The sequence below is a fragment of the Pogoniulus pusillus genome, chromosome 7 (genome assembly GCF_015220805.1).
Source record: "Pogoniulus pusillus isolate bPogPus1 chromosome 7, bPogPus1.pri, whole genome shotgun sequence".
Classification (NCBI taxonomy): domain Eukaryota; kingdom Metazoa; phylum Chordata; class Aves; order Piciformes; family Lybiidae; genus Pogoniulus; species Pogoniulus pusillus.
In genome coordinates this window covers 10,924,399-10,996,487 of record NC_087270.1, presented here as the reverse complement: position 1 = coordinate 10,996,487, position 72,089 = coordinate 10,924,399, and the positions used below count along the sequence as shown (strand labels likewise).

At 39.8% G+C, this 72,089-nt stretch overlaps 1 long non-coding RNA gene across 2 annotated transcripts; it reads right to left on the bottom strand.

Annotated features, from left to right (window-relative positions):
• Positions 1-21,109: 21,109 nt before the first annotated feature.
• On the bottom strand, positions 21,110-54,043 carry LOC135177113 (uncharacterized). Of its 2 annotated transcripts, XR_010302915.1 has the most exons (7): positions 53,914-54,043; positions 52,543-52,645; positions 32,872-32,951; positions 30,744-30,982; positions 22,247-22,413; positions 21,556-21,647; positions 21,110-21,261 (listed from the first exon to the last, which is right to left on the bottom strand). It is a non-coding gene; the product is annotated as an uncharacterized LOC135177113 (long non-coding RNA). The 2 variants fall into 2 exon arrangements; XR_010302916.1 differs by lacking the exon at positions 22,247-22,413.
• Between the last annotated feature and the right edge of the window lie 18,046 nt (positions 54,044-72,089).

Genomic DNA, 72,089 nt, shown 5'->3' with positions numbered 1-72,089 from the left:
AAATGGTTTTCCCTGATGCTTTTCAAGGACATGTGCAACCTCCACCAGTCTTAGTATGTCTATAAATATACTATCACATCATACAGGGGAAGAACAAACTGCATTCACAGTACCTTAAAACACCCCCACAGCTCAGATGAGTAGACATTGGTAAGACTCACACACCTCAGATCCTGAAGCTGAGGGCAGCTTCACTACCAGCTCAGTGTCATGTCAGAACAGGCAGACTTGGACTGTGCTGTGAAAAATGCTCCCCTTCTCCGCCATTTGAGTTCCACTGCTGTGAGCAATGGTGTTACTGGAACAGCCACTTACATGGGAGCTGACTTCAACAGAAAAAAATACATTTCCTCCTACTCAGTGGAGGAAAGCGGAAAGAAAACTGTTACCCGATTACGTATCACAGTCATCTGGAGAGGATACCTGTAGATGCTTGATTTTGGCAGCCCACCATGTCCTGCAGTCGTTTAGCAAGATTTATTCTGAACTGAGCCTTGTACAAGCCCCTTTAGCAAGTGTGCAGCAGCTGCCTGTGTAGGAGGTGCAATTCTGCATAGACGAGGCAGCTTGATTATTAAAGAGGAGAAAGCTGGTTCATGCTGGTGGCTGACTGAACAGGATCTCCATTTCATTCCTTCCCTCAGGCTTCTGCCAGCCTTTGCCAGGAGACAGAATGTTAACACACTGGTTTTGGAAGTGTCCTGCCTCCATTCAATCCAGGACTGCTTTAATAGGGAAGAGAAGCCTTGCTTTCCAGACACTGCAAGTTTTGCTTCCCTGGAGGTGTTCAAGAAAAGCCTGGATGAGGCACTTAGTGCCATGGTCTAGTTGACTGCCTGGGGCTGGGTGCTAGGTTGGACTGGATGATCTTGGAGGTCTCTTCCAACCTGGTTGATTCTGTGATTCTATGCTTAAAGCATTTTCATCATAGTTGACTAGAACTTAGACGTTTGATTCTGTCAGCCTGAACCACCGAGAAACAAGAACTGATGTCCCTTTTTTAACAGGCTGAAGCAGAGCTTGTGTGCCCAAGAGAGTTTTGAAAACCTGAGGTTTTTAATTCATGAAATAGGGACACTAGAATATTACACTGCCTGGACTTCTAACATCTAAAGAGACGCTGGAGGGCATGATTTCTTGTCTCATAAATCACTCAGCAAGCACTAGATAATGCTGATGTGCAGGTGTGGGGTAATCTCAAACATGAAATACCTAATCTACTTATTTCTTACTGTGGCTCCCAGTAAAGTAGTCAGCTGCTGAAAAAGCCAAAGACCTCACTATTTTTCTTGGTTGAGAATATTTGATGAAATCTGTAGTTCAGTTCTCATCCACTTCTAAATTTATTCTGACATAAAGGAGATTTAGGGGTTTAAAAATATTATTAATGTAATAGTACTACATGCATAGGAAAGCAGACCTTACCACATTATGGCACAAGATAAAATACAACTGGGTTTTATTGACTGCGTATTTAGAATCTAACAAAAAAAGTGTGTAAACTGTGTTTTATTGTGACACTTCTACCTGCTGCCTCTGTCTACTAAACCCTACTGTTTTAGCTATTGTAAGGTTTCATTAATATCTCTAGAAGATTCTGATAAAGTAATATATTCATGTGAGTTTCTTTCATTACTTCAGTCTTTTAATTAATAAGTGTGAGACAGCAGTGAGACTCAAACAGTCCTGAAATGAAGAAGCGATGCTGAAAGAGGAAGGCCATGGCAGCTGCCTCTCCAAGGAGAAATCAGCCCCCACACATCCTCACCACCAAACTACAATAATTCTCCTCATCCCTCAGTGGCAATAACTGTGAAATGGAAAGAACAAAGATGCCAAGCGAAAGGAAAAAATACTTAGAGAAGCAGAGCAACATGAAAAGATGGAGATCAGGAAAAGAGCAAGACAACAGTCTTTGGGTCTCATGCCTCACCTTCAGAAATGAAGTACCTCTAGACTCTGGAATTCTCCAATTTCAACAGCAGAATGAGCCTTGCTCTGTGCTCCTAGAAATGCACTTAATGTATTTTCCTCCTCTGAATAAAAAAGTAAATGGTGGAAATGAGGAATTCAGTACAGTGAGTGCATGAAAATACAATAAAAAGCAAAACCATTGTTACAGTTCTCCTGCAAAGAAGCAGTCTGTTCAAATTTAAGCAACTGCAGCTGTGATAAATAGAAGACTAATTTCTACTTTAGCCTACACAAGAAACATTTTATGTACAATATCTTGGGGAAATTTGCAAAGATAATTAACAGCCAAGTTAAGACAAATGAGTGTATGCAGAGCTTTATCCTTAAATAGCTGTTTAATTAGTACAGAAACCTTAAAAGTATTTCCTGAGTAACTACACAAAAAAAATATCTTTACATCCCCTCCTCCAAGAAGCAAACACACTTCTGCATTTTGGAATGTGCAAATGTAGTCGGTTTGCAAGGGAATAAACAGTCACTTGCCCGTAATCTCTGCAGTGAATTGAGGCAGCACACACCTTGGAGGAAAATGAAGCATGATTCTTTGAGTGAAGTGCTTGAAAAATCCCCTTAACTATGTACAGCTTTTCAATGCAGTAGCTCAATGATCTATCAGGTTATTCCCCTCAGTGAAGGTTGTTCTTGCAATCTCATCTTCATCAGTTGAAGCAGAAAATGAATATTTGAATTGATGTGGTTGCTTTTTCATGGCTTGCTTTAAGCAGGTGATTTTAGAATAAGGTTTGCTTAGTTTTAGCAGAGCTATTTGCAAGGAAATTTAACAATCAGTAAACACATTTTTTTTCTTGTAGTAGTGACAAAATCCCCTCCTTTGTGTGCCTCCTGGCACTCCAACAAATGGCTAGGGCTTGGATTCCATTAAAAACGATCTGTTCTTAACCTCAGAATTTGTCTCTAGCACATACATTCAGATTTTACATACCTTCAGCATCCTACTTCTGTGTGATAAAATAGACCTCTTGCTTTGCTTCTCAGTTATCAACATTGTGTTATGGTATTATTTGTGTTCCTTTTTAAAGCACATAACTAAAAGTTATTCCTTAGCAAAATACTGATGATCTGTTTACTTCTTCCAAAGAACCCTCTGCTGAATTACACAGAGGTGTCTCTGCTCTTAGCTAGTCACAATTCCTTCGGGTCATAGTTCCATTTTTCTCAAAGAATTTGCAGAGGATAACAGGGTTTAAACATTTGTTTCTTAACCATATTTTAATCTCAGCACCCTGCCTTTTCACCTACTACTGCCTCAACTTGAAGACATTCTCCAGACTCATAACTCACTCCAGCTGCCCGGTGGGCGCTCCCTGGGTGATGGCATTGCATGATTCATATCACGGCCATATAGCTCAGGTAATGCAGAGCAGTGAGCCCAGAAGTGGCATAGCTACTAAAATTTGTGGTGCTGATGAACAAGGCATGTATAGCTTTGCTATTTGTACCCCTTTAGTAATTTCCAGCTTATCAGCATGCTTCATTACTCATTGGCATATTTTTGAGCCTAGTTCACCTGTAAAGAACTGCTAAATGATTTGACTTCTCTCACAAATCTATTTTTAATGGAGTTCAGAGATTCATTAAGAGCATTCTTCTAAGTTTTGGCTGGGAACATAATGCAAAGTTCAAGAACCCATTGTGTGAGAGCACAGGCAGCACACATAACAGAAAGATAATCTCTACTGTGAGGAATTAATAACTTGAGATTAGATCTGTGAAAGAAACAGTGCAGGAGGGATAGAGGAACAGCCAGAATCATGTCCAACAGGGTTGTAAACCAGAGGCATTGGTGCCTGGAGGAGAAGCAGAAGCAGGAGGAAGGTAAGTTTTTGTCATGGCACAAATAATGCCTTGAAGGCAAGATTTGAACTGCACACCTTCTCACCTTGGCTTTTTGAACCAAATGATTTTCTATGTTGTGTTTTGGCCCCGAGAGACGACGTGAAAAGAGCAGACACCAAACCGCTTCCTCTGTAATCCTGTACTCAGAAGTGCTGAGGGTGATGAGAACACATTCCAGTCTCTCTGGAAAAGTGCTTAGTGCCATGGACTAGATCATTGGCTAGGGCTGGGTGCAAGGCTGGACTGGATGATCTTTGAGGTCTCTTCCAACCTGGGTGATTCTGTGTCATAATCTCTTATTTTAATAGCTCATCTTTCTAGTTTTTATTCTAGTATTTGAATGGAGAGGGTAAAAAAATGGTACCAAAAAGCAGGACTAAATCACATCCCCATCCACTAAATAAGAATAGTAACAAACTCTCAGTTTACCCATGTTATTTAAGGTCCCAAAAGCCAATAGAAGCATTTATGTCTAAACAAGGATTTACCCTCAGTATTTCTCATGAAAAAATCCACAGGAGGAAATAATCGCAGACCTTGATATAAAAACTGAACTTCTCAATGAATATACAGCTAGTCAATATTCTAGAGCTTTGCACAGACCACTCTGTGACAGAACTGTGCTACAGGAATAATGCCAGAAGCTGAGAATGCAAAGCTGAGCTTTGCCTGTGTCATTTTCCTTTTGGGTAATCAACAGCCTCAAGGTATTTTGTTGAGATCTAATCATGTACTGTGGCTTCTTAAGCTCATATTCAGAGAAATATACATTGCCCATCAAGTGTGAAAGGGAGGAAGCACACATGTAAGCACAAGGGATGTAATAAGGGTGACAACACATGGGCAAATTAAGTTTTGACTCTTTTTCTGAAAGGTTGAGGGAATCTTTTGCCTCAGTAGAGTCAATCTTTGACCCACACATCATCATAATGGTATAGGTAAGCAAATGTCTTCATTTAGGGAGATGGATGGTGCAAGAATAAGCTGTTAAATTTAGTCTCACAAATAAAGGTTGGCTCATGGCTCACTCAAAATTTCTCTTGGGTTATGACGAAACAACCAAAGTAAGGGAAAATTGTATTCGAATTTTCATTAATTATGAATCTATTGACCTCAGAAACTCTTTTTGAAACTCTATTGTCTTCCTAAGGGCACCTGGGCCAAACCACCACAATCTCTAAACCAGGACCAACTTCTAGTTTGATCAGGACCAACCCTGTGGAAGGTCAGGTATGCAGAATTAACAGTGTCACTCTACCTTTATCAAGCACTATCTCTTAAGGAGATCCTCAAGGTCATCATAACCTACTCAACACAAACCAGCACAACTGCAAGATGAAACTGCTTTATTTCTTCCACAAAGCTGCTCCATTCTTTCACTACAACCCCATAGTTATATTCTTAGAATGACAGACAAATGATCAAATGAAAAAATGTCCATTTTATGAAGTGAGGATCTGCAGAACACAAATATGAACTCCAAACTTAAACCCTACATATCACATGTTTGCTAATACACCCTTACTACTGAAAGGAAATCTGAAGAAAGGTGGAATAAATATGAATATTACAGACACATACTGAATTTTCTCTGTGAATAAAAGTTATTGAATCTCACTTAGCTTTGTGCAGTGATTTAGAACTGCTGAAGCAGAAAGCCAGTCCCTGTGAAAGTGAACAGAGGACCAAGATTGTTTTGCATTTCTACAGCATTCACCTTTCTGGGTTCCTTAAAAGAATAAAAACATTTAAATATTCATCTCAAGGTAGAGAAATTCTGAAAATAGATGACTTAAAAGTAAAAGCTGCTTCCTTTGGAGAAAAAAATTAGATCCATTTCAGTAGCTAACTGTCCATAGGAACAATTATCCTTCATGATAAAGGTATAGAATGCAAAACAAACCAAGGTAGTTTCACTTACCTAAAGATTGCCTATCTGCAGTCAAGCTGGAGAGTTGAGCTGACTGCTACTCAAGAAAAAAAAAGGCTGATGATTAAATATTTATTAAAGTCCCTTGACTTCAGCCTTGGCATTCAAGTGGACATATTTGACAGATCATGCTAAACAGATTTTCACTGAGTCTTCAGATCCTTTGGAGTGAGCAGAAAGAAATGTTGCATGTGTACAAAAGTACTTTTTTTCTTGGGTATGTGAATTAAGAAAGCCAAGAAAGCCTTTCTACTTTTTGCTAGCAATGAGTAACACAAAAGCTATGCTCCAAACAGTCTAATTTGTAAACATCTATAAATAGTTGGATAGATGACCACTCAGAAGCTCTTATCTAAAGAGAATGGTTTTGCAGTTTGCTGGAACTTAAAGCATCTTAGCAAGTGAACTGACCATGTTTATACCAACCAATATGTAGACCTTTAAGATTATATTACTTTCGCTTGACTCACAAGTGTGGCTGGAAGTGATTCATGGACTATTTTATTTCAGGGACATTCATGAAGGAAATAGCTCATATTAGTAGCTCTCCATTAAGAAGACTCTTCTAGTAACCTGAATTGAGAATGTTTAATATGTTTTATGTGCACTTTTTACTGTTGAATTTTATGAACCTAAATGTATATAAGCAGTAATGAAAAGTATGTGCCATGCAGTGAGATGAATGTAAAGACTGCTCTAATTCCTTTTTTCCGCTCACCTATATATTGCTTTTTTACTCCCTGTTCAATAGCTCATTTTGCTGATCTGTATAGAATAGTCTCAGGAACTGCAATATTTTTCTAATGGTTTCTAAATTAAGCCTTTGAACTTTTCAGTGCTTTTCTCCTTGAACACAATACGTAAGGACAGAGGTTTTTTGATAATCCTATTACTCGGTAGAGAAATAGGCTAGGGCTAGTTGAGTGTCTGATACTTTCAGCTTCCAATTAGTGACTGTGGCTCCTGCATAAATTTGGAGAGTAATTTACCTGCAGTTACATTTATCAAATCAGAAGCAGAAACATTGCACACCTTCCAAGAAAGCAGATTTTAAAAGTTATTATGAGCTATAAATGATATGAGTTAGTGAAATCTTCTCCCATTACATGCTGTAAATATAGAATACCTTGTGCTTCCTTAAGATAAATTCTTCTCTAAAATGATTAGGTAACCAATGAGAATTCCTCAGCTGATAGCTTAAACTGTTATTAATTTCTTTACTTGACTTTACATGGCCACGCATCAGTACAAGTTAGATTGTGCTAATATCTTTTTCTTCCAGTGGGATTTAAGTGCATTTCAAAACTGGAGTTTAATTTATGCCTTGAACTTGGCAAGAATCGGCCACTTTAAAGCTCTCTCATCCTTTCTCTCAGATACTCACAGCCCTCATTTCTCAGCCAGAAGATGCAAGCCAGAGATGTTGATCATAAGTGCATATATGAGTTAGAGACGGGAAAAGAATCTATAAGAACAAATTTCTCCTATTTATAACGCTAAGTATCCAAGTACCAAACACTTTGAGAATTTGGAAGTGATCATTCTAACTTGAGAGGCTGTATTACAACCTACTGGGGTTTTTATTTGTTCATTAAGATGAAAAATACAAAAGTTATCTATTAAGATAAAAGTTGGAGGGGAAAAAAGAAGCGGTACACAGAGTGAGCATCTTACTGAAGCGTTGTTTAGCATTTGTCCTTATAGAAGGGTTTGGCTAAAGCAATATTCAAAGTGTACTTCATAGAGCTTGTGATCAACAGTTGTTCTACTCACAAAAGAACAGGCTAAGTGGGGGCAAGAGGTGCAGTTCTGTCAGAGGGCAACAGTGGAGAGAAGGTCAGTAAACACCCAGGAATCCTTTGTCCGTGATAGAAGTGGAACAAGGACATCCACACGAGAAAGTACTGCAGGTTCAGAAGAGTTTGAAAAACAGAAGAAATCTCTTCACTAAGTGTTTTAATTAGTATGACTCGTTTCAATCTCTGTACAAAAGAGGGAGTAGTCAGGACCAGATAAGCTTTGTACTGACCTAAATGCCAGTGCCCTGTTGTACACATAACGTGCATGTGACAACATCTCTTCAGATGCAGTAAGTAAAGACTATGCATTGAAAAACAGCCTGAGTTTTTATTTTACTGTTTGTGGTGGGCTAGCCTTGGTTAGCAGCCAAATACCACTTGTGAGCTTTTTTTACACTCACTAGGATGGTGGTGGAGGGCAAAACAGAGAGGTAGGAAATGAGAAGGGTCATGAGTCAAGAGAAAGGCAGGGAAATCTCTTACCAGTCACCAACAACAGCAAAACTAATTCTACTTGGGAAAAAAGGATTTAATTTACTAGGAATAAAGATAAACATTTAATAATTTGGATAAAGTGAAATGAAGAAATCAAACATCAAACTATCTTTTTCTGAAGACAGCACAGCATAGGCCTGATGATCATTCTGTATTCAGGATAGCATAGGCCTGGACCTACCCAGGTTGGCTGCTGTATGAATCTCTACTACTTCAGCATGCAGTAGCCTCCTGGTCAGCATCAACATGCCTCTAGCAGCAAATGCCATGTTTCATCTCAGTGTCTGCATACTCTTCAATAAATCCAGCCCTTAGTCTGGCCAAAGGCTTTGGATGCTGAACATATTGAGCTCATGAACACACTGAGTCTCAGTACTCCTGCCTAGATGATTCTGTGGCCTTAAGCTCTGGGCAAGAAATGAGTCTGAGAGAACCTGCTGAAAGTATTATCTGGAAGTCCAGGACTGCATCTTTGAGTATTGATGAACAATAAGGTTTCAAGTTTTTGCCAAAATGGCCATACTGAGTAAGTGTATCCTTAGCTCGGTCAAAAGAGCATTACCTACAGATTTACCTGTAATGTCAGGTATAAAAGAGCTCTTTTATACTGCTGTGTAATGTTGCTGTAGTGCTTTGAAGCAATGGCTAGGTTTCACTCAGCTGTAGTTGCACATCCCTGACAGATGAATCATTTTTTTCTATAGCTGTTCCAAATGCAGACACAGAGATTGTATCTTTCTAAGGGTCTTTCCAAGATGCTGTATGTTCTGTATTTGGAATTCTTGCAAAATTACTTGCTCCTGATTAAGGTAGCATCATCTGTCTGCACAGGTACTGGTGAGTGACCTGAGAGGGATGGACGTTTGTGCATCATACAGCCCCAAGACCAACACAAGTGCAACCCTAGAAAATAAACCATTCCAGACAATTGTCTAAAAAAGATCCCAGTTTGATTTATCTGAAGTCTCAGGAAGGCAGTTTAAATGTTTTTCCTACCTCAGCTTGGCTCACAAGCTTTAACTTCTTGCTGATCATTTTCGTCTGATTAGTAGCTCCATAGTTCTGACTTGCACTTCTGACAAAGTGTGACATCTGGGGTCCTGGGTTATGCCTGCTCATGGGGAATGAAAATGGTTTGCAGTGTGTTTGCTATATAAGCAGAACATGTCCATGGGCAACTCCCTGGAATAGACAGTAATTTTTTTCTGAAGAATGTATGATGATAACTGCTCATCTGATCATAGTGTTTGTAAGCTTATCTTAGTCTCTGAATTTGCTACGTTCTCTAGAATTTGAGAAATAGTGAGTTGGAACCTCTGTGTAGAGAGGTAATAGAAAGGGAGGAGGTAGTAGGTATTGCTATATTACTGGGGCAATGCATTACTACTCCTTTCTTTGCATGTCACAGGGACCATAGATTCCTCAGAAAAGCTGCTCAGTGGTATCCCAAGACTTCATCCATCTGTCTGTGATCTGTGAGAACAACTCTTGCGTTTGCTACTCACAAGCTACTTTTAAACTCAATCCAAACTGCAGTTAACAGAAATTATTTTATCAAATAGGGCACTTGCATCCTACAACATCCATCAGTTAATCATTTTGATGAGTTTTTATGTGAGAGTCCATTGCCCTCTGAGTTAATTTCTGAGTCTGAATTCACATTTGGGGAAGAATACAAAAGGCCTCTTTGTATGGACAGAGATGTTTTCCATATGGAATGCTGTGAACAGACGCTGGCTACTGCTACATCACTTATCTTCAAAATAGAGTTCTGAAAGTTTACAACCTTGTATCAGCCAAGTAGAGAAATCTGATAACTTTAAAGCAAATTGATTAACAGGTTTGATTGAGCTTTTTCTGTGATAAACACTAAAATGTCTGCTTGTCTTATTAAAATTGAGAAGCCAGGTACCTAAGAAATCCCTTATTCAGAGGATCTCATAGACTGATTGTCATCATCCCAACTAGCAGAATGAAGTAACATCTTTCTAGTAGGCTTGACCTTCATATGCTACTGGAAAGTAATGCCAGCAGCAGGATGCAGAAATCCTTGATGAAGAAGCCTTAAGGGAGCTTTTATTTTGCAGCTAACCAATGATGAGAATTTTCTTCAGTGAATCACTGTCAAATTAATGGCATTGAGAAGATTGTCTTTAACACCAACAGCAGGGGAAGCTATTTAAGGTTACTTTTGTCAAGGAATAGGTCACTCACTAGTACTTGCACAGCCGTATCAATGTTTGTTTTCAAACGTCCACAGGTTTTGGAGGACATCTCTGAGTGTTTGCATTGAAAAGACCATTTAACAATTTTGAATAAGCTAATGTAGCATAGCTGGAGCCACATATCTACATGAAGGATGTCAAAGAATAGGATAATCCATTAATGCTGTTAACACTATCAATCTGATGCAGATGGAGTTGTAATAAACCAATTTCTAGCTGAACACTGACAGCCTTTGTTATGTGATGTAGTCCTCTAGGGCACTAGGTATGTAGTTATGCAGGCAGTGGGTATAGGTGCATGGAGTACCTCTGAATAGGGAACACGAAGCCTAGCAATAGGACACATGGTTGCTGGACAATGTGCCCAGGAAATATTCTAGACTAGCTCTGCCTGTGTATGGGTCTTTAAAACTCTTGCTCTAAACAGCAGCAATGGTATATCCAAATAAAGGAGGTCAATAGTCCAGACTATGTTGTCCTGAGAGTGGTGCCACTCACAGAGGGTCTTTCAATCTCCATGGTTTGAGTTGCTGACTCCTGTGGAAGGAGCTGCAGCATGCAGATGCACAGCAACACTCCTCAACTGCCTGTGGTCTGAGCAGAGGAACTTTTTGATTAAATGGGGAGCATATACACATGGTAAATCACTTCAGCCTATTGAACTTGTGAGGAAAATGGTGTATCAACTAATGTCTTCTCAAGAGAGCAGAAACAGAGTCAGTGTGACAGGGTAATTGTTCCAGCCTATGCCTTTCGTGTCTAGTTCACTGAAGCCTGAATCAGGTCGCCAAGGTCCATAAGTCATCATTATTCAGTTATGTAAATTAAACATACTGTCTAAATCCCATTCCTGGTGGGTGGGTACAGAGAAAATTATACTAACTATTGCTGATTAAATAGTTCAGTGTCTTGAGAGTTTGAGTTTTGAGTTTACACTATGTTTCTAGAGGGCACTTTTCTCAAACATTTATGCAAGTTTAAAATGTAGGCAAAAAAATAGGTTTAGCTGGAAACTTTCAGGTCAGGAAATATAAAAAGCAAGATGAGAAGTTGTGGGACAGATTCTGACAGATTTATCCTGTATATGCAGAATTATCTAACTGAAAACCTCATTTGTGAAATGATCAAAATGGAGTCAGAGTGTCTGGTGATGATTACAATTTAAGAAGGTGGTTCCCAGACATTTAAGCCCTGGTAATAGTGAGCAGTTATCACTTGAAAGGAATCAATTTGTCTCAAAAATATAAGTGTAGTTCTTCCTTTAACTTTTGTTCTTTGTTAGGTGTCTGACGTTACACAGTGTTAAACAGATTTTAGTGAAAGCTAATGTAAGATTGAGGGGGAAAAAAGGTGCAAATCATCTGAAAATAGAGAGTCAGAGATGTAGCACCCTCTGGAAAAAAACTGCCTGTTGGGTGTTACAAAGCCAGCTACCATAAATTTTACACAAAAGATAAAATTGGTAAACCTGACTCTCCAGAAAAGCACTGATGATGAGCTCAGACACAGAAGCTTGTATGTGGCAGTCTACTGGCATGACCTGGAAAAAAATAGCATTGGGCCTCTGGATTGCAGAAGCAAAATGGTAGTGATGCTGAGAATCATCAAAACAATCTGAATGAGGAGATAAGAGGAAGTAGTGCAGCAAACCAGCACCTGGTAAAGAGTATCTGGCAATAAAAGATTAGAATGCTATGGAGTCTGATTAGCTAGCACACAAAGGAGTACAATCACCCCTGGTATTTGATAAAGCAACTTGAGAGGGCAGGCACTAGGAGAGGCATTGGCACAATGAGCAAGAAGAAGCTGTCTGTGAAAACTCTAGGTGACAACGGCAGAGGTTGTTAGGTAACGCTGACAGCACAGCATAAATCAGTGACAGCAAAATTATGACTAAAATGAAAGCAAGCAAGCTTGTGAGTGCTCAGTCTCTTCTTACAAGTCAGAACTGGCAGGACAAGAGGAAATGGCATCAAGTTACAATGGGGGAGGTTTAGGTCAGACCTTAAGGAAAGCTGCTATACCAAAAGGGTTCTCAAAGACTTGAACAAGCTGCCCAGAGAATTGCCATCCCTGGATGTAGTTAAAAGCTGCCTAATTGATACCAGAACTTTCTCAGTACAGTAGCTAAATACTACCTGCCAAGGTATTACTGACTTTCTGTTTTACTTTGCAATCAATCTGTGCCAAAGATCTAAACTTCATAAACTTGTGACTATACAATGTGCTGAGTAGGCATTTCTCACCTAGATTTACAAATGGATACATCTACATTTCTGGAGGAAGCTAGTGACTGTAAATGTGAATTAATGCCACTTCAGGTTTAATGATCCACAAGTTTAGGGAGATGTTAATGCTTTCAAAGGCTGGAATTACTGAGAGGGTGCTGGAGGACAGAGCCTGTTTAGGTACAGTATAGCAATGTAACTGCACAACAAGTAGATCCTCATGCAGCAGAGCACCATCAATCACCTTGGCACGCTGCAGAGGAACACAGGCGATACAAGAGATCTATTTGCTGAACAGCAGAGTCTTAGCTATGCCATCACATGATATAGTCCTGCATCTGAGGAGGAATAACAAACTGCACCAGTACAGGCTGGGAGATGATCTGCTGCAGAGCAGCCCTGTGGAGAGGGACCTGGAAATCCTGGTGGCTAACAAGTTACCCATGGCACAGCAATGTGCCCTTGTGGCCAAGGAGGCAAATGGGATCCTGGGGCATATTAAGAAGAGTGTGTCTGGCAGATCAAGGGAGGTTCTCTTCTACTCTGCCCTAGTGACACCTCATCTTGAGTACTGCCTTCAGTTTTGGGCTCCCCAGTTTAAGAGGGATGGGGATCTGCTGGATAGGGTCCAGTGGAGAGCTACACAGATGAGTAAGGGACAGGAGGGCATGGCTTATGAGGAGAGGCTGAGGGACCTGGGACTTTTTAGCCTGGAAAAGACTTAGAAGGGATTTAATAAATGTTTATAAGTATCTGAGGACTGGGGGTCAGGAGGGGGAGACAGGCTCTGCTCACTGCTCCCTGTGATAGGACAAGGAGCAATGGGTGTAAATTGCAGCACAAGAGGTTCCGCCTCAACACAAGGATCATGGAGCACTGGAACAGGCTCCCCAGGGATGGTGTGGAGTCTCCTTCCCTGGAGCCTTTCAAGGCCTGTCTAGATGCATTCCTCTGTGATCTGTGCTAGAGTGTGTGGTCCTGCTCTGGCAGAGGGGTTGGACTTGATGATGTCCTTGGATCCCTTCCAGCCCCTAATATCCTGTGATCGTGAGACCATGAGTGTCCTTCCCTGAGGAGGCAATAGTGAGACTAAACGCAAAGGATCCTCCTGTGTCAGAAGCAGCTGTCGTTCTTTAGCTCAGTTTTAGGCTGTTTTATGAAGTTTCAGTCCTCCAAAAACGTTACCCCCAATTTTACAGGGAAAGTCTTCCAGTAGCCTAACTCTTCAAAAACAACAATAGTCACTGCAAACCTTCTAACAATCCTCAGTTAGGCCAATGTGCATTTGTGAAGCTAAAATCTTTGAAAGGGGGACAGAGAGAAGGATAGCTTAGCCTTTGACACACATGTAGAAAAAAAAAAGTAATGTAGAAAAAAAACCCAAACAACCAACCAAAACTTAAGATTGTTATAAAAGTGATTTCTTTTTTAACCAGCACAGTAAGGATTGAAATGGTAAAATATTTTCTGTGAAAGGGTTAGAGCAAGAAAGACATTTCCATCAAAGAAAAGCTCACTGAGAACATATTTCTAAGCAGCCCCAGGAAATTTTAAAGAAAGAAGTTAAATCCCAAAGAGATTGGTAACCAATTTAGCCCTTGCTGCTTTTGGCCAGAGACTAGACAAAACCTTGTTTTTCAGTGAGACCTCACTTGTCTGTACAGGAGCAAGCAAGCAGAATTCCTTGTGTGGTGCTTTAGCCACAGTCCCTGGGCAAGTGCCTCTGGCAGCCGAGTGGCTCCCGAGGCATAACCACAGCAGTAAGAGGAAGAACTGCACTCTGGGGAGCTGAGGGTCGTGGCAATAGTTGTTTTGGGTGTTTTTAAGACTCATTACCTCGTGTCATTTAGCACCCACTAGGCCCAGTCTTGTTCTGACATCATCTGCAATCACTGCTGAGAATAGGAGGAAATCTTGCCATTAGGAAAGTACATCTACTCCAGGAATAATAAGCATGTGAACTGGCCAGTTATGGACAAGATAAGCCCTACAGATACACAGGCTTGTATCACACTGTGCAGGAGGCACCAAATTCCAATTTTCCAGAAGGGTGTTATGAGCCCAGTGTGCTCCCAGTAAGAGCAGCTGCATTGTTGCCAAAAGAATTAAGGGAGTTTTTAGTATGTGTAGTTTCTGATGTTGTAAGTGAAGAGGATGAAAACTGCCCCAGTATGCTTCTCAAGGCAAGCAGACTGTCTGCTTTACTAGGAAGGGAATAGAGGAACATTACTCCTCCTTTGACACCTGAACATCTGCCTCCAGTGTGCAAAAGCAAAGGTGTGTATCCAGAGCTAGGTTCTGTGTAGAGTCAAGACACAGCTGTGAGCATAGGCAGATGCTGGAGTAAGGCAAAGTCTCAAATCTCCTAGAGTAAACACAGCTAGAACATATTACTGTCTTCACCTGCTCTTTTTGTTTCCTACTGGCTAAGCCTTTTATTTGATGGAAGTTTACCTTCCAATCTTTTCTCCTTAGAAGTGATAGGCTGTAGTACCACACTACAGTTATCCCTTTAACAATCCCTTAACTTCAGTAAATGTCACCTCTCTCAACAGGCAGGGGGTTTGCTTTTTCCTTCCTAGTGTTGAGTGTGGGAGAAAAAAACGTCATATTTAATATAAATGTTGTTAATTCATTCTTTAGATTTCAGCCAAATAAGTCACATTTATCTTCTCTTATTCTTTCTAATAGGCATAAAAATGCTTGGTCTCAATTATTGCCTGCTATGGCAGGTTAGTGGAAATTGTGGCCTCTGCAGCATGCAATGAAGTGTAGCACACGGATCTCACAATATGCATCAGATACTCAGATTTTGAGCAAGTTTATGGAATTACATGCTTTCTGATTGAGAAAGGCAATGAGGTTGTTCCCTGCTTAGTTCTTTTTTTCCTTCCTACACCCTCTCTGTATTCACCTTCATAAATCTTGGAAAATCTTCATGTGCTAGTTTGAAGCTGGCTAGAATGTTTTGGTGAGAAGAACTAGATTACAGGCTGTGGAAAGAAAACAAGGGTGATGTCTACTTCCCTCATAGGCTTGCTGAGATGTATAGGAACAAGAAAAGCAAAACATAGACAATCACTCTCACTGGGGCTGCTGGCTGAGCTGCTTCTTACTCTCTAACCTCACCCTCCATTTTGGGCTAACCCACTTTGCTTCCTAACCCCTGGCTGAACCTCCATTCTTCCTTGGGACTGGGGTTAGCTTGAGAGGGGTAGGTGAAGGGGTGGTTGGGAGCCCCTCCTGGGGACTCAGGTTTCTGGTAGGGCTGTTGTGTTACCTTTTCCCTTGTCTATTTCTGTCTATAACTGTATATACTGTAAATATCTGCTTGTATGCTGTGCCAGCTGTAAATATAAGCTTCTTTCATATTTCCAGAGCTGGCTGAGTCTAGACTGGGTGATTTCCAAAGGGGGGGGCATGGAACACCCAAACCATCACACTTCACTAGGAAATCCTGGAATCCTGCTTTCCTAGACTTTTGGCTTGAAGATGTGAAAAAAACTTCTTTCTGCTTATGCTGGAGTGAAAATAGTATGAAAAGCAGAGATAAAAATCCCCACTCATCCTTTAGATTTCATTTTCTTAAGGATTTGAGCAAATGGTGCATTTGAACAGAAAACATTACATTTCTTATGAAAATAAATTTTACCTCAGGCAAACATGCCACATGGTAATCACTTACCACTCTGATTAGCATTACAGAAGGAATCTTTCCATGTGGAACTTAAATGCAATAGATTCATTTAGTACAGAATCTTAAGTGTCTATATCCATTCTAAATAGTAAAAGGGGAATCAGTAGTTTATGCTTTCCCTTCTACTTTAACACAAAATGATCTGTTTATACATTATTCCTCTGGAGCCATATTTCAAGTAGAAGATTGAGGTTCAGTATTTTTGGCAACTGGACTTTTATAGAGGAAAGACAGCAGGCTTTCATTATTGAACCACTGCCAGACTAGGTTTCATTCGAATTGATCAGAGTAAAACAGAGAACATGGAAACAAACTAAAGGGAGACCTGATAATGGCTGAAGATGGGATAAATCCCTTCAGTCACACTTGGCTCCATTCCTCTTTGTTTAGATGGGGTGGCTAAGCAAAAATTATTAATTATTATTTGTACTACAAATAATTATTAAAGGCTCTAAGTCCTGAAAGCTAGTAAGTTTGTAGTAACAAACATAAAGGCAGAGATATTGGGCCAATCCAAAACGTATCTGGCCTTTTACTCTGTCTCACAGAGGCAAAAATTGGTGCCCAGGCAAGGATGTAAGGACAATGTGGTACTGCTCCACTTTTCACTCTAATCTCTTCTTTCCAATCTGTAGTCTTTTTCATTCTAGGGTTTGTGTCCAGTGTTCTATTGCACAAGAAAGAAATGTACAAAGCAGTGTCCAGCAGAGATGAAGCATACAACGTGAAAGGAGAGGAGATGTTGGGTTTGTTCAGACCAGGTACAACCATTCGGCCACTCTTTAATGGGCTAGAGAAAGGCCCCAGAGTTTTCTCAGAGATGCATTATCCACAAGTGATCAGCAACTGTCACAACTGTCACAAATTTCAAGTAGATGCATAGAAAAGATTTGTGCTGTGATAGTTGTTAAGCACTGAATCAATTTACTCAGAGGAACTGTGAGATCACTCTTGGGCTGGAGGAACTTGTGTTAGCTCTGCTGCTAGCAGAAAGTTGGACTAGATGACCTCTAATGGTCATTTCCAACCTTATTCCATGGTTTATTCAAGGAGTTGATGACTATCTGAGGTGGATATAGTTTCCCTGTAGAATCATAGGGTATTTATCTAATGAATTTGTGCAGTTTCTTCCTGAATCAGTGTAAACCTCCATTGAACGCCCACAAAACATTTTGGCAAGGTGTCCCAGTCCCTTAAAGAATCACCCCTTGGCTGATTTTTAGCTTTCCTAAGAGGTTCATTTAGTGTCCTGTGTTCATACTCTGAAAAGGAGACAAACCAACCAAACAACATCCACTCTTTCCATGCCACTTGTGATTGTACAGACTTGTATTCATCTTTTTTTAGACTTGAACAGTCTCACTGTAATTATGATATTGTAAATAATGGTCATCCTAATGCAGTCACTAAATGTTTGTGTCTCTGTGTAAACAGCTTTGTGGTGGTGCTAACAGATGATGTTGTACAAGTTATGGTATTTATTTTACATAAAAATTCCTTTTGTTTGTAGTTCTTTGCTGGATTCTTTAAAATAGTAACAGGACTGCACTGCACCTTACTATTGGCTGGCTTTTACTGTCAAGCTCTCTTCTGGATGTTAGGAGCAAGTTCTTTACAGAGAGAGTGATTTGGCATTGGAATGGGCTGCCCAGGGAGGTGGTGGAGTCATCATCCCTGGAGGTGTTCAAGAAGAGACTGGATGGGGCACTTAATGCCATGGTCTAGTTGACTGCATAGGGTTGGGTGCTAGGTTGGACTGGATGATCTTAGAGGTCACTTCCACTCTGCTTGATTCTACGATTCTATTTTCACATCCTAATGTCAAACTATGAGAACTACTGAACTTAATGGCAGCTCTTCATCATCCTTTCTTGGCCTGTGGTTGTTATGTAGTATCTTAAGCTGCTGGTAGCTGCAGTGAGGATGGTACTAAGCTAAATAAAGGTGTCAGAATATAGATACAAGAAGCATTGCATTATTTCCAAATCTGAGACACTGCCAAATCAGGGAACGGGAGCTTAACTGCCCTAATATTATGATTTGTACTATGTAGCCAAATTAAACAGTTTGTTGCCACTGCGAGAGGGTTTGATTCAGGACCACGGATTCCAGCAACTAGATATGCAGCATCTCTGTCCTGCTTATCAACAAATTCATGGCAATGCTACTTGAGATCTTCTGCAGTAACACTGAACCAATTTTTCAATTAAATTCAGAAGGAAATTTTATTTATCTGCTGGTGTCTCAGCCTGGTACACAATTTTCTATCATTAGCCATCTCAACTGACTGTAGCTTTTCTCATCAGTTTGTTTTATTCCTCTACATAGTGGTCCATCAGTTCTGCTTCATTCAAAAGTACTTTTATTGCTCTCTTTTCTTTGAATTTCTAGAGCTTACTCTAATAAGATTACTGCAGTATGCCTGCAAGGAAGACAACACTGCCATTACATTTTCCCAGTATACACTTAATATCTGACTGAATTTGCAAGATTCTCTTTTCCTTATTCCTAGCTTCCATGAAAAAGTTCAACAACTTCTGTAGATTCCTTCCTTGTAACTTCAGCCATTTAACTAACACACTTCAGGTCTTCATCACCATAGATTCCTGTAGTTAATAGAAAGTGGCCAGTCACTTTTCTCTCCAGAAGATGCTATAGCTCTTCCAAGATGTGCATTTAATTATAGGAGTGAATCTGTACCAGATTTAACCTTGCCTGTGTTTTTCTCTTCTGTGCAAGAAAATGAAGAGCCACTGCACTGAGACTGTAGAATTGATTTCACCACAGAGCCCTTTCCACAAAGCATATCCAAGCATTGCAATGAACACAGCTATTCTCCAATTATGAAATCCATTGCCCTAAGCAAGAATTTTGGCACATTATTTTCCTGAACTTCTATTTTCCTTGTGAATAGAATTCTCATTCACCTACAAAATATACTTATCTACATTTGAACCTGCCAGCTTAGGCTGCCTTTATAATTAACGTGGAAAAATAGTGATTTTTAGAACAGGATACCCCTTTAAGGTAGCTCTTTCTTAGTGCATTATTAGCTAGATGGATGCTATTCATTTTATTTTTGCAGGTTTATGCTGAATCAGCAGAGACTGGCCACCGTTGGAGATCTGACAACAAGTAAAAATAGACTATGCTCTGAGATGTTGTAACAGTCCTCTGCCTAAAATAACCTCAAATCCAAAGCAAGCAAGCAAACAAAAAACCCAAAGCAAACAAGCAGAACCAAACCAGAAATCAACAACCACCACCACAGGAAAAACAAAGAAACAAACTCACAAACCCTATTATGTGTTGCTTGCTTACTGCATTTAGTTTGGCTGAACTGGAGTTTTGGCTGTTGCTGAGACAAGTAATAAGGCTGTGCTTTTCCAACACTTCCCCCCTAACAGCAGGCTGAGGGATGGGTGACACCTTGGAAGGTGACACGGCCAGGACAGCTGACCCAAACTGACCAAAGGGTATTTCATACCATATGACAACAAATCAGATATAAAAGCCAAGAGTAAGAAGAAAGTGTGGAGACATTTGCTGACATGTGCCCTCTGGAGCAACTACTATGTGTCTAAAGTCCTGCTTCCTGGGAAGTACATTTGCTTTTCATCATATTCATTTGCTTCTATCTTAACTCACAAGCATTTGGCTATATTGTCCATCTCCCCTGTCTAAGAAGGGGAGTTATACAGTGGCATCTGGCCCCCCACCAGGGCCAAAACATATTTATTCTGGACCAGGGATTTTTCCAAGTTTAGAGGTGCAAAACAGTACTTATCAAGTCAGAATGGCTTGCTTCTCACAAGTTCTCTTCTTAGGCACCACTGAGGAAATCTAATCTGTGGGTCATATCTGATGTATCTTGAAGAAGAGTCTGTTTATGGCTCTTGAAAGTAGGGACAGAAGCACTGATTTCTTCCAGACTGGAATATTGGTCTCTTCCAATCTCCCCACGATACATAGTTTAGTTTTTATGCTGATTTAAACAAAGGAGTAACTAAAATATTTGGTTGTAAAATAACCATCTCAGTACAAGATCTCTTGTCATAAAACAGTACATGAATGTCCATTGTGATAGACTGATGAAGGACAATTCTTAGAGAACTTTTACAAATGAAGATTTTTAACTAGCTTAGTAACTTGTAAAGACACATTGGAAAAGATACTGGTGACTGAAGACTGATGTACACATACATCAGTCCGACACAGGACAGCTTTCCTCTGTCTCTCACTGTTTATGGGTCATTTGCATTTCACTAAGATGTTCATCTTTGCCAAAGGTCAGTTTATAAACGGGAGATTGAAATAATTTCCCATTTTTCCTGGGTCAGGGAATATTGTACCACAAAATGTGCAAATTAATTACACCAATCAAGGATTCTGGCACATCATTCCCCTGAACTTCTATGGCCATAGTCAATAGTAATCTAACAGTGGTTATTCTCATGCATTTGCTTATGTCTGTTCTTTTAATAAAGCCATGTTATAAAATGTAACTACATCAAGCTTTAGGATTTTTTCCAGTCTCACATCCTACAGTTAAATAATTTGCAACATATATACGAACTATTTAAAATAAAGTACTCAGCATCTTCTTACAATAAAAGAGTATTTATCTACTCATGAATGTTACCAAAAACCTTTGGTCAAGCTGCAAAAATACCTACTGTCTTTGAATGATTGATCAGAACATTTAAGTGGGATAAAATTAGATCAGAGATTCAATAAGAAACAGTTGCTTGCATATGAAACATTCTCAGCTCCATTGAGTTGCTGTTTGACTTTACACTGGTATCTTTACCAAAAAGGCTGTCACAGCAGTGAAAACCAAAGCAAACCCCAGCCCTATTTATCAACTGCTTGATAAGGTAACTTGTTTGAGATCCTACCTTTTGAGGCAGAAACGTTGAAAGCATTTGTGTTCAGGAAGGTCACTAGTTCCATACATCACACCTGAGGAACACGGTCACTGGACAACGAGCAGGAGAACCACCTCTCTGTTCCATCTTCATGTTAACAGCAGGAGCTGACACAAAATCCCTTTGCACTGGTGGTTAAACAGATGTGTTAATGCTCCCATCATCATTAACTTCATTTGCACTACCTGCACTTTTCATAGCCACTTGTGTAACCTGAATTCTCAACACAAGCCTGGTTACTTGTTTTCACCTGATTTGAGTTGTATTAAGTAAGTTTTCACCTGACTTGAATTATATTAAATAAGTGGATGGTTTATCCAGAGGGGGCTTAGGAAAGCACCTGAAGTACATGGTAAAATGGTTTGAGGAAATAAAACTATTAACATTTCTTTAAAAAAAAACACTCTGTGCATGCTCATTACCTAATGTTACACCAGACCAGGGATTTAATCTGCTAGCTTGATTGCTTTCACGTCCGTGTAGCTCACTTGACTTCAGTGGTGTTGACTCTTTTCTGTATTAGTACAAACGAGAGAAGAACCATGTTAAAAACTTCTAGTGTTTTTGTTTTTAACTTGTGCTTGGCCAGTTTGCAGGTGCCATAACCCACAGTTTTCCAGCTTCTCTCAAAGGTAACTGCTAACTTCAAGTCATTACCTCCTTGTGTGGGAAAACCAACGAGTAGAAAATCCACGTGAAACAAGTATATTTTTATGTTGCAAACAATGTGATTACTTTTCCCTTTTCTGTGGCAGATTCAATAAATGTTCATTGAATTATCCAGTATGAGTTGAAGTGGATGTGGACAAAATAAACAATAAGAATCCACAACAAGAATCAATGGGGTTTATTTATTTCCTGGGGATTAAATCAAATAACAGGGAGGATCAAATTAGCTCGTGATCACATTGAGTGGAAATCGTTGTACTACTACTCTGCTTCCTCTAAGCAACGTCAATAGTCACATAAACACACAGTGGCAAAAAACCCTCTTCCCTTTGTTTACTCCTGCTGAATCTGAGGAGCCTGTCCTTAGCACTACATACCTCTGCAGACAGTAACAGACGCAACTATCAAACTAGAATTGCCAAATATGGATGTTTGCTGAATTACCCAGACAAAAAAGTCCTCTGCAATTGTGTTTTGAATAGAAAACCCTCAAGCTGCTGTTTTCTTTGTATTCTTGAATCCATTATTTCCCAGGTCCTTAGAGAAAACAATGAGTATTGCAGAGTGCTCTGAAACCGAACACGTCTGAGATCTCCTTTCAGATCTCAAATCTGAAATGAAACAAGAAAATTATTAGGAAGGTTGTAATTACACCACTGTAACCTACTGATTTTATGTTTCCTCAGAACAAACTGTAGAGATCAGTTTAGATTCCTGTGGTGGTATCCAGACAACTCTAACTTTCCACGTGAAGTCAGAATTCTCATCCAGAATCAGCATGTGGTAGATACTAGCTTTGAAAAATACTCATTTATACAAAGAGAAGAGCCAAGGTGCAAAAGCTTATAATATCTGAGATTAAAAGATTTAACTGATGAAATAAATCCTATCATCTTGATATTACTTTCAGTCTTATACTGACTTCTCTTCCATATTTAGTGTTATCGTAAGTTTTGAGTAAACCTTGAGTTATTTTTCATTTGCTCTTGATGTCTCTCAGCTAGTTAGTTTAGGTTTCTGCACAAAAGTGAGATAAACCTCAATTCTTTGCCCAGATGAATTCCTACAGTGAAGAAAGCATCCAGCTACGCCAGCTGCTGGAGAGATCTGTGTGTGTCTATTACATAGTACTAAATGTTGAGCTAGACTAACCAGTAAAGACGACATGAGACCTGGAGGCTGCCCACTGGGAAGTCTAGGCTAACCACAGAGGGCACTGTGTAAAGGACGTCTGCGTGAAGGCTGTGGAATCCAATGAACTTTGAGTCTGCTTAGGGTGCAAGTAACAAGAAGATGGATCCTCTTCCAACCCTGATTGGTTCAAATGCTGACCAGGCTAGCTCAAATTAATGTGAGTCTGTTTGTGCTGTCAGCTTCAAAGGCACTATTTTCAATTTGGGGTTGATCTGTTGGTGGTTGACCTGTTTTGTGTAGTGTGGAAAGAGTGTGTATGTTTACACTGCTGCATGGACCTAGACACCAATAACCAGAGCATCTTAACACCTAACAAACCACAAGAGATTAATAACTCTGTGTCCTCAAGCCTTGTAGGTTTGTTTCAGAGGACTGGAGAGGAGAAATTATGTTGGTCTCACAGGATACATCCTGTTGGTGCACTAGGTCTATCTACTGTTTAGACCCTAAACAATCTAATTATAAAGGAACTTGAACTGGGGAAGAGGTAGCAAGGAGATCATCAATGAAAACATCACTCACTCTTCTGTATATATTCCATTAATTAAGTAGAAACGAAGCCACTCCTCAGATCATGTATAGCACATATCATTTATGAGGAGGGTAAGAGCTTTAGAAACAGCCTTTCTGGTTTCATAGCAAAACTTGTTTCTTATTTTCAAGATAAGGGACTGGGATTTAATTGTCAGACAGGAAATATGTTGTGGAAAAAAACCCCTGACCTAGTCTTTTAAGAAACTCATTCAGAAAAGCTAATTCAAGAGAATTGTTATCCTGAACTGCAGTTTAACCTCAGAGGTACAAAGCTGTCTGTTTTCCCTCTGCCATTCTTTGTTACTGTTGGCACAGAGAAGTAGAATATCATTATGGTAAATATGCTGTACCAACATCTCCTTCTCTTTAAATGTTTAGAGTCAAACATACCACTGTGTACACCATCAAAAGCTGATTTACACAGCTGAATTTCTAGCTCCTGAGGAGAAAATCAGGAGGAGGAACATTCTAATTAGCATTCAAAAGTTGATCAAAATAGCAAGTACGTTACTGGAACAGCTGATTTAAATAACTTGTAATTGAAGACACCCATTTCCAGAGCCTGAGGGGTTGTAATAAAGGCAAGAAGAAATGAAACAAAATGGGGAAAAGGCAAGCTTTACTCAGGCAACTAACTAGTCAGGTTCAGAATATCAGTAAATTGCTCCCTCTTCTAAACTGTCACTTATTGTTATCTTCCTGGCAAAGCTACCACCATTCAGGAGGGATCTGCATAGGGTGGAGAAGATAAGAGCTTGTATTTTGTTATTACACTGCTCTGACACTCGTCTCTCCTTTTTCTTCTATTTAATGCTGTGACCATTTGCTGAGTACTTAATAGTCTTTAATCGCAGGTCCTGAGGCCATGCTTTTCCAAGCAAGGCTCATTGCATGGAGAGAGAGAAAAAGCCCTGGAGCGGATAAAAGTGTCTGATAGTCTTCTTTACTTTTGCTGTTTAATTCCTTCAACTGACTGAAGTGAAATAGTTTCTTCACTTTACCAAGCAAGTAAGTCTTACGAAGACTCACCTGGGTAGGCTAGGAACATCCATTTCAAATTCTGGCTATTTCATCTGCTAAAGTGGATTTTCTACACCCACACTCTAACAGGAAATTGGAATTTTTCATCACTCTGTGTGGGAACAGAACTAGAACTGACCTGGGCCTTCACTCCAGACTTGAAGATGGTATAGGGTGAGCACCACAGAAGGATTACCATGAATATTTGTTCAAATGAATGTGGTTTACCATGTGTGCCTCTTTTAAATGATGTCTTTCAAATGAACATTCAGTGCAGGATGATTTTCTAGCATGAATGCACAAAAAGAGGCAATCTGAGACTTATTCACAAAGAACAGAGGGATGATAATCTCACATTTACATCAATAAACAGAAGGCAGGAAATATGGGAGATTGTCTATGACAGCAAGGGGCAGGGTCCAATTTACCCTTATAATGCACTTGTTACCGAGCATATTAAGGGAGCCAGACAAACGTTTGACATATGCTAGGATTGCTTGTGCATGTATATGAGCTGCAAGTGAAACGATACAGTTCCACTTGAAGTCATTTGCATGGGCTTACACTAAGGTCTTAAATTTCTGCAGCTGGCTGCTAAATACCATGGTAGAAAATTTATTTTAGGGATGATAACTTAAACAGTATTTACAGGACCCAAACCTAGTATTTTAAACCAATTTTAAATACTGCCTTCCTGCTATCTCTCCCAGACACAAACACCAGATCTCATCTTTAACTACACTTTCACGAACACTTACACTGAGAAAACAAACAACTTAAAGTAACGCAAAAAATGTGCCACAATACAAAAGGCCTTAATAAAAATAGGAGACTCTGTTAATCACTTAATGAATTTTGCTATGAATTATTAATTTAGACACAATTTAAATTAAGGTATTAGAGATGAAAAAAGTGAGACAGGCTCTCTTAGTTTTTGTTTCCCTGTTTGCTGTTGCCACAGGAGGATGCAGGATGGATTTGTAAAGCCAGCACAAAATTAATAGCTACAAAGCAGAAATGTTAGGAGTGTTTCAAAGAGAAACTTTTTGTGAAATGCCTTGTTGAGCTTGAGGGCCAAGTAGCTTCAGAAATATGCACTTCACACAGGCATGCATATTTTGAGAAGAGATTATTAATTTCTCTTGCTGGTGACCAGTCACTGTGGTCAAGTCTCTTTTAAACACTGATCAAACCATACACATTTGCCTGTTACCTCTTTTGTATCCTATTGTTGGCTTGGAAGATTTTACAAAGGAAAACTGTGGAACAGGAACTGTATACAGACATTGCTTGGAAAACTGGCAAGTAACTGGTCTGGAGAAGGTACTGGCAATCTAACCCAAAAGTCTCATGTCTGGGAATGTTCCCTGGCATTCTTTGATCTGCAAGCAAATCTACAACTAAGAGAGCCTGTTGAAAGGGGTACAACTTCTACCTTCCTTGCGTTCTGTAACACTCCCCCCCCCCCCCCCAATTTCAGGTATGCAAAAGAACAGAGATGTAACAGAAACAGACTTACACTGGCAAGTCAGCCTTCTGAGACCAAGGTGTTAGCCAACAGTCATGGCTTTTTACTAATCAGTCTTGAGATCCACGTGGTAACTAGAGCAGAGTCAATTCTCTATTGCTGCTAAACTCTTTACATTGAAAGAAATCAAGACATGCTTTACTTGGAGGAATTTATAACCTTCACAGGAATAAATGACTTTGTCTGTTTTACAGGTAGGGAACTTAAGTCAGGCTAATTTTAAACAGAAAGCAGAAATCCTTCTGCTCCCGAAACTTTATCAGGTGATCATGTTTTTCCTGACAAAAAAGAACAGAAAATCTTCTACATTAATTGGATTAATCCAATGGTAGGAGTTACACCTATAAGACAGTAATAAAGCCTTTTAGCAGGACAGGAAGAAGTCACCCTCTCTCTGTTCTGATGCACATTTTAGGAACCTTAGCATGCCACCCATTATATTAGAATGTATTGAAAGCCATCTTCCTCCTCATGTCTACCATCAACATTCAAGAGTGATAGCACATAAAGCAAATTCTTTGTTATTAGTATTACAGGAAAGCTCACAGCACTTCTCAAGCCTGGCTCCCAAGGATTAACCCATGAAGGGAGAACTGTATTTTATCTGTCTTGATTCAAGACAGATATTTTCTTAGGCCTTGCTATGTGAATAGCTACTATGAGATGTGGATTTTCAATATGACTTGGAAATAAAATGGAGGACGGTATCAGATTTGCTTTCTCTGTTCAACTTGAGGTTAGTGACCATGACAATGTTTAAATTCCACTGCGCTGTTTTCTCTAGAGGTTTGTAATTAGCCCTTTGGAAAAGAAAGGCCTTTTTATTACCAGTGGTCCAGAAATAGATTCAGAAGCAGAAAAATATGCAGCAGAATATAATTACATCTTCATATAAATTAACATTAAAAAGGTTTTGATTCACATCTATGCAGGCTTTTGTCAATCAACAAAATTCATGTATTTGCAAGGAGAGTAGGGAGCAGACTATTTCAGGGAGCAACGAAAGCATTCCTGCCTGTATAAGCAGCGTGGTCCTTTCTGCTTCTCTATGGATAACAGTTTTTATAAGCTTTTGCATTTGTTATTTTGAGGTAAATATTAAGAAAGGGAAGATGACAATGTTACTCATTTTTGAATTACACTGTGTATTAGAAAGCATTTCTGCTAGGCACAGCTTCAAAAAAAGAACCAATGCTAATTTAGTTTAATTATGCTTGGGAATTTTCTCTCAACACATTCATCTGCACACAGGTGCTGCTTCTATTTGCTGCTTCTGCACACACCCATCTCTCAGCTGGTTTGAAAGTGCTCTGCTAATAACCGAACAGTCCTCTTCAGCCAAAGCCCAAAACCTTCTTCTTTTTCTTTTTTCTGTTTCTGTTTCTTTTCCTGTTTCTTTTTCTGTTTCCTTTTTTCCCCTGTTCTTTTTCTTTTTCCTTTTTCTTTTCTTTTTCCTTTTCCGTTTCTTTTCCTTTTTCCTTTTCCATTTCTTTTCCTTTTTCCTTTTCCATTTATTTTTTTTTTCTTTTTTAATAAGTCTTCTAGGAATACCTTAAAGAAATGCTGCAGCTACTCAAAGCAAGTCTATGTGTGTGTGTGTGTGTGCATGAGAGAATGGATTATAAATATGTCTGTTTGCTGAACCAAAACAAAGTGAAGTCAAAGAAGTATATACACCTGGTGTTGCACATCAGCTTTCTGCAGCTAAGTGCCAAGTTCAAGGAAAAAGAACTGGACAAAGTCAAGAACGTCTGTCCTTTACCTTATATTTATAGACTGTCCCCATAGATTACAAGCTGGGCCAGGGACGATGCGGCAGTGAAGAACACCCGTATTTGCAGTGTGAGAAGCTGTATTAATGATAAGATGGAGAAAGGACATACTGAGTGCGTACGTGCATGAGGCGTTCATTGGCAAATGAAGATGAGAAGGAAGCAAGCCGCCCGATGGACAGAGTGAGACGCTAGGTGGCGCTCTTGCTCCACGCGTCCTCCTGGCCCTGTTTCAAGAACCTGCCCAAGAGGGAGCTTCTGCAAAACTGAAGTTTTATACTCCCTAACACTTTATGTCTGGTACTTTTATTATGTGTACTACTGTCCGCTAGGGATCATACCACAAGATGTATTTTCTTTCAGCCCGCAGGTTGTTGTTCTGAGTTCCTCGGTCAAAAGTCACCACCTTACTTGGCATTGCTGCTTTTTAGAGTTGCTTAAAACAAAAAAGGTGCTAATAGACAGGATTCATGCCTTGCCTGAGGCAACAGAGTTATGATTTGTGCATAAAACATTACATGCCTGTGGGTTTAACAGCTTATTCTCAAACAAGTAACAGTTAATGTGATTTACTTCAAAATGGCATTTGGGTAATTTGGTGCTTGATATTCTACATATTACTTGCTAAGTAAACAGTTAAAGAATTTTTTTTCCCCTTAGATCTTAACGTATTAATAAATATTTATAATATCATTTAATATATTACTATAATATTTAACCTTTATCAAAATACTGGAGAAAGATTTTGCCCTTCCTTTTCTATGTTTTTAGACAAAAACAAGCTTCCATTAGAAAAAGTAGAAAAGAACAATGCTACCACAGACATTTGGTGCCAGGAATAAAGCACTTCATTAGGACAGTGAATGGAAATTCAAACTGTAGTCTTGAATTCAAACTTTGTCTAATGTTTGTCATTACTATGTTTTTATGTGGGTAGGCTTTGTTTGTTTGTGGGCTTTGTGGTTTGGGGTTTCTTTCTTTTTAAATTGCAATCACACAATTCCCCAGGAAAAGAAAAATCCTATATTCATATTCTACTTGACATAGATTTTCAAGCACTCTTATAAAGTGTGTCCCTCTGTTTGAACAGATACCTGAACGTGAGATGTCTTTCTGAGCAGCTCCATTTAGAGAAATGTTCACAAGATTCGATTTCTGTGAGTGTACTCTGAAACAGATGCTGTATTTCAGATATAACTGTTCATCATTTTCTACCCTTTCATAACGACAGGGACACACTTCCTTAAAGATAGGGCATATTTAAGTGTGCCATGTATGCAATCTTGACACACATACATCTATGTTGGCATCTTATTTGTACCTCTTTTTACTTGGATTGTGTTACACTGTCATTTGGCTTCATGAAATCCACATCAAGTAAAGGCTTTTTGAGGGAGTAGTATACCTCATAAGAATGTCTGGGCTTTTGCTTGTGAGCAATTCTATAGTCACAACTTCATGCCTGTCATAGATACTAACACACGATGCACCAACCTTCCTCTTCAGCCCTCTAGAGCAGATATTTTTCACTCAAAATCACGCAATGTGCTTCCAAGAAGCATTGCATGACAAAGGGAGTAACACATTTTTAACTATTTCCTTTGTGCCATTTAGCTGTAGTATTTAAAGTCTGAGTGAACGTAATGAAGGCATCTGCTCACTTTTTGTACCTGTGAGGTCTCCTGAATCTATATACTTGCCTGTTCTCCTAATGTGAATCTGCACTACAGACCTTTAAACAAGTGCTAAAACCTGTGCAAGACCCAGCATTATATGCTCATTAATTTATAAAAGTGGATGACTGCAAGATCATTTCTTACAGAATTAGCCAAAGGAAACAGAGATCCATGCATCATCTCAAGTCTGACCTGGTGGAGAAAGTCACCTCAAGTACTGAAATGTCTGAATCATTCTGGGATTCTTCTGAAATGGCTCCAATAAGCTTGTTGGTTTGTGATGGTGTGCATAAAGGTATGCTGTCAGCTCGCATTTGCTCTCTTAAAGACACATATGTTCAGAAGCCTTTTCCCTTGGGTATTTATCTCTGTAAACCACATTCATCTCTGTGATAGCTGAAATTTTCTCAGTTTAAATAATTAAAGAAAGTTTTGTGCTACATTTATCCTGGCCAAGCAGAACATACTGTGGACAGCTGTTTGGCTGAAATATTTGCTTCACACTGTCCAAGACAGTTACCTATAACTTGCAAACAAGAAGAAAGGTTATGAACTTCCTATTTGCTGCAATACAGTTACTTTTGACTCCAAAAGGAATTAAGTTAGGATTAAATTTTAATAAGATACAGACTTACTGTCTGCCTTAAATAGGTTGGACAGGCTTGAGTGTAAACCTGCATATATTAGCTGTGCAACGTAACAGGAGTTAATTACTGGCACTTTTTGGGAACCAGACTGCCACAAGTATTTTGGAGATTTCTTGGAGGCAGGTGTAGAAAAGGCAATAGGAGGTCACAGAAGTGTTGATGATGTGCCATGGATGAAAATAGAAGGTAATTGTCTGACAGTAAGACTCAAAATAGTCTAATCATGTCTTTACACCACTTCTAGAAGTAGGTGTACACCACTGATAGAAATTAGACCACTCTGAGTACAGTTCTTTATACCTTTCACTTTAGACAACAAGAAATGTTTTATGTACTTCTAACATTACATGTTGTCATCTGTAGGGCAACATATAAACTTAGGAGGAAAAGAAAGGGGCCACCTGATAAATTTCAGGTGTCTGTGTCCATTTAGTAATGTAAAATAATAGTTTAATAGCATTTAAAAATAGCTCAAGAAGATAGATTTTCGTATCTGAAGATGTAAAAGTAAGAATTCTTCACTTCTGACATTTAGAGATGGATATATGCTCTCCCGATTTTGATTTTTACCTGCTTCTTGCAGCTATCGTTTGACTTCAAGTTCCATCTCTTCAAATCCTGCTGTTGACTTCTGCCTTTGCCGTGTCTAGAATTTAATTGCTGTGTTCTGGTCTCCCTTTCTCATTTGGAGTGAGATGGTAGTTGAGTGAGGCTGATTGCTGGCAATCCTGCGAGCCCCTTTTGCCTGAGGCTGTGGATAGTGGTTCAACAGCTATCTTATCAGTGCAATCATAGTCAGTTCCCTGGCTCTGCAGTGAAGTGGGAAAATATAGACAGTGTATATGATGCTTAAATGAAAATGCATCTCACATGTGATAGTACTCGCATCAAGCCAGAGGTGGAAGATAGGAAAAAATACTCCATTCACTTTTGTTTTGGATTCCAAAAATTAGTATCTCATTGGGGTTCTATGAGGCAATGTAATGTGAAATAAAGGTAAAACCTACAGAACATGCAATATTGACTAGATCTACATTAGTCCTATAGTCTTTAATTAGCAAACACTGTACTGGCACATTAAATAATCAATTAAAAATGTCTAGCTGATGAGCTACTTGCAGTGAATTTTCAACTGCCAGATGAAACTCTGGCACAATCTCAAAAAGAAGTCCTTTCCTTTGATCTCCATTCAAGTTAGAGTGACAAACTGATTGACTGAACAGAATAAGTAAGGCAACAAAGCCTAAACTAGCAAACTAACTGCTGCTAATAACTGTCAAGACTAGCTGTGTGGTCACTGATATGCACCTTCCATAACTACAACTGAACTTGAATGACAAGATCTTTAGTCTGGGAGCAGCTTTAGTTTTCTCTTTGGAGGAAGGACAAACTGAGAGCCCTGAAACTATTCAGCCTAGAGAAGAGAAGGCTCAGGAAATGCATTTTGACTGCGAGAGTGACTGAGCAGTGCCATAGGTTGCCCAGAGAGATTGCAGACTCTCCCTCCTTGGAGGTATTCAAAAGCCATCTGAACATGGTCCTGGGCAACTGGCTTTAGGTGGTCCTGCTTGAGCAGTGAGGTTGGCAAAGGCCATTTCCAATCTATGCCATCCTGAGATTGTGTAGTTTATAAATGGGGTAGAGCTGTCTTACAGCTTAGCCTTTTCCATTTTCTGACTTTCCTAAATTACTAAACTTGTCCATAAGCATCCTTGTGATGATTCCCTGACCAAATTAGAACCTGTAGATAAACCTTAACTAGTTCTGTATATAGTTTTGGGGTGGGGCTTTTGGGGAGAATAAAAATCATTCTATTTTTATAATTCCTGCCTCAGCCAATTAATTCCCAACCAAATCAAACAGGTGGCTGGCTACTAAACAGCACTGTTTGTATCAGATGTAGTTTTCCAGACTTGCTCTGCCGGTGAGTTGTACAGAAACAGAAACACAGCAAATATTGATAAGAATGTACAGATGAAAGAAATGTGAGGCTGCAGAACTCCCTATGAATCAGCACAACAAACAGACTTGGTTTTGTCTGTAAAGCTGTGACTAGTTTGGTATGCTACACACCCAGAGCAAGAAACAAAGCCATGACTACAGGCAGTAGAAATGGTTTGTATTTACTGCTTGCTCTTGACACTATGAGACTTATTTGTTAACAAAGTCACTAGCTTCATTAGTTGGATTTTTAGTTAGAATGCTTTCAGTAAGCTACACTTCTAGAGTCGATGTGCAGCAACAGTATCATAATAAAAGGATTGGTCTTCTCCAATGTTAATGTGCCATATAAAACTGCTGTTTGTATTTGCATTTAATCATAGAAAACTATGTATTATCAGATCAGTCAGGGTACAAACCTTTTTTTCTTTCAAATGCAAATATTCAGGTGTGAGTATTTTAGGCCTAACATAAATCCTTAGTCAATTGCTGTCATGGAATATTATTTGAAATTTGATAACCTTTAATATTTAACTTTAGTAGTTATTTTATAGTATCTATATTTAGCAGTTTCTGGTAAGGATGAGCTCACTGTTAGAAATAAAAGTGAAGTGGACATAGGAAAGGTAGGTCATTGTTCAGGTTACTGTGATATTACTTAAAGTCATAAAATGCTATCGCATTTTAGTATCTCATAAAAATATACAGCACATGGAACAAAAATGAAAAGAAAGCAGAAAGACAACAAAGACCATACCTGCACGTGTGAATGTGAAGCTTGGAGGTCATCTGTTGTTCCCACAATACTGTCCGAAGGGCCTGACCAGAATGGGGTAACTGTGGATGAAAACAATACTGCAAACAAAATCTCCTCTACCTATAGAAACTGCTGAAATGGTTCCCATTTCCCAGCAAAATTAGGTTTGTTCAGGAAGATGATTTTATGGATGTATATGCAACAACACACTTAACTATCTGGGGCCATGTTGTGTTTTCTGAAGATGACAATACATGCACCACGAAGAACAGGTTGAAATTCCTTTTGCTTATCAGTTCATGAAGCCAGATGAGCTTCTTCTGTGCTTATCTACCATCTGAAAGAGATTTCTCAACATTTCTTCTCCAAAGCATCGCGACTGCTGGCAGCAATAGCAGATACTAACTTGGGCTGTATCAGAAGATATTTTCTTATTCTCTTCCTTTTAAATCAGTACTTGTTTTTCCCAGAAGCTGAACACCATGGACGTAGCAATGAATAGCTATAGCACTCTGAGGCAAAGTGCTATATATCCCCATAGAATATCTCAGAGTTTCTAGTAGCTGGGTGTGGGCTGTTGAATCTATAGCTCCCTGACCTTGTTAGAAACAACAAATCACTCTGTGTTTTTTTGTCCTTTGGGGGGGGTGGGAGGGGGTGTTGGTTTGTTTGTCTTATTATTAGACAATCTCACTGCTTTCTATTTTTGTTTCCAGTAGAGTAATAGTTTAATTTTTATTACACCAATTTTAAACTCCCAGTTTAAAAAAAAACCGTGTCAGTTCAGAGTGTCACAGCACTAACATTTACTAGAATACCTTAATTTCAAATGTGCTTACCCATGAAGGCAGTCATTTTATACATCTACTCTTTTATTACAAGAGCTTAATTGGAAGTTTGCTCATCAGGCTATGGAGAGTTTAATTAAACTCAATGAAGAAAGCACTGAGAGAAAAAAGGGAAAGCTCTTAGAGGTGCTATTTTTGTTCTATTTTTACAATGATATTTTTCTCCCTGATCATCCTATCGCATATTAATAAACAAACCAATAAAACCTCAGCCCTGGATTCTGCTAATTTGCTAGCTTTCAGGCTTATTTTGTATTCTCAGCCTGGCTCATGGTTTTTATCATCTCCAAGAGAGGCTAGAGGGGTATTTTTATTGGAGAGCATATCTCAGGCCCACAATAAAAAAAAAAAAAAAACAAAGAAAGCAAAAAAGGTGGTGTTATGTTGTGATGGGGGAGTGGTACACCTTGCTCACTGCAGCGTTTTTGTTTCCTTCACCAAAGTTAATGGATATATGCTTGTACATCAACATGATGCCCACCTTTTTAGGAAGAAAACGTTGGAAGAGGCATTCTAAGATGACTTTATGCTTATTAACTAGAATACTGTCTTACAAAAGGATTCTGGAAGTAAAAGTAATAAGCTGAGTGCAAATGAGTGTAAGACATAGGCACCTGCTGGTACCACTCTGCTCTGTGTAAGCCCTCTCCTCTTTATTATTTGTCTGCTAAAAGAATTATTCTTCCACTCAGAGAGGGTATCTGCAGGGCTGGAATATTGAAATTTTGCTTAGGCACCATGCTGACAGAACCCTTTAATATTTGTTTAGTGTTAAGGAAAGTTTGTGTAGCAATAATAACAACAGCTTAGACACACTCTTCATCTTTTAACCAGGGGTACTCTTTACCAGTTCCATGGTATTCATAGGCATGTCACTTGGAAAAATACCTGAACCAGGGTTAAGTATACCATTTACCTTTTTGTTCTATGGATTGAATGGAGAATTTTTTCCTTCTCAAGTAAAAGATCTGAAGTAGAGAAATTTTGGTGTGCTGCATAGTCAAATCTAGCCTAAATAAATGACCTGTGGAAGATCCACACTAAGAGGAAAGGTGGAGGTTGGGCTCTTCCTCCAGGCAACCAGTGACAGAATGAAGTGACACAGTCTCAAGCTGCACCAGGGGAGTTTTAGGCTGGATGTTAGGAAGAAGTTCTTTGCAGAAAGAGTGATTTGCCATTGGAATGGGCTAGAAACTATGGACTATGTGTTCTCTCCCCCTCTTGCCTTACAGCAGCATGTGAAAATACACAAGCCAAGGATTAATTTGAAAGCCTGGACTGCAGGAGGAATGGCATGCACCATGGGATAGATAAAACCAACAAATAACTATGTCACGGTGATTCCTTAAACCTGGCTGTCGAGAAGGTAAAAAATAAACTCTCCTGAGAAGTGGAGAAATCAAAAGCAGAACAATCTGAAAAACTGCTATAGAGATGGGTTCAGAACACAGTGATCCAACCAGCAGAACTAAGTTTTCAGAAAACAGTATGTCAACAGTCATTTCAGCAGTAATTTTACTCATGTGTACCTATGTCAAAGCAGTAGAAAACACAATGAAAGCTAGAGACTCCAGAGGTGAAATTTAACTTTTGCTACACTAGTGTCAATTTATTTTAGTAAAACTCCTGAGTTTTATGATGCTGTAATGACATATCTCTAATGTTTTCAAAGAGGCATTTTTGTATACAAGCAGCAAGTATGAAAACACTGCTGTCACAGCTAGTATGAGATGTAGTGAAAAATAAGTGCAAGAAGTTACATAGGAAAAAAATGGCAAACTAAAAAGGTGTCCAAATTGGCAGTTACCTTCAACTGAGAATGGCAACAGTGAAAAACAATGAATATTTTTAAGAAGACAAAAAGGTTTTATAGATTCATTTCAGCATGGAACTGGGTACGAATATTACCAAGTTTTTGGAAGTTCCTGCGTTCACGTCTACTTATACACTTGTCGGGAGCACAGGATGAGAAAGAATGCACAGATACAAAACCTCAGAGAAAACAGAATGCATAAACAGGGCTTTAGCATCTAGCAGACAGCACAAATGGCTTTCAGTGAAATGTGCATGGTGATGCAATGCATCTCTAAGCACATGCAGGAAAATAAGCTTAGCAGGAGGATCCAACACAGATTTACCAAGGGGAAGTCATGCTTGACTAACCTGATAGCCTTCTATGATGGTGTGACTGAATGGATAGATGCAGGGAGAGCTGTCTTCCCTGATGTTGGTAGGGCTTTTGACACTGTCTCCCATAACATCTCCTGGGAAATTTCAGGAAGTATGGCTTAGAAGAGCAGATGGTGAGATGGATGGAGAACTGGTTAAACAACAGAGCCCAGAGGGATATGATCAGTAATGCAGAATCCAGTTGGAGACCTGTAGCTAGCGATGTTCCTCAGGGGTCAGTGCTGGGTCCAGTCTTGCTCAACACAAGAGTATCTCCAGCAGGTCAAGGAAGTCTTTTCTTCCTCTCTACTCATCTGTAGTTAGAACTGATCTGGAATATTGTGTACAGTTCTGGGCTCCCCAGTTCAAGAGGGACAGAGAACGATGGGAGAGAGTTCAAAGAAGGGCTATGAGGATGATTAAGGGACTCAAAAGACTTGAGCATTTATATTATGAGGAAAGGCTGAGGAACCTGGGGCTGTTCAGTCTGGAGAAGAGAAGGCTGAGAGGGGATCTTAGCAATGTCTACAAATGCCTGAAGGATGACTGTCAGGAGGATGGAGTGAGTCTCTTTTCAGTGATAGGATGAGAGGCAAAGGATGTAAACATAACCAGTGGAAACTCCATCTCAATGTGAGAACAAAATTTCTTACTGTGAAGGTGACTGAGTACTGGAACAGGCTGCCCAGAGAGTTTGTGGGGTCTCCTTCTCTAGAGATCTCTAAAACCCACCTGGACATGTTCCTGTGTGACCTGCCCTAAGTGGTCCCGTTTTGCAGGGGCATCGGACTAAATGATCTCTGGAGGTCCCTTCCAACCCCTAATATTCTATGATTCTGTAACTGCAAGACCTAGTCCTCAGCACTGGCTGAAACAACTGTCTGTGTCATGGCAGAGGCCTTTCCTCAGACAGGAGAAGGAACAAAGCTATCCATGTTCCAAGTTTTAGGAGATACTGAGTGTTAGAGGAGGATATAAGCAACTCATATGGGATCAGAGATGTTAACTGAGAGAGAAGCTCTTATGGATATGCTTTTATCCCTCTGATTACCTCCTAGAGGAACAACGACCTCTGGAAAAGGGCAGGGGTCACATAATGGAGCAGAAAGAGAGCATATCTTGCTAATCTAGCAAATTCAACTTTAAATTAGGTTTAGGTTTAAAGAGAAAGGGAGGAACAGGAGTCAGCAATGGACCCCTGCAGCAGTGAAGGCTGACTGCATAGTGGGCTGTATTAACAAAATACAACCACCTGGTCAAAGGAAATTATTATTCCTATATTGTGCCCAGTTTTGCACTTCCCTATACAAAACCAATTCCTTCAAGAGAGGAATACCAGAAGGATTAAAGAATATGTATGAGAGGAGACCAAGAAAGTTACTTTGTTCAACTTGAAGAAGAGTAGGCTAAAGGAAAACCTAATGCTGTCTTCAGCTGCTTAACTGATGGTTAAGGAAAGGACACAGCCAGATTCCTCTTGAACACTGTGAAAGAAGAGAAGGTCGTGGACACTGCAGCAAGGTAAATTTCAAGTAGTTATAAGAAAAACTTTTTAACCACAAGGGTGATGAAACACTGGAACAGGTTGCCTGGGAAAGTTGCCAGACTATCTGTTGCCATATCTGAAATTTGAGAAGGTTCTGAACAACCCAATCTGAATGCAGTGTCAGCCCTGTTTGGAGCACACATTTCACCCTCAGTGCCCATTCCAACATTTTTGCTTGCATTAAACCATCACTGAATTAAAATCAGAAAGGCTTAGGTTGTTGTGTGAAAGAATTTCCTTCTTCCTACTTTCGTAGTACCTGACCACAACTTTCTGTTGCCTCATGCTCAGACTTGAAAGGAAAAAAAGATATTTTTAAAAATTAACAATTCCATTGAGTCCTGATCAAAAATCCTAATCAAAAACATCACAGAAACAGGTTTCTACACTTTCATAATGGAACACAGCTACAGCTACAACTGTCCTCAACGCAGCTTTAATGCATCATTAATTTTGTTAAGGACTTTTAAGCAGTATTCTTCGGAGCTGCAGCAAAGGAGTTGATTTCATAGTTGCTGTGACCACATCTCATATTAAGTAGAAATTCTTCCTTTCATTATTTCTCCCTAGTAGTTTTCTCATCTAAGGTTCATTCTAAGCTCTTTGGAGTTTTTGCCAGATATTTTATATCTTTGAATATGTTATTTTCATTCTTCAATTGTGTTTAGATTTTCCTGTGCATCCATACTGACCTTTTTTAAATGATTCTTTCAGCATTTATTGCTACATGATTTGCATAACCTCTGGGTACATGTTAATTTAGCTTTAAACACGTTCTGCTCCTTTCCTTGCCTTTGCACCACGTTATCATTTTTCCTAGCTTGCCTTAAGATTTTCAGCTTTATTGGGGTGGGAATTCAGTTATACACTTCATGGAAATTCTTCAGATTCAGTGTGCTACACTTAAGTTATTTCTGCTCATTTCACTCAAGATTAGAAACATGCATATTCAAATAATCAATCTTCACTTAACAAAAAATCTGAAATTGTAGGCAGGGGCTGCTCCTTTAGTTTTTGTGGATGTTAATAAATGCAAACACGAGACCAGTTTTTATCTATATAATTCAAATTAATGGTGTCCCTATCTCAGCTGCAAGCCCAATTTATATCACAGGATCACAGGATGTTAGGGGGTGGAAGGGGCCTAAGGAGATCATCGAATCCAACCCCTCCCCTGCCAGAGCAGGACCAAACAATGTAGCACAGATCATAGAGGAACACATCCACACAGGCCTTGAAAGTCTCCAGAGGAGACTCCACAAGCTCCTTGGGCAGCCTGTTCCAGGGCTCTGGGACCCTTACAGTAAAGAAGTTTCCCCTTGGGTTGAGGTGAAACCTCTTTTGCTGCAATTTACACCCACTGCTCCTTGTCCTATCACAAGTAGCAAGTGAGAAGAGCCTGTCTTGCCTCTGACCAGCCCTCAGGTGTTTATAAACATTTATTAAATCCCCTCTCAGTCTTCTCTTCTCCAGACTAAAGATATCATAAGATTATTTTATCCAGTGTTTGATTTCTAATCATGTAGCTCTGCAGCACACTATGCCACTCCTGTGGCAGGATGAATGCAGACAGCTAATTGTAACAGAGGCTCATGTGAGAAGCTCCCACTCAGACAAAATACACCACCTGTGTGTCCTCTCTTTGATCTAGAAGCGCAGAAAGAAGTTCTCATCTGAACATCCCTTTCATAACTAATAGAATTGCTCTCCTCTGAGAAATGCCTATAAGAGTTCAAATGACCCAAATGAGGCAATATTTACGTGGACCAGAACTTAACAGCATGCTGTGCCCTGGTTAGGGCCCATTTGATGCCACACTACTTGGAGTTCCCAGCATCTGAGGCAGTGAAATATTATCTAGCCCTCTTTTCCTTTATAGCAACATATTTCAAGTGATGATTTGTAAAATCTGAGTGTCAGATTTAGAAAAAACCTTAAAGCATAAACTCAGAGACAGTTATGATCCCAAATATCTCCTAGCCTTCTGCAATCATTTGTTGTTTCTTAGATGCTACCCATAAATCTACTACCTCATTCAACTTCAATTAAATCAATTACAAATCCCCACAGTACCCTAATTAGCAAAATACACTTAACCAAATCTATCAATAATTATTTTAAACATCTTATAATATCACAGCTAGAAAAACACTCAAGTGAAAGCTAATTAATTGCTGTCAAATAAATAAAGAGATCCTTACATCTCAAATACCATCATACACAGAATTAGCTAAGACATTTTACACGGGTAAATTACATGGTGGAAAAAACCCATCTCAAGAAAAAGTTGTGTTAAATCTCTTTCACTTGCAGTTAAATAAATAAACCCACCCACCTTGTGACAGAGCAGGTAGTAACATGGAAACATAATAATCAAGACAATAACTGCTGTGATTCATAGAATTGTGCAGGCATCACATGTGATGTCTTTGAGGGAAAAGTTTGGACACATGAACCAGAAGGTCTCTGTCACTGGCAATGTGAGAGAGGATCTGACTGCTGGGAAGGCTTGCCACTTGTGATTTTTATCACTGATAGTGTGAAAGCAATTGGTTCGATCAGATGGATGCACTCAAGGGGTTGAAATATGTACTAGTCCTGATTATGATGCAAGCAAAGGCTAATGAGTTAAATTGCATACTTTTATAGGGTTCTCATTAATGAAGAACAGAATTTATCACTATTAGAAATGTTCACCAGAAGTATAGGTAGGTTGAGAAATGTACAGCTGTCTTCATCAGAGCCGAAAGAATTCACTCAAGTTAAAAGAATCTTTAACAGGTTTGAATGCTGTTGAACCAGCATGTTCCTGAAATTCTGATTTTTATATCCATATCACTTAACAGTCCTTGCTAATCCTCCTGCTTCCATTCCTGTTACCTGCTGAGTGTCTGAAAATCTTCTGACCAAAGAGAAACTATGGATCAATGATCTCTGACTGTAGTGATTTAACTGAGGGGGGAAGTGGAGTGAGATGAGAGAGAACTGTTCTTTCAAGAAGCAGGATGAAGCAATCTTCATTTAAAGACATCTTTTCAAAGCCTTGAAAATTGCAGTGCCTTCCATTTCCAGTGTATCTTTCCTTGTCTAGAACCACATTTGTCTGGTGGAAAATCCCTTTTTCCATTAAACCTAGTCCCACCAAGAAACAGCAAGCTATATATGGATTTTGTTAATGTGGATGTTGGGAAGAGGGATGCTGACATATTGATCAAAGGAAAGTAAAGTCCAGCAATGACATTGGCTAGCTCAAGTCATAATTCTCTTCCCCTATGCTTACATCCCATTTTCCCATTTTAACTTTGCTAATTACCATTCTTTTTGAATCTCGTTTAAACTTTCAACTTTTTCCCACCTGAACACCTAGCAGATGAAATGTGTCATCGAAGACCGACTTAGCTACTTATCTGGGGATGAATTCTGTCACCAAGTTGTGCAAAAGAAGCATACAATGTGCCATTTGTATGCAAATCGAATAAAAAACTGGCAGTAACTCACTCAGGAGCAGACTACTTGGACAGTGATAATTGCCTAATTAACGAGACTGGTGGAGGAAGATAACATAAAAGATGTACAGTAATGTATATCAAAATAGACTGATATTTCAGATTTCTTATAATAGTTTTCTGGTTTCCAGTAATATTTATTCGAGGTGGTGTTAAAATTAGCAATAAATATATGTGCAAGAAGCTGAGCCAAAGATGTTACTCATTAGAACTTTTCACCCTTAACTTGAAGGGCTGTGTGATAATTTGATTCTATATTTGACAGTCCATAACAATTTACTTGTCTGATTATTTTAAACTTAGAAGGCATAACAGATCTGATTTTGTTTGCATTTGCAAGAATTTTTGTGCTGGAATGATACAGAAGATAAATATCATATAGAACAACTTTTGCTCTGTACAATGCCCTACACAGTCCTCGTTCATCTTCAGATGAATGAAATCATACCGTGTCATAGACATAGTGTTATCAGAAAAAATTAAATACAGTTAGAATCATAGAATCAACCAGGTTGGAAGAGACCTCCAAGATCGCCCACTTAACCTAGCACCCAGCCCTAGCCAGTCAACCAGACCATGGCACTAAGTGCCTCATCCACTCTTTTCTTGAACACCTCCAGGGACAGTGACTCCACCACCTCCCTGGGCAGCCCATTCCAATGCCAATCACTCTCTCTGCCAACAACTTCCTCCTAACATCCAGCCTAGACTTCCCCCAGCACAACTTGAGACTGTGTCCCCTTGTTCTATTGCCGGTTGCCTGGCAGAAGAGACCAACTCCCACCTGGCTACAACCTCCCTTTAGGTAGTTGTAGACAGCAATGAGGTCACCCCTGAGCCTCCTCTTCTCCAGGCTGAACAACCCCAGCTCCCTCAGCCTCTCCTCATAGGGTTTGTGTTCCAGGTCCCTCTCCAGCCTTGCTGCCCTCCTGTAGACACCTCCCAGCACCTCAACATCTCTCTTGAACTGAGGAGCCCAGAACTGGACACAGTAGTCAAGGTGCAGCCTGACCAGTGCTGAGTACAGGGGAAGAATAACCTCCCTCGGCCTACTGCCACACTGCTCCTGATACAGGCCAGAATGACACTGGCTCTCTTGGCCACCTGGGCACACTGCTGGCTCATGTTTAGCCTACTATCTACCAGTACCCCCAAATGCCTTTCTTCCTGGCTGCTCTCCAGCCACTCTGTCCCCAGCCTGTAGCCCTGCTTGGTAACTGGAATTACAAGATGCACATCTAATTGATAAAATCTAGTTTACACTTTTCATATCTTAAGGAAAGTCCAGAAAAAATGGCAGCTTTCCTTCCAAACTTTCTTTGAGCACTGACAGGCTGAGTCAAAACTTGAGGTTAAATGTGAAAAGGAGACAACAGCTCACTAGAGGAAATTAGATGAAACGAGAAGCACGTTTGATGAGATAAACATTGATTTATCATGACTTCTTCACCTAGCAAAAACATTAAATTATCACACATGGTTCTGGTCCTTAAAAACCAGAGAACAGGGTCTGTTTGGGTTTTTTTAAATCCATGGATTTCATCTGTTTTGTGAGAATGACAAAGTTAAATTCTGGTTTTATTCTTGCAGGAGTGGGACTACACTCTGGAGGAAATGCTAAAGTAAAAGAAAACAAGCAAAAAAATATTTTAATTGAAGAAAAAGGGGAAAGGAAAATAAAATGAAGGAAAAGGAAGAAAAAGAAGAAAAAGAAGGAAAAAAGACCCCAAATAATTAGTACTTTAAAAAATCTCTGGTGAAAAGCATAGCACTAGAGAGGCACTGGAACATCCATACAATAAATTGTCTGTAAGTAACAGAATGCACATAAGTCTAAGCTGAAGGTTGGCAATGATTTGCTCCTGATAAAGCTGACATATTCTCATTGACTTGGGCACCAACAGGAGTCAGGAGCTCATAATGTGGCTGTTCCAAGTTGACTGTAAATTTACAGAGAATAGAACAAATAGTGGAAATATTGACTTTTTTTCTTTTTCTTTGAAATGGTTTCAGAAAAAGGTAATGTTACTAAAAAAAGAATAAGAAGGCATGGGAAGGGCTTGTAAAGTCACTGAGAATAAATAAAATAGGGATTGATTTCTCCAGTTTAGAAGCATAGTAACACATTTGTGAATAGAATCAATAATGGGTTACAGAAAACCTAGAGTAAGGGAGAAAAATCTGCAAATGTCATACTTTGGAAGCAAATTGAAATAGAGGATTTTTAAAGGACATGTGAAGAAAAAAAAAAAAAGATAAAAGAAGATACAAGCATGATGGAAAAGAGATGAAAAATCTGGCCTGTAAAAACAGCTTTAAAATAAAGACATGGGCAAAATGATTCTCAAGTAATTAACTTAATTTCTTTGTTCTTAAGAGTTTGAACTCAAGTTTCTAAACTATCAAACGCAGAATAAATTCTTACAGAGAATGGAGGAAAACAAAAAATCTATAGCAGGCAGCCACTAACTGTGCATACTGTTAAGGCTAACATAAAAGAAAAAATCAAAGTTAAAGGCAGTGCTATTTTAAATAAGCAGTATGTCAGATAATAAACTACAATAAAGTAATCACAGCATGGGATGAGAAGTTTGAAAATGTCAGTATTTCACCCAGTCCACCCTTCTGTCCAAGGCCATGTTAACTATACCTTGTGTCGCTCCTGATAGATGTTTTGCTAACCTGTTCATAAAGACATCCAGCACTGGAAATGCCAGGCAATCCATCCTAGAGCTTCACAGTGCTCCTTATTACAATATTTTCCTTCATATCCAGCCTAAATCTTTCTTGCTGCAGTGTGCACCCATTAGTTTTTGTCCTATTCATCATGGTCATGAAGAAGAGATTATTCTTTCTCTTGGCAGTAATCTTTTTTGTTTGTCTTTACATGATTGAAATCTATTGCCTTATTTCCCATCCTCTTCCATTCTTGATGCTAAACAGGAGAAATTCATTTTGTTTTCTCTCATGGATCACATTTTCAAGATCTCTTGATTATTGTCATTGCTCACCACTGCAAGAAATCTACATCTCTCCTGAAATACTCTTTTCCTTTTGCCTCACTAGTAGAAGTATTGCCTTTGTGGATCAGGCTTCTAGGCCATACAGCCTAGATACTGAGGGAACTGTCCACCTTTTGTGTCCTCCACCCTCCCCCCCTCTTTTCTTCCTAATGCATCTAATTCACAGATATCATCTACAGAAGTCCCGGAGAGTTGTTCCTCTTTAGGTGTCTCTGTAACTGGCTATTTTGGCCTAGGATTATTGTCCATAATCCTACAGAACAACATAATAACTCAACACAGGTCATCTTAATTGCTTAGAAAAACAGTGAATTCAGTGCATGTTTTGTAAATCAGGTGTAGCAATGAATCAAATAGTGTTTCTCTCTTGCACTAAGTGTATGACTAGTTCCACAAAGATAGCTGATCTCTTTAGGATCTCAACTGATAGATTTTACATGGTACAGTTCTTGGAATGGTTTGTATCCACCTTTTAAAGCCTTCATTTACCCCTAAGAATGTCATTTGAAAGAGTAACACAAATCTTTATTGTAGTCAAGATACATCTTGTCTCCTTTTCTCTTCATCCATAAAGCCTGGAAGCCTGGCACAGCAGGACATCAGACCCGGTTGACACATTGGTTCATTATGAACCCCCATTGGCTATTACCTCCGTATTCTGCCCTAAGTATTTCGAAACAGTTTAATTGCTTCACTCTCCAGCTGATACAAAGCATCAGCTTATTTAAGTGTACTGGGAAACTGAGAGGAACATTGACACTCCTGCTACCTAAAAACGTCTCAGTCCAGACAGATGGCCTCATCTGTTATAACATACCTTTCTTTCATCCTAACCCAAAATGTTTGAACTGTTTGGTGTTACTCAGCTTTAAGGGAATTAACTGTTCTCTCTCATGATTAAAGTGGAAGCATCATGACTGTTTTTTGGTTTTGCTTCCTTGAATTTCTCTCTTGCATAGGGGCAAAAATATGCAAAATTATTCCATAGTGTGACAGTTACTTAGTACACTGTATCAGTCTTATTTATTCTTTGACTAATCCAAGAAAATTCTTAGAATTGCACCAGAGATAGGGTAGGTTCCAGAGTCACTTAATCAGCTGCAGCCACTTCCCAACAACAGGCACTTGCATTCAGAGCTGGGATTCACTCTCCAAACGGCTCAGGCAAAACAAAATAATGGAGCACTTCAGCATAAGGCACAAACAAAACAATTAAAATCCATTTTAAATCTGTGTGTTTCAGTATTTGGTGTGGTCTTTCTCACAGATATCAGAGCTGTAACCATAGCAGCTGTGTTCTTGCGGTGGGCATCTTGTAACTGTCCAGTCAAGGTCTTCACCACTAGATCTACATATCTACTGCCTTGAAAGGACTGAGATGAGGATAATTTGTGTCCCAGGTTAAAAATTTCCTGGGGACTAGAAGGTTGTTATTCAATCCCATAATTCTGCTATCTCCTTATAAACTCACAACAAGGTCAGTTTGCTCTCCTTTCCTCCTCCTCCTGCCCTGTGTGTGTGTGGCAGGAACCACTTAAACGGGAAGAACATGTAAGCAGTAGACCTCCAGAGGCTTGTTTAGGCCTCTCTGGATGGCAGAGGCATTGAGGGGAGGGAGGATTGGAGCATTGGGGAGTTTTAGATGTAGTTTCTGGGGTGGGGGATGGCCAGGGATTCAGTAATTGCTTTGTAATGTCTCTCCCTGCATCTCTGTCCAAATATAATTCTGTATTTTTTCTCCCATTTCATTTGAGAGTTTAACTTCTGTTGGCTACCTTTAAAAACCAAGACAACTTGCCTCACTCCTATGCACAAAAGTCTAACGTTTGTGTATAAAATTTATAGTCTTATTCATTTATGGATTGCACATCTCCAACTCCATTTGGTTCTGATATTAATTTTGGAATACTTGTAAGTACACAGAATACTGAAGAGATGACTGCAAGGATTTGAGGTTATTTGAGTTTTAATGTGCTGACATCCCATGTAAAATGTCATCATCCCTTTAAGAACTCAGTATTTGCAGTGTTTTGTCCAGTGGTGCACCCTCACGAATCCATCAGTCACAGGCCAGGCACGATACACTGTGCAACAATGTCAGCATAACCAGAAAACGGCTGCTTTAAACAGAAGCAGTAGTCTGTGCTGAAACTTGTCCCAAGAGGTCAGCTGTAGCACATAGTTCAGTGGGAGGTTACCAGCTTTTCTGCAAATATTTTCTATTTGTGAACCTTTAGTTGCCAATGTGGTGGAGAAGAAGAATTTTGTTTCAGCAATCTATGAGATTCTGACAGCACTGAAGTGTCATGCTAAAGGCTTTCTCGACCTCTACTTCTCATTTTTTCCCGTGATTTACATTGTACCTAATCTTGTAAGCCATAGATGAAAGAAAACACTAATCTACTAAATCTGATACTGCCACCTCAAAGTCTTTTCCTATTTTCCTATTTTTCTCTTATTCATTGTCTGACCATTTTGAAAGAAAGAGAGAAAAAAATCAAGTAGATGATCAAATAACCTTGGTCCAAAGGCAGATCTGCTAAAATGTTGAACTAGTAAAAACTCCCCCAGAATTATTTATACATGCAAGTCTCACTTTGGAGTTTACTTAAGAATGGGGACAATATTTTGCTTTGCAAGTCTGGTCTGAGGTTAAGTGTGTTAGAAATTATGAAGCACTTCACTCTTGTGATAACATACTCTTCACTGAAAAGAGTGGTCAAGCATTGGAACAGGCTGCCCAGGGAAGCACTGGAGTCACCATACTCTTTGCTGAAAGGGTGGCCAAGCATTGGAACAGGCTGCCCAGGGAAGTGCTGGGGTCACCATACCCTTTGTTGAAAGGGTGGCCAAGCACTGGAACAGGCTGCCCAGGGAAGTGCTGGAGTCACCATCCCTGGAGGTGTTCAAAAACTGTATAGACACTGCAGTTTGGGACATGATTAGTAGACATGGTGGTATTGGGTTGATGGTTGGGCTTGATGATGCCAGAGGTCTTTTCCAAGATTAATGCTTGCCTGTTTCTGTAATGGGGGAACTAGTGTAATATATGAGCATGATGGATAAACACACTCATACGGGGGAAAGAAAAATAGAAAGCTGAAAAGTAAGAAATACAGCCCTTAAAGCTGAGAATGACTCACATAGTCTTGCAAGCAGTATAGAACACATCTTGATGCTTTAGGAGAAGAAAGGAATGAGCCATGTTTGCAGGCAATTTCAGAATATATTAGATACTGCAAAGCAGTGTAAACTGTGATCTGGGGACAGGCTCTTAAGGCTGTGTAACATTAGTATCAACTTATCGCTCTATCCAGACGGCTTACACAGTTAAGTCAGTCATGCTCACTCTGCTCTAGCTGTCCTTCAGTGCAGCAACATGCCACCTGCAATTTCAATGGGCATTTTCATGGGTCTCATTTGATTCAGATAAAAATGAATGGTAAAAATCCAGGCACATCAAAGCTTTCCCCAGGTATTGGCTACTGATATGCTTCTTCCTTTAAGGTTGAATCTACTGCCCCTCAGGCCATTCATTTGCTTCTGGGTAGGTTAATCAGCACCTGACCTACCTGTATCACCAGGATAAGCTCTAACATTTCCCATTCAGACAAGTAAAACCCACATCAGGCTAATTTTTCCAAATGACTGTACAAATCTCTACAAAAATACAGAGTATTGAGCTTTGTAATGCCATTTTAATGTCATGCATTTAAGCAGGGCAGGCTCATATTTTAATAATGAAAATAACTAAAGAGGGTACTAATAGTCCCCTCTGTAATGTAAACTGAAGCCAATGCAGAACCCTCCCATGAGTGATTTTATGCTCATATAATGTATTAATGTAAATAATGAAAAAAAAAACCCAAAGTGCTTGTCAAGTCCCACTAGCCTGCAGAAGTCTGATTTTAAGGACAAGGCAAAGATCTTTTCCTACCCCAAAACCAACTCTTTACACTCTTTCATACAATCCATACCTCATTATACATATTATCATTTTAAAAGTAAGTTGGCTGCCATTGTGTGTTATGGAACTGCTGGCTGCTGTGCCTCTTTTCCCCATTGCTCTCACCCACCTTCTCCTACTCATTCCTGCTCCTTTCCCTGTAGCAGCTCCAGTGGCCACCCCAACACAGACACTTTTTCTCTAGGTTAGTGAACTGCAGTAGCAAGATCCAGAAGGTACAGATGACAGCCCAGTAAATGGCAATTAAGCTGATCGTACAAAACCTCATCCTCAAATATACTCTATCTAAATCAGCTCCCCAATGACCAGACTCTTCCATTTCAGTTGGCTTCCCTTTGCAGTGAATAGCTGTTAAAAGATAGCAGGTGGACTCAATAGGAATCAGTTTGGTTTTTCCCACATAAGGAGCAATCATGGCATGATCTGGGGTAAGGAAGAGCTTTGATTCAGCAGCACTTCATGAAAAGAAATGCTGATGTTTCACACTGGAAGCTGGAGCCAGGGAATGTGAGAAGAAATGATCTAATGCACTGCACCATGATATCTTCTGTGTCACTGGAATTTTCACAAACTCTCTCTCACATACATGTTGCTTGATTAAGTGTTCAAGCCACCATCATACCATTCACAACTTGTTAAATTACAATTCATGCTCAATACCAGCTGTAAATGTAATTAATTATTAAAATAGAAAACCATAAACTTTTCTATTACAATGTGTAACTTTACCTCTTATTGTATAAAGGAGAAAAAAAACCCCAACAAACCCCAACTATTTTGCTCTGGTTTGGGAAAGTATAAGCATGCAAGCAGACACTGATTAGAATCTGTTACACACATGTAATTGATCACTGGAACCCCAAGCTTCACTAATCAGGCATTGTAAGCTAACTAACCTTTATCCTTTGCCTTTAATTGACATTGTTCAGTTTCTTTATAGTTAATTAGATAATAAAATTTTATTCAGGGTAACAACATTAAAATACTTAGTATGTACTATTAAAAATATCCTGACATGCATGATGGCAAAGGCAAGGTAGTTTATGGCATAGGATCTACATACACAGTGATGTGTCAAAGCTGTAAAAAGAATTTAAGTTTTGCTCATCTCTTTGTTTTGTCCTCTCACCCTGAGGTACACTGTTAAGGAGAAGGTTTTGCAGTTTGCAGTTGTGACAGAGCTGTACAAAGACACTTGTGTAGCTTTGACTTTTTACAAGACATTCAACAATGACCAATAACATTCAATAGCATCCACTAACAAACCATAACCCCTACGGGGCATATGTGAGAGGCTGTGAGAAAAAAAGATGTTATTATTGCCTGGAATTGCCTAATGGGGGAGGGTCCCAGTGAAGACAGAAGCAGGCTCTTCTCAGTGACAGGATGAGCAGTAGCAAAGGGCTACAAGGGTGACTAAGAGATTAAAGCACATGCCCTGTGAGGAGAGGCTGAGGAACCTGGGGCTTTTTAGTCTACAGAGGAGAATTAGATCCCACTCTGGAGGATCTAATAAATGTGTATTAATAAATGAGGTTTGGGTGTCAGGAAGGAAGAGACAGCCTCTTGTCACTTGTGCCTTGTGGTAGGACAAGGGGCAATGGATGTCAATTACAGCACAGGAAGTTTCACCTCAATGTGAGGAAGGACTTCTTCACTGTAAGGGTCACAGAGCACTGGCACAGGCTCCCCAGGGAGGCTGTGGAGTCTGGAGACTTTCAAGACCCATCAGATGCATGCCTGTGTCACATGCAACAGATTATATGCTCTGGCAGGGGGCTTGGACTTGAAGACCTCCAGAGGTCCCTTCCAACCCCCTAATATCCTGTGATCCTGTGGTCTTGTGATTCTATTGATTGGGGACTAGGAAAGACTTTTTTCATCATGAGATTGGCCAAACCCTGTCACAGGTTGCCTGAAAGGCTATGGATTCTCTGTCGTTGCAGATACTCAAAATTGGGCTGGATGTGGCTCTGATCTGAGCAATCTGATCTCACTTGGCTGTGCTTTGAGCAGGTTGTTGCGCTGCAGGCCTCAAGGAAAAGATCACCCTGAATGCAGAGCTGGAGATAGCATGATTTTACCATTTGTGGCAGCTGAGTTCTCCTGCTGCCTCTCTCTGTACAAGCAAAAGGTAGGGAAAGGCTCAAGCTTAAGCTCTTACTGGGTGCTGCAGGAAAGGGAGTAGGTACCAGCAGCTAGGAGGGAAGTCTGGGAGTCCCACAGCAAAATATGACCTTTAGCAGCTATCGTGTTGCCCTAAACAACTTGTGTTAACCTGATGGCCTTCCTTGAACACTGTGCTACAGAGATACCTGGTTAATGATTCTTTTTGAGAGGAGATGGGTTTTCTAATTCCTTTGATCTATAGTAGTAACTCTCACCCCAGGCAGATACACTCTTTATCCTGCTCTCACTTTGAATTTAGGACTTTAAATAATGACACACTTGAGGAGATTATTTTTTTAAGCCTTGACAGACAATGAACTATGACTAATATTGGGCAAAAAATACATACATGCAAGTGAATTCTGTTTCTTTTCCTAGTAGTAGTAGAGTCTACAAGAGGCAGAACTTAATTGCCTAGCATTTAGTCTGATAAGAAGTGTAAGTTTGAAGGGTAAAGTAAGGAAAGGACAGAAATTGCAGGAATTCACACAATGACAATGTTTATTTGTGTGTGTGTATATTTGTATGTATGTGTGTTTATCCCATTTGCAGAGATAAAAATGCTTCCCCTCTAGAAACTGCACTCTGAAAACATGCAAACTAGAAAAACCTGTCACAAATGACAATGATAAACCCTCAATCCCAGTTTAATTTTTTTCCTTCATCCTTTCTCTTCTAAAAAACACCACCACAAACCCCCAAACAGACAACACACAAACCCAAACCAACCAACAAGTTAAAAAAGCAACCAAAAAACCAAAACCCCAAACCAAATGAAACCCAAGAGCTCCCTCCCCAAAGCAAAGAAAACCAAACCAGAACCCCACAACAGCCCTGTTTTTGTAAGGATAAGTTACTGGCTGAAATTGAGGAGATAATAATCAGATTTTAAACTGGAAACTGTCCTCTCAAGAAGAGAGGAGAATCTTGTTTGTAATGAATTTATTTGGTAAGAGGGGAAAAAAAAAATCTTACTAGTGTTTGTGCCCAGTCCTCAGAGGGCTCAGGAGCCTCGATTTTGATTCCTGCTAACAGCAGTGGGAGATGTTAATTGCTTTGTGGGATTGTATTCTTTCAGTATGATATGCATAAATGTGAGTAGCTTTGATATAAACAAATTAATTCTTAATCACCCAAATAATTAAAAAGGATAATATGCTTAAAGAAACCTGGAAATAATGTTACCTAGGTTTATCCATGGCACTGATGCATAGTAATTTATTTAGGCTTTGGACAAGCAGTGATTTTTTTTTGCAGAATAGCTTACAAAATTCTTTGAGTCATTGACTTCTGAGAATGATGCCTGGTTCTAATTAATTATCTACCTTGAGGGTAAAGTTTAGCAGACAGCTCCTCTCCACCCAACAGTGGTTATTTCCCATTTGGTAATGTCTGCTCTAATGCTAAGTGTCTAAAACAGAATTAATTGCTTTGGGACATCATTGATATAAACACTTTAAAAATCAGGAGTTTGTTCTTCATTTATACATACACACACAAATACACACACACATATATATACGCATGTTTGTTTTTTTTAACATAAATGTAAATCACAGAATCATAGAATCAAGCAGGTTGGAAGAGACCTTCAAGACCATCCAGTCCAACCTATCCCCCAGCCCTACCCAGTCAACTAGACCATGGCACTAAGTGCCTCATCCAGGCTTTTCTATCATCATAATTTCTGTATGTATTATTTTGAAGTGATTCTCTAAGTCTGATGAGCTGCAGAAGGTCTCCTCTAGCCTTTGAGAAGAAGAAGGTAGAATCACAGAATCACAGAATGGTAGGGGTTAGAAGGGACTTTAGGAGTCCACACACCCTGACAAAACAGGGTCATATAGGGCAGGTCACACAGGAATGCGCCCAAACAGGTCTTGGAATTTTCTAGAGGAGACTCCACAACCTCTCTGTGCAACTCGTTCCAGTGCTCTGTAGCCCTTACAGGTGAGGTGTAAGGGTGAAACTTTCATCAGTGTTCCACTAGTGAAAAAATTGGTTTCAGTAGTACCAGATAGCTCCATCAACAGAGTTTTATACACTCATTTATGCCCCTATGTGTAAAAACAGTGTCAGAGAAGATAAAAATACAAGTCAATAAACTTAATCACCCAGACCATTCCACCTACCTGCTTCTTCCAGTTCAGATGAGAGTTACTTCTGCTCCTTCTTATGCTCACGTAATAGCACTGCTCACTGTGTCTGTTTCCAGACATTGAATTTGGTCTCAAAAGTACTTCTACCAAGTTTTGTAGTTCATGCTGTCTTTCCTCTGGGCATATCCAGGAGGAGAAAGAGCCACAAAACCAAAATATGCTATCACGGGGGAGGGGGGTGGGTGGAGGGGTGGGGTGTGTTGTGCTCCTTGATTTTATTTTATTTTTCTATATGAGTTATTGCTAGTTAAGATGTCATAAGGTGACAAGAATTTAGAGTTTACCTGTCTCCTCACTGCAAAGCTTTACCCAGGCAGGAGACTGCACCAGCTTTCATAGCAATGTTGCTGCACGATGTCGGCAGAGGTATCCACACCAGCAGTAGCTCTAGAAAGATCAAAAATGATGTTGAAAGGCCACAGTAATACTGCTCGAAGGCTTTTCAGAAGATGTGTTTTTTAGTTCTCTCAAAAATGGCACCACCACAGACATTCTTATACACCTTAACTAAATGAGGTATGCAGAAGAGTCTCTACAGAAACGAAGTCATAGGATACTGTGGTATTGGAAGAGGTGAACATGTTTTATTTTTCCAGAGTGATGATCATCAACACTCCATTATATGCCCTTAAATTGTCTTAAAGGGATTTGTGAGAAGAAATATATACGCAAAAATGTTTGAACAATGCACTAAGGTATAATATGTACATTAACTCAGCGACTTTACAGTGACACAAAGAATTTAAGACCTGTGAACGTTGTAGCTCCAGTAGCAGCTCATCAAAAAGTTGAATCTTGTTTCAGATTATGATAGAATAACTTAAAAAAAAAAGAGAGACTTTCATAAGTAGGAAAAAGGTTGATTGTGCACTCAGAGAGGAGCTGAGCATGAATAATTAAATGCAGGTACTTTGTCATCAGCATCTACTTATGAAACCTGGGGACATTCTGAATAAGTATGTTTTTATAAAGATTGAACAGAACTGGTGTTTTGAGTGACATCCTCCCTTTAAAATCTGATAAGACAGTAGAGAGTCCTGCAGCAGAATAAAACTCACTATTGAATGTCCAAAGTTGTGTCCTGACCTAAGCCAGCAACCTACACCTGTGCCATGGGATTGATTTCGATTAACTAAAGAAGTAACTGCACAAATGTATTTCAGTGCCTTTACCAATAATTTCAATCCATATAGATCAGGTAAGTTTTGACCCTCTTAGACTCTGTGTCTAAGCTTCTAGAATGCTATTCAAAAGATCTTATTTGTATCCCTTTTCATAGGGGTGCTGCTAATAATTATAAACAAAACTAAAATCTAGCCAATATTTCTACAATTGTATCTTAACCTAAATCACTGGAGGGTTGACTGAAAATGCCTTTCCTTTGGTTGCTGATTGTTGTGGAGGCAGGGAATTAATGTGTCCGAGTCAGGAATTTTATACAAAAATAGAGTTATTTTATTTTCCCGAACACCCGCCCCAAAACTAGAGACAGGAATCAATTGAGTTCTGGTTACCAGAGTCAGCTCCTTTGAGAAGACCTACATGATACCATAAGATACTCTGACTATTTTGTAAGTGAGAAGCTGGAAAAGACCTTATCTGTTAATGAAGAGCGTTTTCGCAATTAGCAATAAAGCTGAGCCAAAATCACTCACGGTCAGGCAGGCTCGGTCCCGCGGCCTGCGCTCTGCTCTCTTCTGACGCCGCAGGAAGGTCGTGAAGGGTCGTTAAGGCCTGCACAAAGGCCGCTAATGGGTGACGCAGTCCTCTGGAGCGCTGCGCTCTGTCCGTATCCAGGCCAGGCGAGGCGCGGAGAAGTCTCAGGCAGGCAGAACGCTCAGGCAGGCACCCCAAGGCGGGAAGCACCCCAATATTGCACCCTCCCTAGACACAGAGCAGAGCTACCTCTGCCCGGGCGGGAAGAGCACAGCCAGTCCCAGCCAGTCCCAGCCGGATCCCAGCGCGGGCACGCCTCGTGCCTGAGGGCCCCTCGCTGCCCCGCGGGCTCTGCGCGGGCACGCCGCGTGCCTAACGGCCCCGTGCTCTCCCCCTTCACACCTGCAGGGCCGGGGGGAGACAGCAGGAGGCTTCTCCTCTCCCATTCAAGCCAGGTCACCAGGGTCTGCAGTGAAAGGGTACTGTTGAAAGAACCCAGTAGTTGAGGGTACTTGTTTCCACCTAAGGTAGTTTTCTGCGCTACTGCACAGTAGTAGAATTGGAGGAGTTTCTTCAGTTCTGTGGTGGCAAATTGCAACAAGTAGCAGGCGTGGAGCTAAGGAAGCAGACATTAACGGGTTTTTCTGCCTTTGGAGTCCTGCTTGTGAACAGGCAGGAGCTCAGCAAAGACTGAAACACTGAATGGTGCTATTCGGGGATAGTAACAGAAAGTTTTTAGTGGGAAGCAAAATGATTCTGTGAAGGCTGTTTTCGAGCAAGGACTCTAGCAACCATTCAGATGTTGTTATTTAGTCTTTATATCTCTTAAAAGACTGGTTAGAAGATAGAATTATGCCAAAAAAAAGGAGCAGTTTCTGATTTGTATTCCCTGATTTATCACCATGAAGAATGTTCTCTATTTAAACTGGTAAAGACTAACAACACTCACGTATCTCAAACGAGAATGATATACAACTGCTGTGTGATTATTAATACATCAAATGTTAATCTATTGCAATAATTAGCAAGGAAAACTGCAACACACTCATCTTCTATCGTAGGGATCACTAACTACTGGAGAAGTCAGGATTCAACAGAGCACAATGTGGACTTATTCACATGGAATTAATTCAAAAATAACTTTCATTAAAGTAACTTGTTAAATACGAATGCAGTGTACTGTTTACTGGAACCATAAGCATACTCTCCCCAGAGATACAGCACTCACAATGTCTTCCCACACTGAGTTTAATTTTTATAAGCTGAAAACTACTGGTTAGGTATAGCAGGAATCTTAATGAAGAGACATCAATAAACTAAACCCCAGAAACAGCTTAAGAAAATATTACTTTGTTCTCGAGAAATCCAATTAATCTGAGTCATCTTTTGCAGCAGTGGGCTATTGGTACTTATAACCCTCTTGCATCATGAATCATGCCTTTAAATGACAGCTTAATTCTCACAGGTGAGAGGGTTCTTGCAAGTCTGAATTCCATGTACTCTTCCTGTACTACTGCAAACAGAAATGGTTACTGTTTTCAATCCCTTTGCAACTCAACAACCAATGGTAAGGGATTGAGAATTGTGTTTGTTGCCTTTTATAGGCTATTGTTCCTCAAAATGAGGCTGACTCAGGAAACAAACCCTTTGGGAATACTGGATACAAGTTCTTAAGTTTTCTCCCCCAAATCAGTTTTCTATTTGGCAGATAATCCTGTTGCTGCTTTTTATTTCTATAATTGTAGCATTTGTAAGCCTGAGTGATGGAGCAGCGCCCAACTGCGTGCTGTTGTGTGAACGCAGGATAAAAGACAATCTCACTGTCAAACAGCAAAAAGTCATTTGGAACTGTCACTGCAGCCTCTGTAACACTTGAGAAATAAAAAACTACAAATAACTATTGCTGTTCATGGAGTACTTCTGCTTTTAAGACAGATACAGTGATTGTTTGCAGCATGTTCATGCTATTTTTATTTCACTGTTGCATAGTTGCAAGAGAGCTTGTAAGAATTATTTCCTGAGCCTCAGTGCTCTTGCTTTAGCCATAACATACATATTCATTTTTCTGGTTTCTTACATGCCCCTCAGATATACAAAATGGGAGAACCCGATGGAAAAACTTAGAATTCATGCCTAAATCCAGATGAGCAAAGGAGGAACTGAGTTGCAAAATATGGTGCCTACATTTTTGGAAGCATTATTCTAAATTTAGGTTCTTTTATATACGGCAAAAGACACCAAATTCTTTATCCAGATGTAGGGCAGAAAAGGATTTCAGCTGCACTGAAGTCCTTCCTGCACTCTGGTTTAGCAGGCATTGGCAGATTCCATGGTAGGAATCTGGAAGGAAGTTATACTAGTTTAAGAGCTAAGGCTCTATTTTGGTTAGAAATCATAAACAAGAGAGAGTAACTTTCTGGACATTGTTTTGAATATAGACTAAACACCTTTTTTTTGGCTCTTACTTTTAAGGATAAGCAGATAAACCACCTAGTATTGCTGGCCAACTGAAGATCTAGGGGAAAAAATCTTGTAATATTTAGTTGTTCCCAACTGTAGTCACCAATTCCCACATTGTGCAACAAGCACTTTCTCCTGGTTCTGCAGACATTTCAAAGAGAAGGCAGGGGAGTGAACTAAATCAAAAAGTCAGCTTTCCAGAGAAAGGGACATCAGGCAAAGGACAAAAAAAGAACACTAAATCCCACATTATCAGGTGCCAGGCAGCACTGTCTGTAGATTTCATCAGAAACTCCCTCATTCTTGTTTTGCAAAAAAAAAATAAGAAACAGGATACAAATCTCCCTAGGACACTTAGATACTCTCTTTCTCCTCATTCTTTTCTTTCTCAAGGACATCCCTTGGTATACAACCATGAAGTCTTAATTGTGCTACAGTGTCTCAGAGAATCCCAGGAAATACTTGCTCTATTGCACCCATCTGTTCTTCTGGAGTTATTGCCAGGCAAAAAAATCCTCACTCTCCTCCCAAGATGATCATAATGGCTTGTTGTCCTACTATGTTGTTCATCAGTTAAACCTCATTTCAGACGTTAACCTCGCTTCTGGGCTGTATCACAGTTAACAGGCTTGGTTTTGCCATGCTGCTTTGGTGGTATTAACAGATTGTTTCCTTTAGTCGATGTTATTTCTCAGTCTGTGGTGTTTTTGACTTCTAAGGAGTTCTGCTTGGCGGCATGTGTGAGCCCTTTGCTACCTGGCACAAGTATGTCACCAGACTTCCGTAGAGCAGCCACATGTAACTGGCATTTGTTGGAAGGAAAACAAAAAGAAATGCTGTGAGCTGTGGAGAGGAGCAGACTGGTGAACAGTGAGGAAAGCTGGAAGACTTTTGCAGGTGTGTAGGAACCACAGGAATAAAAGAATTAGCTGAGATGCAAAACCATGATGCAGTCCAGCAATCTGTGACTGAGCAATACGTTGAGATCCAGAGAAAGAACAGTTAAGAAAGTGGTGAAGAAGGGAGAAAAAAGGAGCAAAGATACAGCAAATGTGGGCAAGGGTATCAAAAAGGTTATCCTTTTTTGTCCTTGGAGGTTCCTTGGGAATAAAACCTGATCTCCACGGAGTAGGAATGTATTTTAACATATGGTTTAATTTAAGTGCTCTTCTTTTCCTGTAATGCTATGTCTCCATCATGGTCTTTTTTTGAGGGGTGTGGAGGTGGCTTTGGTTCGTGGTGGGTTTTTTTGGGTGTTTTTTTTGTTTGTTTGTTTGTTTTGTTTTTGTTTCTTTCCCAATATGATATGGAGAGGTTGCAAGGGGAAAAGAAAGGAAAAAAAAAAAACCAAACAAACCAGGAATATCTTAGTTCAGAATAAGTATCAAAGTTCTGTTTGGAAAGAAAGGGAGAATCAGTAACTGCTTTGTCATATCTTTTCTTTGCCATGTTCTTTCTTTTCTTTTGCAGTGAGAGGAGAAAATGAATCTAATAAGAAGGCTGAGCCCTGCTTTCATTGCCTTCAGCAGTGTATCATTTTATTCCAAACCAAGTACTGTTCTTACAAGTCTGTTATTTTGTCCTTTAATTACCTCAGCACTGTTCAAATTGTTTACTCCCCCATTCCTCCCTCTCCTCTCCCCTCCCCCTCTTTGCTCACACTTCCTCTTTCTTTGGATCAGCTTTAATGACTTTCTGAAGTGCCACTACTGTTTAAGTTTTGGCTTTTCTCCCCTTAAATAGACACTTGGAAGTTCATTTTTACACACTTTTGTTTTTCATTCTGTTTTTCATTCATCTCCTTATTAAGGCAATTTAAATTCAAAGTTCTTAAGTACATTTCAGATATTCTTTGTTATGAGCCGTATTCCCTTCTGCATTTCCCCAAAGAGATTTTTGACCTTTGAAGCTGCAGTTCAGAATAAGATTATCAGGCATCTCCTGCTTTGGGATGCAGAAGCCATATCCCATTCATACTCATGACATGTAGGTAGTCCACTGCTCCATGTCCACTGAATCAAGTGCTGCTGCTGCTGAATGTCAGGCTAATTAAAGTTGTTGGTGCTGGGCACTTTATGCTGGGTACAGCAGAGAGGGCAAACCTTGTGATGATAACTAGGGTCACTGTTCTATCTGAATGACTCAAAGGTAGGTCAAAGCATCCTAAGAGCTGCCCCACTTTGTACTAACTGATCAGCACTTTCTGAGGAAACATATCTGAATCCACTTAAGACCATTCACCTTTTCATCTCTCTTCCCTATCTCCATAGCTATAGCTGCTAAGAGGGCATGCTGAAATCTGTCTGCCTTCAGCTGCATCTGGGACAGCCTCCTTTCAGGATATAGAGGCAGAACAGAAGAAATAGTTTAAGGATATTATCAGCAGTCTCTGTTTGCTTTTCATTGCTAACTGTTCCAAGGTATTTGGCATAGGTGCAGATGAAAAAAGGGAGAAAACATGTCAATTTGTAATACACACTGAGATGTTTCTGTATTCTTCCTCTAAGTTACTGCTTTCATAGATGTAAATGCACAAACAATCCAGTTCTGATGTGTTGACTCTGTTCACATGACATGATGACTCAAGTAAGCAAGGAAAGAAATGTGTATTTCTGAAAGTTTGCTATAGGGCTGGGAAAAAGTCAATTAATCTCTATTTTTTTTGTTGTTGTTTGTTTCTGGAAGTAGTACTGCAGAACAATATTAGAGAATCAAACGCAGAACAGAAATTAGTCCATCATTGTTACTTTTTTGTTAGCCATGTACATAAAAATCCTGCTGTGAATATCAGACCAGTAGTGACTGTATATTGAATGCTAAGAGCCTCTGTGCCAGGTTTTTAAAAGTGCTTTTGACACCTGAACAAGCAAATAGCCACTAAAATGTAACAGGTAGGCAACAGTAACATAGTCAGAGCTGGCACTAAGCTGCCTGCATGCCTAAGCTCCCTAAGGCATCTACATTTCTACAGCTGGCATTTTCAAAGAAGCCTAACTATTGCTGCCAACAAATGAGCTGTTGAGAGCCCTAGCACAAGTAGAAACCCTGGGGGCTGTGGGAACAAGATTTGTAATGTAGGCAGGAGAATTTTTATATTGCTGTTAATGTCTGATTTCCTGAGTGTCCTCTGAGGGTGCTGAAGATATGTTACTTGTCATGAGTGGAACAAAGAGATAGGACAGACTGGATAGAAACCTCCTGCTGCCTGAAATCTTACATCCCCTCACAAAACATGTGTTACATGTACATGAAGAGAAGTAGATTACATCATGGGTCATGTGCCAGAACTAGGCTGCTCCTGTAGAGCATTAGTGGTACAACATCCTTCTCTGTCCTGCTAGCTCCTTTCTTCTACTCAGCTTGTGCACATGTGAGCCTGCCACAGCCCAGCTGCTAGATTCAGGCACTGAAGAAAAGCCAGATACTCTGATAAAACAGTGCCAGCCTGAAGGCTGAAGTGAGAACTCTTTGTGTATGTTCTTTGCTCATCTTCTGGTTGTCAGTGAAATCCACGACTCTTAGAATAAGTAGCAGAAATCTTAAATTGTCTTTTCTCTTTCACAAATACACTATTTGAAATGTGGGAAGCAGTCATGCTCAGAGCTGGGCTGACAGGTACCTCATTCTGCTGGTTTTTTTTGATTGGTTGATGTTACAGCAGTATTTGGTTATTCTCCCTTGGAAATAACTCCTTTGAGGCAGTGTGAGAGACTCTGTGCTGTAGAGGACCCAGAGGCTTCTATGCAACTTAGAGATTGCTGCCTTGCATATAACACTACACTTGGTTACTGGCTTTTCCACACCATGTCCAGCTTCTCTTCCTTTTTGGTTTTGGGGAAGAGTCTTGTAATTTTCAAGGATTATTTTTACACTATTTAATAGGTTTTAGCAAGCAAGCAGACATAATGAGTGCCATCAATAAGCAAAGATCATTGCTCTATCTGTTTCTGAACTTTCTCAGAGGATTTCAAGTCTTCAAAGTTGTCACTGGGTGGCATTTCAGCAGTGAAATGGATGTTGTTGGTACTGGGGTCTCCTATCTAAGGTATAAAATGTGCATTCAGTGAGTATGCCAAAATTATTCTGAATGTTAAGTGGTGCTTTCAGCTCATGAATAGAACATTATGTCTCATCATGCAAATATAAATATTTTAGTATTTTTTTAAAATAGATATTGACCCAAGAGCAACAATTCCTACAAAGATGTACTAATTTACTATGAATTTATGCACTTAAGGCTTCATTTTAAGAGATGCTATATGCGGTTAAAAAAAAATAGGAAGAAAAGAAGAAGAAAAAAGGTTAAGTGAATGTGTTCACCATTCCCCATCTCATCTTAAAATAAGAATTTTTTTTCATGTTTGTATTTAAGACAATCAAACAAACAAACCTTCATTTGACTCTAAAAATTGTTGTAGCCCAAGCTGTAGCCTGTAGCACATTTTTATAGTTGATTTATGAACCTCTGTATTTCACCTGTGAAATGACTGTGGTCTGAGATATTTTTCCCCTCTCATGCTTTGTTGTTCCCACCCCAGTTTCCTCTGAATTATTTTGTATCCAAATTAGACTCTTTTTTTTTTTCAGAAGAGATTTTGCATATAAATTTTGCACTGCTTAAAAACCTTCTTTTCTCCAATGCATATTTCATGATTTCCTTATTCTCAAAACCCCAAGCCTTCTTCACACAAAGTCCTGAGTACAAGCTACAAACCCCTGTGGTATACCTATCACACATAAAATGGTGACTTTCTAAAAGAACTGCCCCTGTTTCTAATGAATGATCTGAGAAGCAAAAAGAAACTTTTAAACCAAATTCAAGACAAAACCAAGGCAATAATGCTCAGAAAGTTACAAGCTCTGACAGTACAGTAAATACAGTCAGAGAAACTTAATATTTTCACAGGTTTCCTGCAAGGTCACTTCTACTCTTAAACTGCTATATGGAGTTTGACTAATGAATTCAGAAACTCTGATCTTCATAATGAAGGTGAATGTAAGGAATTTTTACTGGCAGAAGCTGTAATGTTAGTGTGTTGATGTTGGGTTGGAAAAATTTGAAGAGCTTGGTGCTGTTTCCATCCCGGTCTTCCAAATGAACACAGACAAGTCACTTTGAATACACACCTATCCATAAGGAGATTTTAGTGTCTAGGTTCTGCTAAAATCAGTCTTTCAGCATCCCTTCATCAACAGATAATCAGTAACTAAGAATTTATCTTCCTCAAAGAGTGGTAGAGGATTAATGAATTAAAATTGTAGTAACAGTAGCCATTAAATTCTTAAAACTGAATGTTTGGGTTGGGGTTTTTTGGTGTTTTCTCCTCTCCTCTCCTCTCCTCTCCTCTCCTCTCCTCTCCTCTCCTCTCCTCTCCTCTCCTCTCCTCTCCTCTCCTCTCCTCTCCTCTCCTCTCCTCTCCTCTCCTCTCCTCTCCTCTCCTCTCCTCTCCTCTCCTCTCCTCTCCTCTCCTCTCCTCTCCTCTCCTCTCCTCTCCTCTCCTCTCCTCTCCTCTCCTCTCCTCTCCTCTCCTCTCCTCTCCTCTCCTCTCCTCTCCTCTCCTCTCCGCTCCTCTCCTCTCCTCTCCTCTCCTCTCCTCTCCTCTCCTCTCCTCTCCTCTCCTCTCCTCTCCTCTTTTTTCATTACAATAAATGGAAGACCTGGAGTTTGTTTTGAAATAGATTAGCACCTAACTTCGAAAGTTAATGAATGTATATCTAACTTAGGTGTGATGGTGAGGTCACAGGTCTAAGTTTTAAGGTCCTGGTGACTAGATAGTGCCTACTGATTTCAGAAAACTGCTTCTGAGTTTGGAAGCCTTTACTCAGAAACATCACAGTTAAAGGCCGCTTGACTTGTCAGCTTGATTGAAGACAAAACCAAACAAAAGGAGCTCTGTCCCTCTCTTCTACCCTCTCTCCTACCGTGCAGTTTCATGACCTTTCACATGGCAGAATTTGAAATTAGAGTTAAAAGGCTGTTGTGATTCAAAGCTTAAGGCATTCCTAATTCACACACTGACACTTTTCAATATTCATTGTGTCACAACAACCTGCATATTAAATTCACACAGTTTGCTATTAAAAGCTGCATGACCCCAACAGCAGATCCTGCAGAGTTAGTCAAGGGTATGGAATTCAATCTAGTCTCTTTTTTTTGATTGTTACTCAAAATGTGAGTGACAAGTGTTGCTTTCCTTCATACCTGAGTGCTATGGCTCAGGTATTACTGAGAGAAAAACCTGGACATAGTGGAAACAAATTTTGGTGTTTGTTTAGCCCAGATACAGTATTGGGGCCTTGGACTGGTTAATCCTCTGTTCTCTTGCTTTTCAGTCTAAACTGTGTTAAATAACAAATCAGATGTCAGAAAAAGCAGAGGAATAAATAGTTGAGCAACAATTTCTGTTCCTTGGCAGCCAGTTACTTAGTTATGACATTATGTAGGCTTAAGCTGTGATTTTCTCTCTCTACTTTAGAAGCACAGAGCATTATACAGAGAATGATGATGCCACTAACACTGTCAGTAGATAAATTAAGCTGTTGAACTTCATCCACATGGGAAGAACCCTCTTGAGTCGGGTATACCCATGCCAGTTTGTAATTTCAGACTCTTTCTGAGAACTCTTTTCCTTTGCTACTGTACAAAATTGAACAAGCTTGCTTAAATGGCTGTGGATTAACCTGACTGGTCTGACAGAACCTCTACTGGTTAGAAGCATTCACAGAACTGAATGGCTAAGAAGTACAGCCAGTAAATGGTGGATCCTTAAACTGTCTCACATCTACAGTGACTAGATGACTCCAAATGCAAAATCAAAGAGGCTAAATAGCTACTGAAAGTGCTCACTTGCCTGGTTTCAAACCAAAACAAATTAGGCAGGATGACACATGTACACCCAGGAGTTTTCAACCTGCATTTAACTTTGTTTCCTTTCCCAAACCCAAGTTATGTGCACTTTCTGTATCTGATTTTCAAGTAAGTATAGATGCATCTCCTTTGGAAATCCCTAGTATGGTAGAGAAAAAAAAAATCAATCCCTGCTTGTCTCTGCTTATACAGAAAGCCTAATTCTGAACACCAGAGGACATGAGTTTCTATGCATCATAGGACAGATAAGGCAGAAATCTTAGGCAAGTTGCCAAAACAGAAAATCCTGTCTGTACAGCAAGTTCTTTGACTTCCAAACAGAACTTTTCCCTTTTTGTAGCTCTACCTGTCCCCTCTGATTCAGGGCCTTCCACAAAAGGCCTTTTATAGTTCATAAAGCCATTTCCTGCAGAGAACAGAGTATCTGCAACAACAGGGCTCGTTCTTCTCTCTAATTTCCATTTTTGTGTTGATGTACCTTGAACAAGTAGGCTTTCTATATCTTATGTTGGTGTAAATTAGAAAAAGAATTAGGTCCAACTGGCTAACATTTGCAGTAGTATAAATTGGGGTCAGCAGTGGAACTGAGAAGAGCACTGGAGTTGTAACAAGCTTGTGGAACTGCTATGACAAAACATATTCAGAGATACCAACATCACTTGTCAGCGATGTAGTTTGGCTTAGGAATTCCTTTATGAAGTAAAAGGAAGGACTAGCACTCCCCTGAAGCCCAACACCATTCCTTAATGACTGATTCTCAAAGTAGTTCTTCTGGTTGTTTCAAAAGTTGTACAATTGTAGAACGTGCTGAGTTGGAGGGGACCCCTAGAGATCATCTGTTTCAACACCCTGCAATAAGCAGGGACATCCCCAAGTAGATCAGGTTGCTCAGAGCCCCATCAAGCCTGGGGGCCTTCAACCACCTCCCTGGACAGCCTGTGTAAGTGTTCCACCATCCTCATAATAAAGAACTTCATCCTATTGTCCAATATAAATCTATCCTGCTCTAGCTCAAAAACACTGCCCCTTGCCCTAGTGCTACAAGCCCTTGGAAACAGTCCTTCCCAGCCTTCCTGAAGGCCCCCTTCAGGTACTGGAAGGTATCTATAAGGCAACTGTAGCTGTCTCAGTCTGTCTTCTTAAGAGAGCTGCTCCAGCCCTCTGGTCATTTTTGTGGCTCTCCTCTGGACCCTCTTCATCAGGACCATGTCCTTCTCATGCTGAGGGTCCCAGGGCTGGTATCCTTTGGAAGACACCCTCTCCACACTACTCTGACCATCTTTATGGTGTTCAGAAGCTTTTTCCATATCAGAAGAAAGATTTCTTATCTTTGTATTGTGAATGAAACCACAGTAGTTTCCTACTCTTTTGTACCAAGGAAGCCTGAGTTCTTTTAGGCATTCGGTAAGAAACACATCAACGCTCAAATCTTTTAAACTAATATGTTGGGTAAAAAAATGGACCACACATAAAAGCTGAATCAGCCTCGCCTCTTTCCTGATGCTGGGAGTCCCAGCTATTGCAGCATTGGATGAGCACCTTCCCATGGATCATGGCATGCTGGGCAGAGTTTCTGACTGTGGTCAGGTTCACCAGCTCTAAGTTAACTAGCATCTTTCTAGAGTCTTGCCCCCAGATATGTTTGAATACACTTTGAATACATGTACATGGATTAACTGTATCTGTGATTTACACATTGAATAATTATTCCATGTATAGAGCATTAACACAGTATCCATGATACAGAGACATACAACTGAGAAGTGATGGATACTATGACAGATGGAAAATGATCACAGACTGGCCGGATTACATCTATGCATGTGAGAAAGGAGCAAGCATGTGGGTCACTAACTCCTTGTACATTAGTCTTCTGGCTGCATTTATACCCCTACAAATCTTTTAGCAACAGCAACATGCAAATGCAGAAACAAAATTGTAGTTGTTTGGTTTGTTTTTTGTATTTTGTTTTTAAAGAACAGTTTAAATTCTGGAGGTGAAATGGTTAGCACAAGAGAACCAACAATTGCAGTTGCTTTATGTAGCTTGTATAAGCCTCCCTGGAACTGTAAGGAAAGTCAGTGTGTTCTTCATTGGTACTGGCTGAGGAATACATAGTCACCCAAATTGATGAACCTTATCAATTTGTAGAGGCAATAGCTTTAACTGTGTATATATAGCCAGGAAAATAGAAAAACAAATAGGTAACATTTGTTGAGCAATGAGTTCATCTTTGATGAATAGATGACTTAAGAGAGCATATGAGGCTGTGTGGTCAAGAAAGAGGAAAAACAGCTCCTGTCAAAATAAATAATGAAAGATCATGGTGTGAGGACAAGTAGAGGTCAGGCACAGACATTCAGAGGGGAGGTAGACTGATAGAAAGCCTCCTTCAAAGTATGAACAATAAAAAAGAGAAAGTGATAGTTCAATTCAGACACATTGTTGGTTAATCACTGAAGTCACTCTGAAGATGACTGGGAAACACAAGAACATTTTTCAACAATCTCTACTGTGTATGCATTCAAATACCCTGTTTTAGAAGATATACTGTGTTGAAATTGACTGATACTAGAATATATGACCACTGAGTCCCATATCTACCAAAACTAGAAAGCAGAAACTCACACGTTTAAAGAATACAGAATTAGATGTTCCTGACTTTCTCAGTGTAGTTTGCAAAATATTACTCTAAGCCTTCAAAGGAAACTTCGTTGTAGAGCACAGGCTTAATTCCTACCTAGTAATAAATACCCACATCATCTAAAATAAGAAGGTGCTGTCTTGGGATGAGGCACAGAAGTTTGTGAAGCTCAACAGGAGCCAGCAGTGTGCACTTGCAGCCTGGAGGGCCAGATCCTGGGATGCTTCAGGAGAAGTGTGGCCAGCAGGGCGAGTGAGGTGATTCTCTTCCTCTACTCCACTCTGCTGAGACCCCACCTGGAGTACTGCATCCAGTTCTGGAGCTTCTATTACAAGAGGGATGAGAACGTGCTGGAGTGTGTCCAGAGAAGGACCACGAGGATGATGAGAGGGCTGCAGTACTTCTCCTATGAGGGCAGACTGAAAAGAGTTGGGGGTGTTCAGCCTGGAGGCTCCGAGGTGACCTTATTGTGGCCTTCCAGTATTTGAAGGGGGCCTACAAAAAAGCTGGAGAAGGACTTTTTAGGATATCAGGGAGTGACAAGACTAGGGGGAATGGAGCAAAGCTGGAGATAGGTAGGTTCAGACTGGATGTGAGGAGGAAGTTCTTCAGCATGAGAGTGGTGAGAGCCTGGAATGGGTTGCCCAGGGACGTGATTGAGGCCCCATCCCTGGAGGTGTTTAAGGCCAGGCTGGATGAGGCTGTGGCCAGCATGATCTGGGGTAGGGTGTCCCTGCCCATGGCAGAGGTTTTGTAACTAGATCCTTGTGGTCCCTTCCAACCCTGACTGATTCTATGATCTATCATTTTCTGCTCCACTGGCTGTTTGGACAACTAGTGCTACAAGAGCAATTAATATCTGAGGGTATGTGATCATTTCAGAAACAGATGTTGTGAAAATGACAAATTCTGTTCTTGTATTTCCAGAATAAGCTTGCTCACAGCAAGTTCATGCTTCAGATAGTTGTTTTTCATCTAGATGGTACTTTCAGCTAGTCATTTAGATAAGGAGATGCTGCTTTTTGTTCCTTATAAAATAAATATTGAGTTATCACTATCTTTCTGGCACTTAAGCTTGTGCTTCCTCAAAACACACATAAGCACTAAAAAACTGATGTTAAACAGGATAAGAATAAATGTTGCTGGGCTGCTACAGTGGTTGGAGAAACTGTTGCTATAATCATACTTAGAGCTAAGTTAGAGGAAAAGATGTGAAATTATCCTTTCCTTGCTTCCCTGCAGCTTGTCTGTCAATCAATATTACTGAACACGGAGAAAGGTCCAACAGAATGAGAACCACAGCATTTTGCCAGCAGTTCCTGCAGTGGAAGGACTGATCTGACCTGCACCCTCATAAAACTATGAGGATTTATAATTGATGTGATGACCCTTCCTGTACAGAGTTCATGCAGTATGAAGTCCCAGGCAAACTTCTTGAATTCTTGTATGAAATCTAGAAAAATCATTAGATATTAACAGAACTGTGAGACCTGGGGAAAAAGAAATGTAGAGTAACAACTTTGTCCACAGCTTTGGAGAGTACATCTGAGGCAGAGCACTCATGCCTATGTGTTTCCTACGAAAATGAGCCAGATCTGCATTTGAATGAAGTGTGAACTGTTTACCTTTGCATTTATCAAAGCTCAGTAGGGTTATTTCTAGCTCTGGTATAAGACAGGCATTCACTTTGAAAGCAGCTGTATCACGCTGCACCTTTATACTGAATATTCACCTCTGAAAGAAATCCCGATCATTAACTTAAAACTAGGGGAAATGAGAAAAGCTATTAGATTCATAACGTTTGTTTGTTTTCTGTGTATCTTACTGCAGGATCAGGTCATCAATCCGCAACGGGCAGAAATCTGAATGCCTGCCTTTCAGTCCATCTGCCTGGTTCGAAGCAGTAGATGGCACTGTGGGCACAACGATGGCTCTGGGGGGACGGCGGGTGCTAAGTGCCTCCTATTCCACCACACAGACTACAAAACAATTTTTGTCTCCCACTGGCTTCACCAGTTTAATCCTGTCATGCTATGAGTCAGATTTTCCAGGCATGCTTACTGCTGCCAGTGAAGGATATACTGAAACTGCTGACACCGAGTACTTAATGTAGCTTATGTTAGAGAAATAGTAATCTCCTATATTAAATTACTTGCTCACAGAGATACCTTTTCATTGCAAGTTTCCTGTCATAATATTTACCTACATATCATCACCTCACATGTTTGCTACTTGGATGAGCTGTCTAACTGACACAGAGATGACTAGGGCTGCAAACAGGATTCAGAGTGAAATTCAAGTCAACTCTTCTGCCAGACTCCCAGTGAGAATTTTCTCCTCCTGCCCAGCTATTACACTCATTTCCACAGCCCGGGAGCTCGCCTAAAGAGTAAAATGAGCTTTTTTTCCTCAGCATCAGTCTTTGAAGCTCATTCTGGCCTCCAAGAGGCAGGCAGGCTTCTTTCCACATCACATATCATCACCAGTAACAAAGTTTCTGAGGGCTAAATTATGCCCTTAGTGGTACCTGTGTGACTGTTTTGCCCGCAAGGCTTTTGAACAGGTGTAGCTGTTGGGATTTAGTGAGCAATTCTGCCAACAATGCTCAAGATAGAATAGCATCCAGCTGTCTCAACCAGTTATGTTACTTCTGCAGGGCTGGGAGAAACAAAAAAAACAACCAAACAAAAAGCCAAGTTTTTAGTTTTGTCACTTTAAGTAGATATGTGTCTAAAACCACACAAAATTTGGTCTATTAATGAAAATGTAGGCAATGTTACCATAATCTTTTTCTGCAGGAAAACTGGTGGTTTTTTTGGGTTTTCTTGAGTGGTCTTCCTTTCTTCTTGGTTTTGGTGTATTTTGTTGGGGTTTTTTTTGTGTTTTTTTTTGAGGGAGGTGTTGTTGTTTTGTTTGTTGGTTTGGTTTGCATTTTCCCTCCCCCCATTTTCTGATAAATGGACTTTACAATATATTATATATATCCTCACACTTTGATCATCACATATCTCCTTAGAGTAGGTTTTCAAATTCAGAGATTGAAAATACATTCTGTCTGCTACCCACTTAAAGGGTAGAGCAGAAAGCTGGGAAGCCTGACAAGGGAATAATTACAGGCAATAACATATCAGAAGGAGAAGATGATGTTTTCTGCAGTAAGTACATATACTGGAAAATAAATATTTTGCTTTGCCACACAACAAACATCTGCTCTGAAGTACTGCTTTGAAGGCTGCACTGGAGGAAGCTGAAATCCGTCAGCTTGAAAAGTAAACTAGCCGTGCTGGATTAGCAGTCTAAATGACAGAACGAAGCCTAATTGGGCCCTACAGCACTTCTACTGATGGATGGCAGGACTAATGTGGTTTCATAGGTGGAGGTCAAAGATCTATCTAAGCCCAAATGGTTCACTGGTTTAATTGGTTCAGGCAGACCAGTTCTTTCTAGCCAGCAAAACACAAGCGGGTGGTAAGGGCAGCATTGTAATAGACTGCCTTTGGCTCCACAGAATAAGCAATCAGACACCCATTTATGGATGGGTCAAATGCTGACAGGTTTCAGGAAGAATTTCGACAGCTTTTCAAGTGACAAGACTGTATCTGCAGAAGAATGGAAGGACCCTGCAATGGTGGTTGTGCAGCTGCCATATTCCTTGTGGTATGGTGGTCAGAGCAGCAATCCTGCAGTCACATCTTTTGCCCATCTTCCATGGCCAAATCACAATTTCATTTGTTGATCCTTGACTTTGGGACCATATTTATACCAGGTGCCATCTGATCATAGATCCCAGAAGAGCAGTAACACTTTGAGGACAATTAGAAAGCAGCCAGTGACAGTCACTTTTTCAGTTTTGTGGAGATTTGCAATGGACACAGTGGATTTTGTCTTGTTCTGCCAGTAAAGATCTTTTCTAACTGAAAGGTGGTCTGGGAACTGGGGCATAAAATAGAATTTACTTTTATTTGCCCTGGATGAGGAAAGTGATCCAAATAAATAGGCTTAAGATGTTTTGAATTAAATGTGGGTTTATAGATTTATTTTTTTTTTAATTTCAAAATTAAGTTCTCTCATTGACAGAAAGTGAATTACAGAAACATTTGGAGGTTTGTGTCTCCTTAGCTGTTTTACAAATTCCACTACACCACGCAGTGTTTTATTAACTACTCTAAAATGAATTAGGAAGCTTCCTGTTGTTCATTGAATGTAATTGGAACATTGTGAAATTTCTGAATAAAGCATGCATAGGAAATTACAAAACAGGAGATGCAACACTTTAATAACTGCACTAAGAGCTCTCACTTTGTCTAGCTATGTAAAATATCCTTATGAAATGCTGCTTTCTTTCTGATTTTTCTGTAATCATTAAAACAAGGTTCTTTCCTTTGCAGTTAGGTCTCCAATCTCTTTGAGTATAATTTAGTTACTACACACAGTATTTAAAACTACATGGAACATGTTACCTGTCTCTTGTTACAGTCTGTATGCTAAGAAGGAGGTTGTGCCTTTGATGGTCATTGTGCTTTTGGTGGTCTTTGTGCAGGGATACGCTGGCAGACATCAGTGCAACCTGGGCAGGTTCTTTGTTTCTCTCTGCTTGGATGATTTTTACTTTTTTCTCCCCCAAGGATTTTTCATCTTTCTAGCTAGAATTTACCCCCTCCCCTTTCTTTTTAATCCCTAATACATGCAGCACTTTACATCCAATGACTGATACCATAGTAGTGCTTTCCCCTCTGTGCTTTCAAGACACTTTTTTGAGCTAGTGAATGCTGCAAAATACCTGGTCTCATTTCTCCAGCTTAAGGACCAATGTCCCAAAATACTCAGGTGTACCTTACTTCAAAGAGTATCAAGAGATTTAGAAACATTATTTCCACCTCTTGAACTAATTTAGTTCTCCTTAACTTTTTTTTTTTTTTAATTTGAAGTAAAGAATTATCAAGCTGAAGCTAAAGCAAATCTTATTTATACTAAAGGGAGGAATTTCCTCACTAGGTAATTTTTTGATTCCCTCAACGAAGATCCTTGTCTACGTAACTTCACAGTACTGAATCAGAACCTAGGTTTATACAGCTCAGTATCCATAGTGACCACCCAGTCCTCCTGCATTCATAACATTTTTGCTTTTCTAGCTGCAGTGATACATCAAGAGTCTCCTAACATTTGAGGTTTTGCAGTAGTGAATAAACCTTTTTCTAAGTCCTCTTGGTGGTCTGATAGTTTTTAATCTTGCTGAGTCTTTGTTTAGGTTGTTTTTTGTTTCGGGTTTTGTTTGTTTTCCCTTCCTTCAAGGATAGGTTCCATTTATCCATATTCAATGAAAAGACACCAAGATTTTCTACTATCATCATATTGCACATCTCAGCTTCATCAAGTCCTTGTGAAGCAGCTAACAGTACAGCACTGGTTTGACCTTCCTAAGAATCTTTGTGGCATCTGTGAAAGTTGCTTCTCACTACTCATCTCCTTTCCAGAACATTAAGCGTCATGACATCTACTTTTGAGCCTTGAGGCCCCCACTATTAACCTTTTGCTAGGATTGAAAATTGGCCATTTAATCCCACTCTCTACTTTCTATCTCCAAGCTAGGTTTTGATCCATGTTACAAATCTGGGCTATGACACATCCTGGTGAAGTCAATGGAGGTACTATAAAGCTTCAAGCTAGGTACGTGCTCAAGCTCCATACTGAACACCAGCAGACCGAAAAAAGTTCTAACTTCTAAACAATAAAAGTGATCTCAGGTTATGGGAAGAAATATTTCTGAAGTAGAGCTTCCAAAGCAGCCTGAAAAACTTTCTAGAATATCTTTAGTCTGCATGACACAACTGTCTGCATGCAACCATAAACTCTCTAGTGCTTCTACGTGCTAATACTCTACCAATGAGAGAATACTTGGTTTCATAATCAAAAGAAATTTCATATTCACCTATATAAAATTAAGCTTCACTATTTTTATTGCTTGAGGAAAGAAAATATGCTCAGTTTTAGATAGTTTATATAGCGATTTCAGTATTTCAACAGCAAATAGCTCGTGGATAACTTCAAACTCAGCAGCCACCTTACCTCACCATTCTTCTCCTAAACTAACCTGTCTCCACCCGTGCCCCTCATCTTTGCTGTAGTAACTCCAGAGACATCTTCCATGTTCCTACAAAAAGCAGTACTTTTCCTTTGTGCACTTCATTCCTTGTGTTGGCAAA